Here is a 64934-nt window from a genome sequence, read left to right on the forward strand (position 1 = left end):
GGCTATAACCAAACTCTTTGATTTAATAACCCCAAGCCTCTCCAAATGCCTGTCCTTCTCATGATCTCCTAATGGGTATTGTACCCAAAGCCATTAACAAGCACATATATCATAACACCTGGCTCTAGGCCAAGGAATTTGGCTTTTGTTTGCTGATAGAAGGACCATAGCAGTGATGTACATCATATTCTATCCCATGATTGTGTGCCTCTTCTATCTGTATGCGTGTGCATGTGTTTCCAACTTAGGGTCTACACAGCCCCGACAGACCTCTGACTTGTCACTGCTCTTGCCTCAGTATATTGATTCAAGGTTTGGACCATCATATTGTTTCTAGGACTGTTTTTTCTAAATATCTGAGGGATCATCTGGCCTCATGTGACTCCAACCAGACACGTCAAGAGTGAATCACATCTTCACTCACAACCTTATAGCCTGAGTGAGCTCTGCTGATTCTCCAGGGGAAATTTTTTATTACTACCTGTATAAAAGCTTCCTTTTCCCTTTTTGACCCCAGAGAGGCTCCTGATATGGCTGCTTGGTTTAAGGTCATTTTGGAGTGAGGAAATGAGTCAGAGGTAATGGCTGTACCATGGACAGCAGCAGACCCCTCCCTGGACATTCTATTGTATCCTGGAGACCCCTGATTCTGTGTGATGTCATCAGTGTTGTGGCAACACCAACTGCCTGTGGGGCATCTGTTCATTGCCTACGGGTTTTGGACGCAGCCATGTTGGCAAGACTGAGCAGGCTCCTTGAGAGACAGAAGGGAGAGCATAACGAGACTTGAGGGAGGCAGAAGGAAGCTGGCCTTCAACCTCAGTGTCCCACATCAAGACATAAATGGTTCTGGGGAAAATGCAGTGAGTCCTGGGGAGGGAGGGGGGAGTTTCTTGATGGTGGAAGGCTTCAGCTTGGTTTTTCATAGTGAGTCACAGGATCTCAGAGCTTCGTGGAGGTAATGAATCTATCCTGCTTCTCTCTGTTACTAAAGAGTAGACCTGGAGTTCAGGGTTTCTGATGCTTAGATTGGCAGAGAGCCAGTAATGGTCAACCCTGCAGCTGCTGTGCTAGGGCCCTCTGCTTTGACTCTGAGTGGGAAGGAAGGAGAGAGGGATGAATGAGGTTTCAGTTACAACACTGAGCTTCACCCACACTGGATTCCTTTTGGTTGTGGGTCACTAATAACAGGGAGAGTAAAATCCTCTGACCAAAGCTGGAGGATTCCAAATTTTATCTCACAGGTTAGAAACCATTGGGTATTGCTGCATGTCAGTGACCCCTAAGGTTTCTAAGTTCCTGAATCTCAATAGCCAGTCATCTTTAACTTGACTTTAACTTTAACTTGAGTGCAGGAATGAGCCATCACTCTCCCTGTAAGCGGCTGTTCTTGGTGAGTGAGGGCTCACCTGTGGATGCCCTTAGGTGTCTCCAGCCTGTCCTGTCACTAGGTGATCTCACCTTTGCTAACATCACGATGGATGGAATGTATTCTGCTGAAGTTTGGGGGAAATTTTCATTATTACCCATGTGACTCATCTTTGGTCTGACGGGTTACCCGCAATCCCCATCACCCCCACACATTGTAACAGCCCTGTGGATATTTCCTGAGGTACTCATTCTCTTCATGAAACTGAACTTCATTCCACATCAACATGAGCTAATTTCTTAGTATCCTTCACTTCCCATCTTTTTGATTAGGAGGTGAAGAGCCGTTCCTTGGGAATGTTTAGAAAATGAGTCTTGACCTCCATAAATGATGAAGTATTAAATTATAATTAATTAGAGTCTAACTATCAGAGAGGTGCTGACTAGCTTCCCCTGTGTCTCAGGGAAGGCACCTGAAAAAGCCAGCGTGGCCTTTGGTGAACTGGGGAAGAGACGGTTATGAGATAAGTGATGGCAGTTGGCAGTGACCCTAACAGTCCATTCTCTGGACATTCTGCTGTATCCTAAAGAGTTGTTGGCATCTTTTTTTGAAACCAACAGTGTTGTATTCTTGGGGCACTCATTATGTGTTGAAATAGGAGCGGCGGGGCTGCGTCCTCGGCACCCGGCCGCCCGCACGGCTAGCTTTACCCGAAATAATTACACGGAAACTGTATTCTTTTAAACACTGCCTGGCCCTTTAGTTTCAGTTTCTTATTGGCTAGCTCTTACATATTGATCTAACCCATTTCTATTAATCTGTGTAGCCCACGAGCTGGCTTAACAGGAATGATCTTAACCTGCGTCTGCCTGGAGTGGGAGAATCATGGCGACTCCTGATTCAGCTTCTTTCTCCCAGCATTCTTTTCTGTTTTCTCCGCATACCTAAGGGTTGGCCTATCAAATGGGTCTAGGCAGTTTCTTTATTAATAAGAAATCACTCCCACATCAATTATGTGCATATAGGGTTCACCAGAAGACACAATGGCAAGATTGAGCACACTGGTTGGCAGAGAGATCTGACTTTCGAAGGAGGAGGTTGGGGGTTGAGTTGGACCTTACAGAAATGGGGTTTAGTAGCTGGGATCTTGGAAGAGATGGTTCTATGTTGCTTCTCTGGGTTACTAAAGTGCAGACCCATAGTCAAGGATTGCTGCTAGTTAGTTTGGCAGAGATCCAGGAGTTGTTAAGGTTACAGCTGCTGTTCTGTGAGTTCCTTAATTTTATTTTGAGTGGCAAAGACCAGCAGGAGGCACAGACTAATGGGGTGTGAGAGTAGGTTGTTGCTACAACTCATCATCAGTGATTTCTTTAGGTTCTGTGAGTATCTCATGGGAAATTCCCCATCTATGCACCAGGGTCTCAGACATTCAGTTACTTCTATTCCAGGCCACACTAAGAGACTGAGAGTCCCTAAGCACTGGGGACTCCAGGAATTTTCTGTCACATCAGAAATGAGTTGATAGTTCCACAGCAGCATGGCTGGGTGACATATGCCTTTCAGGGCCAGTGGGGCAGCAGTAGGGGCTGATACACATAGCTAGCCACAGTGAGTGGAGACAGAGGCATGGCTTATGGGCTCCCAGTTTGAGGAGTTGTCCTGATCCTTCACTGTGTTCCATGCATTCACTCTTCCTTGGCTTCTTCTTCGAACTCAACATGATCTCTCCTAGTCCTGTGCCATACTACTGCATAAATTCACTAATATTTATCTACCTGCAGGGAGTGCTGGAAAAACATCAACCCCAAACTCTGTTACTGGGCAGGAGCAGCGGCTGAACACGGTGGCTACACTGACCCTGCAGCTTCAGATGATGACCCAAGAAAGGGATGAACTTCGTGGAATTCTCGCTAATTATACCAACAAGGATTTGAACAACAGGTAGCCATTTTGTCTAGTTCCTGGGTAACTGTCTTGACCCTACCGAGTCAACCCCAGCATTCCTCAGGTCACTGGAGGCTGCACCTCCAGAGTGTTCTGCCTAAACTAAATATCCTGAGTGCATCTGAGAGGCATAGCTGAAATCTGGGAAGGAGTGATATCAGGACACAGGCTGTGTGATTCCTCCAAATAAAAAGCAGAGCCTGTGGCCTGGATCAGTCTGGGGATGGGGCAATAGTTTGTGAGCCCTCAACATACATTTCATGAGGCCTTGGCAGGTGTTGGCTTGTGGACGATGCTAGGTGCTGTGAGTTTATGGTGAGTCTTTGTGCTTAACCAGCAGGTGCTTGAGTACTGGCTGCTCCTGGGAGCAGCTGGAGAGCCCTAGTCGTCTTGGTGCATCTCAGTGTGTGACTTGAGGTCTGAACTTCATCACTGCTCCTCTCTAGTCTAGTTTCTGATATTCTGAGACAATTCTGCCTGCCTACATTTATTTGGCATCCTCCATGTATGTGTGTGTGTGTCCTAGCAGTTGGGGGTCTGTGGCATGTGGTTCTTTCTGTGCCACAGTTTCCAGGTGATCCCACTAAGTTCCCTTAGGGTCAGGGAACTCCACTATGACCAGTGATGGTGCTCCTGGCCCGTGTGCTCACCTTGGCAGCCCATTGGAATCCACTGGAGACTTAAATATCTATCCTTAAGTCAGGTCTGCTCGCTGGAAACACTGATTTTGTGCTTTAGACATCCATGTAGCAATAGGAACCTGGGATCAAAAATCCCCGTTCTGAAGACAGGAACAACATTATCATAGATTTCTGGTGGGATCAGACTTGTGACACAGGCTCCCCAGGACTTAACTATTCTATTCCTCCAGGCCCATTAATGGAACTCATGCAGCTCTAGATCACTCCCTTTGCACCCCTGATTGCTGGTCTGGGGCCACGTCAGCAAGTTTAAACAGCACCAGGTTGTCCTCGTTCATAGCTATCAGAATGTGACATTGACTGTGCTGGGGTGTTTAGGGCACAGCCTGAAATCATAGGATCATTAAGGCCAGAATTCACGGGGTTCTTTGCTCTGGGGCTATGCCCTAATACAGGCTAAATTTTGAGTTGGAGATGGTGAATATGGAGCATAAGAAAGTGATGTTGGATCTACAGAGATTCCCCATGGAGATGAGAGAGGCCTTGTACAAGTGCAAGGAGCTGACTGAGAAAACTGTCTCTTACAGATGAGTGACTGACTTCACTGGGACTCTATTCCTTGGCAGTGACTGCTTTTGCCATGTTTTTGTCTTTGAACCAAAGTGAGGACTTTCCTTTTGGCCTGTCTCCCTATAAAAAGCAGTCTGTCTTATGCTCTTGACTTGGACCTACTGGACTAGTTTTGCTAAGACTGAAGTATCTGTGAGCCCATCACATCATTGTCCTGCCAGCCTCAGGAGCCTCTAGATAGAAAATCTATTTGTACCATGATAAAGGTGTCAGGCATTTGTGGTTCTTGGGGGCACTGGTAGGGGTTTACAGAGGTGATCCCATTCTACCCATAGATAGAATATATTTCAATTGGGTCTGCTGTCCTCCCTCACAGAATGTTTGTCTTCTACCTCTCAACCTGCTGATGCTTTCCCAGTACCATGGACAGTTAAGTACATGTGGTAGGAGGCAAACCCTGCTCTCAGACGTACATGCATTTCTTTCATTGTAACAGTTTTCAAAAGCAGACTGAATCTTTCTGTAATTTGGCCATTCTCTGACATTTGACAGCCACTAGGGTATCCTGGCATGGTGACTGTGGGCTCTGGTCTAGGGCTGTCTGGGGACATGGGAGTTTGCATGGGTGATGTGGGAGATGGAGGCTAGGTAGGTCTCATGGTGTTTTTGTGATGGTTCAGCATCCTCCACAACCAGCTCCTGAGTGAGCGAACTCAGTTGAAGAAAAAAGTGAGCATGTTGAGAGAGGAGAACCGAAAGCTATGGAGGGAGCATATTTCACTGCAAGTGGCCTGTGAGAAGGTGAAGAATCTCTATGAAAAGACCGATGAGAAGTTCTGTGAGCTATGTGACGAGGGGGATAAGGTAGGCTGCAGCAATGTGGGCAGGCTGTCCACCATCAGTAGTAATACACACACACACACACACACACACACACACACACACACACACACGTGATCATCCACCCACTTTTCCAGTAGCTCACTAACATCCTGTCCAATTGTTGATTTCTGTGATTATTCCAAGACTTTCAAAGGATTTAGCATCTTGTGAGATTAATGGCTGGAAACAGCTTTGAAGGAAAAAATCCCCGTGTAAATGTCAAAGGGGAGGTTCTTGTCTACATGTTTTATCTTCTCTCATGTTTCATCAGTTCAACCTCCTTCCCTCCTCCCAGTCATTCACCCCCTGTTCCCGGACCCCGGGTCCACTCCTTCTTAATTTCCCTTCAGAAAATAGGAGTTCTCCCATGGTTATTTGATCTAATTATTAAAATAACATTAAACCTGGGCTTTGCTCATGTTTGTTACACATTCTAACAATGAGATATATCACCAAATCCTTTTAAAGTCTTGAGATATGATCACACTACATTCCAAAATTAGCTTTGAACTCACAGTGGAGTTCAGTCCAGACTTTAATGTTCAGTCCTTCTGTCTCAGTCTCTGAGTAGCTAGGATTAAGGGTTTGCATCACAAGTTCAAACTTAGTCTAAATACTTAAATTAAAATTGATGCTTAAACCAAATGTCCAAGGTCAGTAGATTATACGTTTGTGGTTTGTTTTTTTTTTTTTTTGTTTTGTTTTTTTCGAGACAGGGTTTCTCTGTGGTTTTGGAGCCTGTCCTGGAACTAGCTCTTGTAGATTAGTCTCGTCTTGAACTCACAGAGATCCGACTGCCTCTGCCTCCTGAGTGCTGGGATTAATGGCATGCGCCACCACCGCCCGGCTTACATTTGTGTTTTTAAGACATAGGTGCTAAATTATAGTCATCTCAAAAGCATCGGTGAAAATATAATTTAAGATGCTTTATCATTAGTAGACAGTTAGCTTTAAGACGAATAACATAAAGGTAGCTTTCATTCATTTAACCATTCAAGAGTCTATGTTGGGAGTCCCATAAATGCCAGGAAGTAAGCTATACCTGCAGCAAACAGATAAGATGTCTGTCCTGAAGGAACTGATGAATATATTACCTTTAATTCATCTCTTACATCATAGCTGGTGTCTGCTCGGTGCAACCCTCCAGCTCTCATTGCGTTTGAGACCTCCAGGAGTAGAGGGTTTTCCTGCAGGAGGCAGAATCTAAGCCTTACTAAGGATCTGTCCATAAATTTTACTCTTCACAGAAAAGGCAATTTTACCTCCTTCCCACTAGCCATGGCTTATAAATCCCAGCTATAAGTGAAAAATATTATATACCATCGAATCACAGGAATTCCTGCTCCTTATTAATATTTTAGAGGAAGAAAATTTTAAGCTCTCCTTTTGGGTAGAGATTACACAGTTAATAACTCTGTTTTAAAGTGTTGTAACTCTTCAATGATTCATGTTTTTTTCATTGAGTGAACATTTCCTTTGATTGTCAATAAATTATTCTCACATACCATAGTTTTCTCTACCGCCACTTCTCTCAGCTCCTATAAACCTCTCTTTTTCCAGATCTGCTACCCTTTGTTTTCTTTCCAGAAAAGAACAGGCAAGCATGACAAAACAAGAAAAAGCCCTTCATACAGAGGCTGGACAAAGCTTTCCAATAGAAGGAAAGGCATTCCAAGAGCAGACAAAAGGGTCAGAGACACTCCACACCCACTATTAGAGTCCCACCAAAACACCAACATCTATGCAGAGAACATGGTGCAGACCCATGCAGGCCCCATACAGAACTCTGTGAGCCTATGTGAGCCCTGTTTACTTGATTCAGTGGGCCATGCTCTCCTAGTGCCCTCCAGCCCATCATTCCCGCTTACTCCTAAAATCCGCACCCCCTCCCCATTTCTTCTTAAAGTTTTCCTGAGCTCCAATGGGTAGGACTGATAGAAAGTTCGAATTTAGATACTCACTTCCACACAACTGCTGCTAAAGAAAAGCTCTCTGATGAAGACCAGCAAGGCACCAATCTATGAGAATAGCAGAACATCGATAGGAATATTAGTAATCAGTTCATTGATTTTTTTTTTTAGTTATGTTTGCTTCTGTGCTATGTCTCTGGGCTATTTGGTCTGCAGATTTTAGCCATCTAGGGATTATAGGGCATGGACTGCCTCACCTTGCATGAGCCTCAAGTTAAGCCAGACACTGTATGGCCACTCTCTCGATTTCTGCACCAACAGTGCCCCAGCATAACTTGCAGGGAGGACAGACTGTAAGTCAAGGTTTTTGTGGCTGAGTTGATGTCATGTTTCTCTTTCTGTAACCTGCAGAATATCATCCCATGCCAAAGAGACTAGAGCATATGGGTGAAGGCTCCATGCAGGCAACAGCTTGCTCTCTCTAGGTTCAATGATGTGTAGATGTTGTCCACAACAATGGGAGCCCACTGTTAGTTTTCAGAGAGCAACACTCTGTCCTACCATGAGCCGTAGCTGTATAGGGATCAAATCTCCACCAGCCAAATATTCAACTGAATGCAATCCAGTCTCAGCACTGGAAGCCTTTCTTGGCTACAGAAGATGGTCAGTTCAGACTCTATATGTTCCACTACTAGGATTCCTCACTAGGATCCCCCATATAGATTACAGGAAGTTTTATCTGTACTAGCTTTCCATAGCAGACTCTGGGAGCCCCCCAACTCCAACACTCTCTCTACACACTCTCTCCCTCCATCCCTCCCCCATACAGGATCCCTTTCAATTCCCACCCCACCCAACCAAAGTTTACTGGCCAAATCTAATCTATTTTCTTTTCCCAGGGAAATTCTTCTGTTTCCTCTAGTGACCTTCTCTTTACCTAACTTTTCTGGGTTGTAGAAAGTGGCTTGATTATCAATTACTTAACAACTGATGCCCACTTATAAGTAAATATATATAATATGTGTTTTTTCAGGATCTCAGATATCTCTGTCAGCTTGATTTTTTTCTAGCTCCACCCATTTGCTTATAATAGCAATTGGATATCACTTTTCAAACAGCCAAGTAATATTCTCTTCTGTAAATGTACTGCCCGTTCTTTATCCATTCTTCCATTGAGGGACATCAAGGTTGTTTCCAGTTTCTGGTTATTATGAATAAAGCCAGAGTGAAGATATTTGAGCAAGTGTTCTTGTGATTGGATAGAGCATCCTTTAGATATATGTCCAAGAATGGTGTACCTAGATTTTTAGGTAAATCAGTTCCCAATTTTCTGAGGAATCGCCATGTTGATGCCATAGAGGCTGGACAACTGTGGACTCCCACTAGAAATGGAGGAGTGTTTCCTTTGCTACAAATCCACACCACCATAAGCTGTCGTTCCTGCCATTGACCTTAGCCATTCTGACAGGTGTAAGGTAGAATCTCAAAGGAGTTTTTGGTTCAAATTCCCCTGAAGGGTAAGAATGTTGATCATTTCTTTAAATGTCTCTCAGCTATTTGTGATTCTTCTTTTTTTTCTGTTTCTATCTGTACCACGTTTCATAATTGAACGATTTGGATGGTTGATGTCTAGTCTATTGAATGCTTTGTATATTTTGGATATTAGCCCTCTGTCTGATGCGAGTTGATGCAAATCATTTCCCATTCTTTAAACCTCTATTTTCTCCTACTCATGGTGTTCCTGAGGTCCTTTATTAATTGTTGATCTTAGTGCCAGTGTCTCTTCAGAAATCATCTCCTTTGCTGGCATGTTCCAGCTATTCCTTATATTCTCTCCTGTCTGTTTATGTGTTGAGGTCTTTCTTCATGAAAGGGTCAAAGATTTTTTGGTATCTAGTAAGGTGATCACCATATGTTTTTTTTTTTTCATTTTATATGGTAGATTACATTGACTAATTTTCATATGCTGAACTATCCCTACATCTCTAGGTTAAAGACTGCTTGATCATAATAGATGATCTTTTTGAAATATTCTTGGATTTATTTGCAAGTATTTTATTGAGTACTTTTTCATCTATGTCCATTAGGGAAATTGGTCTGTAAGTATCTTTGTTGAGTCTTTCTGTGGTTTGGGTATCAAGGTAACTGCGACCTCATAAAATGATTTGGGCACTGTTTCTTCTGTTTTTATTTTGCAAACTAATTTGAGGAGTATTGCCATTAACTATTCTTTTAAAGTATGGTAGAATTCTGTGCGATAGTCATTTGATCCTGGGTTTTTTTTGTGGGGTGGAGGGAGGCTTTTAACAATGGCTTCTATTTCACTGGGGAATGTAGGTATATTTACTTATCTGATTTTAATTTAACTTTGATAAATGATTCCTATTGAGAAAATTATTCATTTCTTATAGATAATCCAGTTTGATGAAGTACATGATTTAAAGTATGTCCGTGTGATTCTCTGGATTTCCTCGGTATCCGTTGTTATGTCCCCATACGGTTTCTGATTTTATTAATTGGGATATTCTTTGCCTGTCTTTATTTAGCTTGGATGAGGGTTTATTTATCTTGTTGATTTTCTCAAAGAACCAATTCTTTCTTTCACTTATTTTTGTACAATTATCTTTATTTCTATTTTATTGGTTTAGCTGTCAGTTTGATTATTTCTTCTGGTCTAATCCCTTTGGACATATTTCCTTTTGTTCAATAGCTTTGAGGTGTTACTATTAAGTGTGATATCTTCCCATTTTTAATGTAGGCACTTGGAGCTCTTAGCACTACTTTCATTGTGTCCCATAAGTTAGCGTAGGTTATGTATTCGTTTTCACTGAATTCTAGAAAGTCTTTAATTTCTTTCTTTCTTTATTTTTTGGTCTACTTTTCATTCAATATAGAGATCTTGAATTTCCATAAACTTATATATGCTTTCCTTTCTTTAGTTGTTGATATACAGTTGTATTCTCTAATTGTCTGATAAATATCTGTTAAGTTTATTTGGTTTAAAACTTCAGTTAATCCAGAGTTTATGAATTTTTGTCTGCATGACCTGCACACTGATGACATGCACAATGGTGAGACTGAGATTATTATTGGTAATAATTTCCATATTAGCATGTGGAAATCAATATGTGTTTTAAGGTATAGTAATGTTTATCTTAAAATTTACTTAGGGCATAGATGTTAAGAATTGAAATGATGGCCAGGTGGTGGTGGTGGTGCAGACTTTTAAACCCAGCTCTTGAAAAACAGAGGAAAGCAGATCTCCTTGTGCTCAAGGCCAGCCTAGTCTACAAGAGCTAGTTCCAGGACAAGCTCCAAAGCTATGGAAAAACCCTGTCTCGAAAAATTAAAAAAAAAAAATTAAAATGTTATCTTTGTGGTGTGTCCTTCCCCATGTCTTTTGATTAATTTTGGTTTGAGGTCGATTTTATTAGGTATTAAAATAGCTACACCAGCTTGTCTTTTAGGTACATTTGCTTGGAAGATTTTTTTTCTAATTCTTTACCCAGAGGTAATGTCTATAATTGATGTTGAAGTTTGTTTCTTGTATGCAGCAGAAAAATGGATCCTGTTTCTGCATCCATTCTGTCATTCTGTGTATTTTTATTAAGGAAATGAGACCATTGATACAGAGAAATATCAAATGATTAATTCTTGTTATTTTGCCGAATGTGTATGTTCTTGTACATGTATATCCAGAAGTGTGCGTTGAGGAGTGTGTGTGCGTGTGGGTGTGTGTGTGTGCATTTGAGTGTTCAACCCTCCACTAAGAACATAATCTTCTAATGAACAGAAACAGGATATATTGGTGGAAAGACAACAATCCCTGCTGAAGCTGAGGGATCTGGTCACCAAATATATAGAAATGGCAGAAAAGCTGCAGAATCCCCTCGCTGTCTCCCAGATGAGGTAGGATCCCAGGCCACAAAGAGGGAGTTATATCAAGTAGTTCCCCAGTACCTGAATCTCTGTCCTATTTGGGTTCCTGGACATTTGCATGACTTTTCAGTCAAAGCCAGGGAAAGAACATCTGAGAGTATTGGGCTGGCTCAGTCAACAGAAATGTCTGCACAGGAAGCAATATGTGTTATCCTTAATCTTTCTCAATTGTGTGCACTTCTTCAATTCTGAGTGCTTTCGTGTGTTCTGAGTGCATTAATCCTTCCTATGGTCGTCCCAGACCGAATAGAGGCAGTGTTAATGGTGGAAGACGGTGTCTCCTCCTGCCACTTTATTTTCTTGGCATTCATGGGGTGGGTTTTCTTCCTTGATGTTTGTTTCCCATGTGTGGACAGTCCCTGGTTTTGTCTAGGCTGTGGTCTAATGACGCTTCCTATGCATCTGATTGCCTTTCCTTTTCTGACAGCTCCGCTTTGGAGAACTGAGGAGGCTGAAGGAAGCTTCACACATTCTCCACTCGAGCAGCAACACCTACGGAGAAGCAGACCCCTCCTTGTAGCTGTGAACAAAGGAGTAAGAAAAATCTCCACCTACTGCAGGGGATCCATCGCCAATCTGATTCATGTTCTGTTGGCCCACTATTCCTGGATAAAGTAAATCATGAGAACGAAGCCTGACATTCAGAGGACCCACCAAGAATGACTCCAAATCCCGACATTGGTCAGCAGGTGGACCCTGAGTGGCGCACAGCAGCATGGGGAGGATGTGCTGCTGAGCAAGGCTTCCTCTGTCAGTTTCCTCTCCATGTCTTTAGTAAGCCGGCTGCGCCCTCCATATGTGGTGAGGACTCTCACGAGAAAGACTGTACTGATGCCGTGCTGTAGTCTGTACACACCACAGGGAAAGAACAGGATTCCCTCTCCTGTGAGTGCTGAGGGAGAGTCCATGTCACAGGAAAGTGTTGGTGAAGATAACGTAGTACAGAGACTACAGCATCCCTCACCTGTGTTAGTCATTGATCATCCATAAAGAAAATGTCAGGGGAGTCTCCAGTTTCACATCCTATACTGCCATGTCAGTCCTGAGAAAGGGTCTATAGAGGAAGTTTGGTCACCTTTGGGGTCTTTAGGGAGCCAGATGCTCTCCATTGATTTTTTTTGGATCTAGAGCTAGAGACTATTTTTAGCTTAATTGGAGCAAGGGTTCTGGTTTGGGTTTGGTTTTCATTTGTTTGGATATTTTTTTCTTTGTTTGGTTTAAATTTTGGTGTTGGTTTTTATATAATTTATTCTTGTTGTTTTAATAGTTGGCTAAGGCTCTACCCTGTATATACTGACTACCCTTTCTAAAGTTCCTATTGAGTATAATGAGTATTTTTATGAATAAAATCAATTTTCGACTCCTCAGTTTTACAGCCTTTCTTGAGTCAGATGTGGGGTTGCTCTCCTGTGACTACAGAACTCATGGGCAGAGATGGATTTCTGCACATTCCAGGAGCCTTGGTTACACAGCCGTTTCGCATCCAGGCAGGTCTACACAGGAGGGTAGTAGCTTGGATGTGGATGGCCTGACCTATTGCTCTCTTTAATACCAAGACTTTCTGTTACAGTCAGATTTAAGAGAATGTCATGAAGAAGGGATCTGGAAAGAAAGGAACTCCTCGTTCTGTGCTACATTAGTTCTATCCTGGTGTCCTATCACAATTGCACATTGTGATCCTGGGATAGCAAACCACTGAAAGTTGCCTTTGAAATGCATGAGCAAAGGGTCCCCACAGCAGAGGGGAACTGCTGAGCTGCAAGTTTGTATTCTGGAGATGCCTTCCAACCTTTCACTCCCAAACCATGTATGTCACATGGGAAAGCTGTAGAGTAAGGGCCTGCTCCAACACTGTCATCTACTTACAGTAGGAATATTGGGATCAGAGTCAGAAGGATTCATTCAAAGCTCTGAAATGGTCCCACCCATTGGTTTATGTCACAAAACAGTTGATAAAGTTCCATAAGGCTGTTTCATATAGGTTACTCAAAACATCATTTCATCTGCTAAATTTAAGAAGTGTAAGTTTAGGGTTTAGAGAGATTATTTGGTAGATAAGGACACTTGGGTTAGTTCCCAGCTTCATAAGAGGGCTCACATCCTTTTTAATCTAAAATACCAGGGGACCCAATAACTTCTGACCTCAGCACCAAGCATGCATGTAGAGCATATACATGCAACGAAAACATTCACACACAGGCATACATGTAAAAATAAATGTGAGTGTTACAAACTAACTTAATGCTACAATGCAGATGAGAAACCTCATCTACTTTTACTATTAAATAAGATCTCCAGCTTTTTCTCAGGCTATCTCAGAATTTAGCACACTACAGTTGCATCAAATACCAAGGTTGCTGATTTCATTTTTTCTAATAAGACCCTAGAGTAAAAGCTTGATTATGAATATACAACAGTATAAAAAGTATAAAAAAGTACAAGAAAAGTGAGGGGAATGGAAAAAAATGTATAGCTCAATAAAAACAATCAAAAAGAAAAAAAGGTACAGGTATCGTAAATGCTTCCTCTTTTTTTAACGTTAATTTGTAGACTTGTTTCAATGCTGATTTTCAGTGCGAATTATGATAAAGAGCAGGACAGATCTGAGTCATCAGAACTTCGGTAATGCTGTACATTTCAAAATATTTAGCTATCCCTAGGGGAAGATCATGCTACTGAATTATGACAAATTGTCATGAGAAGTAATAGTGTACCCAGACATTTTAAAATGCGTAACCACTGCCTCTCTACAGAAAGTCTAGACGTGTGCTTTATCATACATCAGTCCCACTCTGTCCCCGGAAATCCTCCTAATTTCATTCATTTGGTGGTGTTAAACAATTAAAAAGACTCTTTACAGCACCGTCCAGCTCTCCTATGAAATACCCAGCATCCTAAATATTCTATACACTTTTTTCTTGCAGTAAACTAAGCACTGGCTTAGAGTTTGGTGGGTGGGCTGATGGAACTGTCTTTTGGCAGGATGGTAGGTATCCAAGTTAAAAATAAAAAGGTCAGTGTGTTATTTTGTAGTCTTTTCAAAGTTTAAATTGTTCTTTGTCCCCTTCTACATGATGCTCAGTCACCACTCCTGAGTGGAGATGGGAGAGGCTTCTCATGAGCTGCTTTCTACTGCTGCAGCAAGACTTGAAGACATATGTATCGTTGAGGACTTCCCCAATTTGGCCCTTACACAGAATCCCACAACACATTTTCTGTCTTTTCCAGTAGGTAATATACAAAATGTAAAACCTTGAGTATATTTAGAGCTAGAAGTCATCTCTGTATCTGAAATGTCATCTCACTGGTTACTGTAGCAGGGAAACTGAATTGCAGAGCACTTGAACTGGGTTGGGATTTTGATGGGGATTGCATTGAATCTCTAGATGGCGTTTGGTAGGATTGCCATTTTTATTATGCTGATCGTAACTATCCAAGAGCATGGGAATTCTTCTCATTTTCTGGTATCTTCTTCAATTTCTTCAAAGACTTTCTCAAATATGTCTTTCACTTCTTTGTTTAGGGATACCCCCAAGATATTTTATGTTATTTCTGGCTATTATGAAGGGTGATGTTTCTCTGGTTTCTTTCTCAGCTTCTTTATCATTTGTATATAGGAGGGCTACTGATTTTTCTGAGTTGATCTTGGATCCCCCCACATTACTGAAGGTATTTATCAGCTGTAGAAGTCCCCTAGTAAAGGTTTTGGGGTCACTTATGTAAACTATCATATCACCTGCAAATATCAAAAGTTTGACTTCTTTCTTTCTAGTTTGAATCCCCTTGTTCTTTTTGTTGTTGTTGTTGATGAATTATTGCTCTAGCCAGAACTTCAAGAACTATGTTGAATAGTTATGAAGAGAGTGGACAGCCTTGTCTTGTTTCTGATTTTAGTGGAATCGCTTTGAGTTTCTCTCCATTAATTTGATGTTGACTATCTGCTTGTTGTCTATTGCTTTTATTGTGTTTAGATATGTTTCAAATCATTTTATTTTGCTTCTTCTGGGGTAGGTTGATCTTAGTCTTCCTGATGTATGGCTACTGGGTTCTGGTGTTACCATGTTGATTTCTAGGCTGTTGGATGAATTCTTGCATTGGCATCTACCCATCCTTCAATTGATGCCGTTATTGACTTTACATATTGGTCTAATTCTTACCGTGGCTGTTTGTGTCTTGGAAACTGTTCTTTGTCTGTTCTGTACTGTCACTGTCTGTGTTGCAGGGGTATCTGTGCAGCCTACCTGGAGAAAACTGTCCTGCTGGCTGGCAAGAGAAACTGAGGTAGGTGGCAGAGGCTTCCAGGGATTTGCCCTGGTTTGGAGAGCCTAAATAGTTTGGTGTCCTTCTGGGTGGCTGTCACTCAACCTGATTGCTTCTGTATAGTAGCAGGCTGTGTTTCACCTTTCCACTGAGGTTGCATGGGGGATATGGCAGTTTGGGGGCAGGGTGGGCTTTGTAGCTTACAGGGTCTGATGATCGGGGTGGGGATAATGGAGAAGCCTACTTGCAGGAACCTCTCCTGTCTACTGGCTAATGAAGCAGAGGCAGGTGTGGGAGGGGCCCAGGGTTTTGCCCCAGTATGGAGGGCCTGGAGAGGGGATGTCCTGCCAGCTGGCTGGTCACTCACTTCTTGGTCTTCTCTCTGTAGCAGCAGGCTGGGCTTCATTATGTTCTGATATTTATCTTCTTCTATCTATATGCTTTTTTCTCAGGCTACTTCGTCTATAGTTCTCCATGTTTCTGTTTCTTCTGAGGTCTCTTTGTGCCTAAATTTCATATTATAATCTGAAAATATATTTCAGCATTTCCTGGATCTTGACGGACCATTGCTCTGTCTGCTGTTTCCTCTATTCTAGTAAATAGGAGCTGGTCAAATGTACTGAAATAATGACATAGGGGAGAGGTGGAATCCAATACACTTACAAAGCCCCACCAGTCACCAAATTCTGTTTTTACCACGTGTCTCCTTCTGTAGAAAACAGGCTCATTTAATGATGTTTGTATTCTCACAATAGCATTTTACTTATTTTATTGTATGGGGGGAATCTGGTAAAGGTAATCAGATACGTTGTTCATTATCTCATGTGGACGTTAGACCATGTTAGAGAGGTACTTAATGCAGATAGTCAGTCCCCTTGTATGCAGCACCCTCTCATAATGTATAATCTGAAGTACAGTTTGGACTTTGTTTTTCTTGCCAGCTGGTGTCCCTAAGCAGGCTGGTCTTATTTGTTTCTCTTCTGTCTTTAACATTTTATGAGTGATTTGCTCCTACACTGAACTTTACCATAGGTTTTTTCTTTTCATTTCTGTCACCATGGTTATCTAATTGTCTCACAGCTTTCTGTCTTGTAGCTCTCTATGACCTTTTGTCACAATCATTTCCCCAAACATTTACTATTGTTTGTTTTTCCTCTCAGAGGAAGCAGATTCATTTCTAATTTTTATAATTAATTATTTGTTAATGTGCACCATACATTATACAATCTAGCTATAAACTAAGCAGAATATAATATAAAGTAAAATTGAGAATTTAGTTTTGTTTCTTGATGATGCTTAGTGATTTGGATTCTCAATAACTTAGACTTGCCCATTAGCTATTTACTGATAAACAGAGAAAGGTCTCAAATATACTGTTGGGAATGCAACACTTTTAGGTAAGGAAAAGTAATACCTTTTACACATGGCACTTTTTGTGATGTTAAAAGTCATGTAATAATTTGCTGGGGGACATAACAACTAAATTATGTTTATTGTAATCAACACTAAGTTAAGTATGTTGGTTGATGTTTTTCTCCTGCTCTAGACTAAAGTGTATTAAAAATAGTATATTTCATTTGTGTAGAAAGGCGCATCTGTGAACCCATGTCTGCAGTACTAGAGTGTGAAGACAACAGAACCCTTGCATTGTACAGGTCCCTCTCTTCCTTCACATCCTCAGTACTAGCTGTATCATTTTCACTGATCCTTAAAGGTTTAAGTGAAAATAATAGACTGTGAATGTAACAAGTCAGATATTAACAAATGTGGAAGAATTCCCACCAGCTTGGCACCAATCCCTGCTAGGCTGCACCAGGCCTAGCTTTGGAGTTAGCACATAGGAACTTCTGTTTTCTTGTTGTTTTTGTTGGATTATTTTATCCATCATTTTGCTCAAAGATAATGGCTACCATTAAAGTCAACATATGTTACTTTTAGAAAAGTGACTGATATTACTTGATTCACTCAGGAAGATTCTTTTGATCAGAGAATTGAGCTTGTTGATATTTAAAGTCATTATTATCATATTGTAGGATCTGGATGGGTCAATGGCACCAGAAGAACATTACACATAGAACCAAATGAGCAGGGTCCATCAGGACTCACAGAGAATAAAGTGGCAATCATTGATCCTGCCGTGGATTGGCACTAAGTTTTCGGCATGCATATATGTCATGGTTGTTTAGATTGGGTATTTGTAGAACTCCTAGAAGTGGCAGTAGGTGTATGGATGACTTTTTGCCTGCTCTTGGGACTCTCTTGCTCCAGCTTGTCTCTTCCATGCTTAACATGAAAGTTTGCGCCTTCTCTTGTTGCATCTTGATATGCTGTGTTTGGTCCTATCCTTGGGAAGCCTGCTCTTATGTAAACAGAAATGGAGAAACAGTATATCTGGGTGAGGGGAGATGGGGAAAGACTAAGAATGGTGGGATGGGAGGCTGTAGTCAAAATGTCTTGTGTGATAGAAAAGTAAATAAAAAGAAAACGGAAAATAATAAATAATTTTGTTATATTGGTCATCTTGTTGATTTTTGTGTTTTTATTTTCAATGTCATGTTTAAATGCATAAGCACAGCTTTGTTTCCTCTCTATAGTCCCTTGAATATGCTCATTCCTCACTTTAGTCAGAGATGTTTGTTCCTATTATTTCTTTATATTTAGTTGATAGTAATTTACTTCAGGCTGCTTAAAATGTGGCAAAAAGATTCACTGGGAACAGAGAGGCAGGGACAGAGAGATCAAAGGGATCCTGAAGAAATGCAAAAAGTGTTAGTATCTCAGACAGAACCAAGAAGAGCTATGTGGAGTCCCTGGAGTTGCATCAGAAACTATGATGTTCCATTTGGCCCAGGGAAAAAGCATGTGCTACCTTGTGATTTTAACATGCAATCATTTGCCAGGCAAGTGCAAAGAATCACCACCAACTCACAGTAGCCAGCATCTCACATAAACAAACACTTCTCAGGGGCTGTTCAAATACATCCTGGGAGCTCACATATGAATGCCTCAATCCCTGAGTTTTGTGACTCTGGCCACAGGCTCAGGATTTCAACTGGAGATAGTACAATTGTATGAGTACCTATCTCCCTCCAGCCCAGGCATCAGATTTTGCTCTGGGAAGCACTGAGAGACATAAGTTGGGAACAAAGAAATCCGGTAGGTTTAGCCTCCTAGAACACATGACCTTACAGGAATGAATCTGGAGGTGGAAACATGGATGCTAAGGTTTGGGACAGTGTGTGCTGAACTTCTCTTTCAGTTCTGATGGTTTCTCTTATCCTTCAGCCTCAGTTTACAGTCAGTCAACCTGTCAGAAGCTACAAGCCCAGAAAGTCACTTGATGGTCTACTCAATACCAGGTTCTTGAATGGGGCCTCCAAACCCCAAATCCAAATATTTGTGTTTATTTGTTCTTTGCCTTTGAGACTCTGGTGCCAAGCCAAGTGCCTGCAAGGGTCAGAACTCAATCTGTGTAATTAACTCATGAATACTTTTAAACCAAATATATGGCGATCGTAAAGGAAGAAGAGAAGTGACATCCTTTGTACTAGTGGTAAAGGTGAGAGTAGTGGGCTGGAGGGCACTGGCAGCTTCCCTGGCCAGCTTTCCATTTGTGAATTAGTCCTTTCAGTCCTAGAGAAGGTGATCTATCCCCAAACAAAACCTGGTCATAGTGGAGCCTCTCCTGGCTCCTGAGGCCCTTTGTACCTAGTCTTACATGTTAGGTTGATATCCATGGCAAACTAGCTCTTTTCTGAAGGGAAATGGAGGAAGAGTGGATCTGGGGGAGCGGAGGTGAGGACTGGGCAGAGTGGAGGGAGGGGAAATTGTGGTCAAAATGTCCTGTATGAGAGAATGATAATAATTAAAATTCCTGATGAAATCACTGAGAAAATGGCGCAGGGTTTCAGAGGTGTGGAAGAGTTGGAAAGAACTCACTGACACTAGAAAACACATTTTAAGATGTGCATCTAAGTGGCACCATGATTGTGTGGCCATGATGTACAGAATATTTTCCCAAGTGTTTCACACTTTGTTGTTTACCTAGAAGATTTTCAAATGTGCTCTGTGCAAAATGGCATGTTAACCCCATGTGTTCTTCCCTACAGGCTTTCTGTCGTCTTTCATGGTACTTTAATTTTATTTTATTCTAATCCATTAATAATTTTGTGTAATGGAAATAAAAAATAAAGTAAAATAAAGTTAACATCTTTCTTCCTTCCAATATTTATTCAATAATCTCTACTGGGTACCTGCCTGTGAGAGAACCTAGAGATGGATTAACTGCAGTTGACAAGAAAATAGTTCTAGAGCGGCAGACATGGCTCAGTGTTTAAGAGCACTGGCTGCTCTTGTAGAGGACCTGGGTTCAGTTCCCAGCACTCCCATGGCAGTTCACACCCATCTGTAACCCTAGTGGCAGGGGATCTGAGATCCTCTTCTGACCCCTAATTGCACCAAGAACACAATTCACAGATGCATGTAGGCAAAAGCTCTTTGGTATAAAAAAAAATTAAGAGAAAACCAACTCTACAAATAAAGATAAATTTCTGTGGCATAAATTTCAATGAATTTATAAATGAATGGATGAATGAAATGGAGGAAACTTCCTAAGCACTCAGATTGGATGGTCAGACTGTCATTGATGTGTCTTTAATTCCATCGAATGTTTTCTAAAATGTAACAGAGGGTGAGAATAAAGGGACAAGGATTGCACCATGAATTACCCATGCTGGACCGGAGCGTGGGAACTGGGGTGGAGAGGCTGCTGTGCGCTTTGCAGGTGACTATTTCAGGCTCCATTTGGGTACCACAGCCTCTAATCCCGAAGTCGTCCGCTGCCGGAAGTGACGCACGGTTTGGAGCTCGCGGGAAACTCGTCTAGCTGGCTGGCGCACCGGTGGGACTCCAGCTGCCATGAGCCTCTGGGTGGACAAATACCGGCCTTGCTCCTTCGCCCGGCTGGACTATCACAAGGAACAGGCGGCGCAGCTGAGCAACCTGGTGAGCAGACCGGGACGGCGGAGGCCGGCACGTTCCGCCGCTTCCTGAAAAGCCCGAGGATAAGGGAGTGAGAAGGCGGGCGCTGCAGGGCTAGCGGGGACCCAAAGTGACAAGTTCCCCGGAGTGCTGCTTCTGCTGCCCGGGGTCCCGTGAGCTTTGGGTGCGGACCTGGCGGAGGCTGCAAACCCCGTTTGTAGGAAGGGCTGGGGCCCATAGGCTCTCCTGCTGCAGGTAGCTAGATGGCGGGCTGATGGAGGGGACAGTGCCCTGCACCCTGTTCGTAGTTACTAGCCTCTTCGGAATCACAGCTAAGTCCTTTCTGAAAACGAGGACTTATTTTACCTAGTGCCTCTATCCTCCATATGAGAGTTTTTGGAAGAATCGGGAGGGAAGTGGAAGATATGTTTTAGTTGTCTTTTTTGTTGTTGTTCTTATAATGCGTGCAATAATATAAAAATCGAGCCTTATACTTCATGTGTATGCACACCGGTTTTTACAGTAGCTTCAACATTAAGTTTCCTAGCCATAGGATGGACACATTTTATTGATTCCTGTGGCTACTTGTTTATATTCTTAGGACAAGGGTTAGTATACTATTCCTACGCCTTAATGAATGTACTTTTAAAGTCTACATCTTCTCATCGGATCAAGCCCCCATGCCCATAGTGCCCTTTAGTTTGATGTCATTCTCTTATTGGTGTTTGATAACACACTCTTTCCCATAGCATCCCTTATGTGCAGCCTTCCTGTACCCCCCAAATGAACTTCAAGGGAATCAGTGTACCCCCTTCTTAGCAAGAAAATCATTTTGGGAACCCAGGCAAGACAAGCATCTGTCTCAGTTACAGAGATCAGTTCCACATTCCCATCAGCCCTCATTTTTGAAAGTGCCCTTCAGAGAGCTTGCTGAGGGAGTTCCTGCCTTTAAGCATTTAGTGTTGTGCCTTGCATGTTCTGTGTTGCTCGTGCAAGTTGGATTAAATTAGTGCCTAGAGAAAGCAAACATGAAAGTTTGATAAATTTTCTATTGTAGTCGGATCGTAAACAAAATACCTTAGTGCTTTAGAAGTAGTTTAACCTGGAGCACCTGGGTTCGATGGAGTAAAATGCCTTGTTCTTTCTTTGCTAGGTGCAGTTTGGTGACTTTCCTCACCTCTTAGTATATGGGCCATCAGGTGCTGGAAAAAATACAAGAATTATGTGTATCCTACAAGAACTTTATGGTGTCGGGGTGAAAAAATTGAGATTTGAGCTCAACCTATCACAGTAAGCATCTCTTGTCAGGGCTCGGCACATGTTTCCGGCAAGGATTTTCTTTTCTTCTTTTTTTAAATACTTTTTTATTTTATCGATCTATACAGTTTTATCTACTCCTCTCCAAGCATCTTCCTTCCCCTTCAACCCTCTCCTATGGTCCCCATGCTTCCAATTTATTCAGGAGATCTTGTCTTTTTCTACTTCCCATATAGATTAGATCCATCAGTGCCTCTCTTAGGGTCCACATTGTTGTCTAGATTCTCTAGGATTGTGAATTGTAGTCTGGGTTTCCTTGCTGTATATCTAAAAGTCATTCATGAGTGAGTACATATATTTGTTTTCTGGGCCAGGGGTACCTAAATCAATATGATATTTTTTTTTTTTTTGGTTTTTCGAGACAGGGTTTCTCTATGGTTTATAGATCGATCCATTTGCCTGCAAATTTCAAGATGTCATTATGTTTTTCTGCTGGTAGTACTCCATTGTGTCAATGAACCACATTTTCCTTATCCATTCTTCAGTCAAGGGGCATTTAGGTTATTCCCAGGTTCTGGCTATGACAAACAATGCTGCTATAAACATAGTTGAGCATATGTCCTTGTGGCATGATTGAGCATCCTTTGGATATATACCCAAAAGTGGTATTACTGGGTCTTCCTAATTTTCTGAGAAATTGCCACACTGACATCCAAAGGGGCTGTACCAGCTTGCATTCCCACCAGCAATGCAGGAGTGTTCCCTTTACCCCACAACCTCTCCAGCATAAGTTGTCATCAGTGTTTTTTATCTTGGCCATTCTTACAGGTATAAGATGGAATCTCAGAGTTGTTTTGATTTGCATTTCTCTGATGACTAAGGATGTCGACCATTTTCTTTCTTTTTTTTTTAAATTTATTTATTTATTAAGGATTTCTGCCTCCTCCCCGCCACCGCCTCCCATTTCCCTCCCCCTCCCCCGATCAAGTCACCCTCCCTCATCTGCTCAAAGAGCAATAGGGTTCCATGACCTGTGGGAAGCCCAAGGACCGCCCACCTCTATCCAGGTCTCATAAGGTGAGCATCCAAACTGCATAGGCTCCCCCAAAGCCAGTACGTGCAGTAGGATCAAAAACCCACTGCGATTGTTCTTGAGTTCCCATTCTTCCTCATTGTCCGCTATGTTCAGCTAGTCCAAATTTATCCCATGCTTTTCAGACCCAGGCCAGCTGGCCTTGGTGAGTTCCCAATAGAACATCCCCATTGTCTCAGTGTGTGGGTGCACCACTCGCGGTCCTGAGTTCCTTGCTCATGCTGCGTCACCTTCTGCTCCTCATTTGGACCTTGAGATTTCTGTCCGGTGCTCCAATGTGGGTCTCTGTCTCTGTCTCCTTTCATCGCCTGATGAAGGTTAATATTCAGGAGGATGCCTATGTGTTTGTCTTTGGGTTCACCTTCTTATTTAGCTTCTCTAGGAACATGAATAATAAGCTCAATGTCCTTTATTTATGGCTAGAAACCAAATATGAGTGAGTACATCCCATGTTCCTCTTTTTGGGTCTGGCTTACCTCACTCAGGATAGTGTTTTCTATTTCCATCCATTTGTATGCAAAATTCAAGAAGTCCTTGTTTTTTACTGCTGAGTAATACTCTAATATGTATATATTCCATACTTTCTTCATCCATTCTTACGTTGAAGGGCATCTAGGTTGTTTCCAGGTTCTGGCTATCACAAACAATGCTGCTATGAACATAGTTGAGCATATACTTTTGTTGTATGATAGGGCTTCTCTTGGGTATATTCCCAAGAGTGGTATTGCTGGATCCAGGAGTAGGTTGATCCCAAATTTTCTGAGAAACTGAAACACTGCTTTCCAGAGTGGTTGCACAAGTTTGCATTCCCACCAGCAATGGATGAGTGTACCCCTTTCTCCGCAACCTCTCTAGCAAAGGCTATCACTGGTGTTTTTTATTTTAGCCATTCTGACAGGTGTAAGATGGTATCTTAAAGTTGTCTTGATTTGCATTTCCCTGATCGCTAAGGAAGTTGAGCATGACCTTAAGTGTCTTTTGGCCATTTGAAGTTCTTCTGTTGAGAATTCTCTGTTCAGCTCAATGCCGCATTTTATAATTGGGTTGATTAGCCTTTTACGGTCTAGTTTCTTGATTTCTTTATATATTTTGGAGATCAGACCTTTGTCAGTTGCGGGGTTGGTGAAGATCTTCTCCCAGTTAGTGGGTTGCCTTTGTGTCTTAGGGACAGTGTCCTTTGCTTTACAGAAGCTTCTCTGTCTCAGGAGGTCCTATTTATTCAATGAGGTCCTTAATGTTTGTGCTTCTGAGGTTATACGTAGGAAGTGGTCTCCTGTGCCCATGTGTTGTAGAGTACTTCCCACTTTCTCTTCTATCAGGTTCAGTGTGTTCGGACTGATATTGAGGTCTTTAATCCATTTGGACTTGAGTTTTGTGCATGGTGATAGATATGGATCTATTTTCATTCTTCTACAGATTGATATCCAGTTTTGCCAGCACAATTTGTTGAAGATGCTCTCTTTTTTCCATTGTATACTTTTAGCTCCTTTATCGAAAATCAGGTGTTCATAGGTTTGTGGGTTAATGTCAGGGTCTTCTATTAGATTCCATTGGTCGACTTCTCTGTTTTTATGCCAATACCAAGCTGTTTTCAATACTGTAGGTCTGTAGTAGAGTTTGAAGTCAGGGATGGTAATGCCTCCAGACGTTCCTTTGTTGTATAAGATTGTTTTGGCTATCCTGGGTTTTTTGTTTTTCCATATAAAGTTGATCATTGTCTTCTCCAGATCTGTGAAGAATTTTGATGGGATTTTGATGGGGATTGCATTGAATCTATAGATTGCTTTTGGTAGAATAGCCATTTTTACTATGTTGATCCTCCCAATCCAAGAGCAAGGGAGGTCCTTCCATTTTCTGGTGTCTTCTTCAATTTTTTCTTCAAAGACTTATAGTTCTTGTCAAATAGATCTTTCACTTCCTTGGTCAGGGTTACCCCAAGATATTTTATCCTATTTGTGGCTATCGTGAAAGGTGATGCTTCTCTGATTTCCCTCTCTCCTTCCTTATCCTTAGTGTATAGAAAGGCAACTGATTTTTTGGAGTTGATCTTGTATCCTGCCACATTACTAAAGGTGTTTATCAGCTGTAGGAGTTCTTTGGTGGAGTTTTTGGGGTCGCTTATGTACACTATCATATCATCTGCAAATAATGAAAGTTTAACCTCTTCCTTCCCAATTCGAATCCCCTTATGTTGTCTTATTGCTATTGCTAAAACTTCAAGCACTATATTGAAGAGGTATGGAGAGAGTGGACAGCCTTGCCGTGTTCCTGATTTTAGTGGGATGGCGTTGAGTTTCTCTCCATTTAGGTTGATGTTAGCTGTCGGTTTGCTGTAAATAGCTTTTATTGTATTTAGGTATGACCCTTGTATCCCTAATCTCTCCAAGACTTTTATCATAAAGGGATGTTGAATTTTGTCAAAAGCTTTTTCAGCATCTAATGAAATGATCATATGGTTTTTTTTTCTTTCAGTTTATTTATATGATGGATTACATTGATAGATTTTCTTATGTTGAACCAGCTCTGCATCTCTGGGATGCAGCCTGCTTGATCATAATGGATAATTTTTCTAATGTGTTCATGGATATGGTTTGCCAGTATTTTGTTGAGGATTTTTACGTTGATGTTCATGAGTGAGATTGGCCTGTAATTCTCTTTCTTGGTTGAGTCTTTGTGTGGTTTTGGTATCAGAGTGACTGTAGCTTCATAAAAGGAATTTGGCAATGACTCCTCTGTTTCTATATTCTGAAATACGTTAAGGAGTATAGGTATTAGGTCTTCTAGGAAGTTCTGGTAGAATTCCGCATTGAAACCATCTGGTCCTGGGCTTTTTTTTTGGTAGGGAGTTTTTTGATAACAGCTTCTAATTCTTCGCGCCTAACAGTTCTATTTAGATTGTTCACCTGGATAGTGTTTTCTATTTCCTTCAATTTGCATGCAAAATTCAAGAAGTCCTTGTTTTTTATTGCTGAGTAGTACTCTAATATGTATATATTCCATACTTTCTTCATCCATTCTTACGTTGAAGGGCATCTAGGTTGTTTCCAGGTTCTGGCTATCACAAACAATGCTGCTATGAACATAGTTGAGCATATACTTTTGTTGTATGATAGGGCTTCTCTTGGGTATATTCCCAAGAGTGGTATTGCTGGATCCAGGAGTAGGTTGATCCCAAATTTTCTGAGAAACTGAAACACTGCTTTCCAGAGTGGTTGCACAAGTTTGCATTCCCACCAGCAATGGATGAGTGTCCCCCTTTCTCCGCAACCTCTCTAGCAAAGGCTATCACTGGTGTTTTTTATTTTAGCCATTCTGACAGGTGTAAGATGGTATCTTAAAGTTGTCTTGATTTGCATTTCCCTGATCGCTAAGGAAGTTGAGCATGACCTTAAGTGTCTTTTGGCCATTTGAAGTTCTTCTGTTGAGAATTCTCTGTTCAGCTCAATGCCGCATTTTATAATTGGGTTGATTAGCCTTTTACGGTCTAGTTTCTTGATTTCTTTATATATTTTGGAGATCAGACCTTTGTCAGTTGCGGGGTTGGTGAAGATCTTCTCCCAGTTAGTGGGTTGCCTTTGTGTCTTAGGGACAGTGTCCTTTGCTTTACAGAAGCTTCTCTGTCTCAGGAGGTCCTATTTATTCAATGAGGTCCTTAATGTTTGTGCTTCTGAGGTTATACGTAGGAAGTGGTCTCCTGTGCCCATGTGTTGTAGAGTACTTCCCACTTTCTCTTCTATCAGGTTCAGTGTGTTCGGACTGATATTGAGGTCTTTAATCCATTTGGACTTGAGTTTTGTGCATGGTGATAGATATGGATCTATTTTCATTCTTCTACAGATTGATATCCAGTTTTGCCAGCACAATTTGTTGAAGATGCTCTCTTTTTTCCATTGTATACTTTTAGCTCCTTTATCGAAAATCAGGTGTTCATAGGTTTGTGGGTTAATGTCAGGGTCTTCTATTAGATTCCATTGGTCGACTTCTCTGTTTTTATGCCAATACCAAGCTGTTTTCAATACTGTAGGTCTGTAGTAGAGTTTGAAGTCAGGGATGGTAATGCCTCCAGACGTTCCTTTGTTGTATAAGATTGTTTTGGCTATCCTGGGTTTTTTGTTTTTCCATATAAAGTTGATCATTGTCTTCTCCAGATCTGTGAAGAATTTTGATGGGATTTTGATGGGGATTGCATTGAATCTATAGATTGCTTTTGGTAGAATAGCCATTTTTACTATGTTGATCCTCCCAATCCAAGAGCAAGGGAGGTCCTTCCATTTTCTGGTGTCTTCTTCAATTTTTTCTTCAAAGACTTATAGTTCTTGTCAAATAGATCTTTCACTTCCTTGGTCAGGGTTACCCCAAGATATTTTATCCTATTTGTGGCTATCGTGAAAGGTGATGCTTCTCTGATTTCCCTCTCTCCTTCCTTATCCTTAGTGTATAGAAAGGCAACTGATTTTTTGGAGTTGATCTTGTATCCTGCCACATTACTAAAGGTGTTTATCAGCTGTAGGAGTTCTTTGGTGGAGTTTTTGGGGTCGCTTATGTACACTATCATATCATCTGCAAATAATGAAAGTTTAACCTCTTCCTTCCCAATTCGAATCCCCTTATGTTGTCTTATTGCTATTGCTAAAACTTCAAGCACTATATTGAAGAGGTATGGAGAGAGTGGACAGCCTTGCCGTGTTCCTGATTTTAGTGGGATGGCGTTGAGTTTCTCTCCATTTAGGTTGATGTTAGCTGTCGGTTTGCTGTAAATAGCTTTTATTGTATTTAGGTATGACCCTTGTATCCCTAATCTCTCCAAGACTTTTATCATAAAGGGATGTTGAATTTTGTCAAAAGCTTTTTCAGCATCTAATGAAATGATCATATGGTTTTTTTTCTTTCAGTTTATTTATATGATGGATTACATTGATAGATTTTCTTATGTTGAACCAGCTCTGCATCTCTGGGATGCAGCCTGCTTGATCATAATGGATAATTTTTCTAATGTGTTCATGGATATGGTTTGCCAGTATTTTGTTGAGGATTTTTACGTTGATGTTCATGAGTGAGATTGGCCTGTAATTCTCTTTCTTGGTTGAGTCTTTGTGTGGTTTTGGTATCAGAGTGACTGTAGCTTCATAAAAGGAATTTGGCAATGACTCCTCTGTTTCTATATTCTGAAATACGTTAAGGAGTATAGGTATTAGGTCTTCTAGGAAGTTCTGGTAGAATTCCGCATTGAAACCATCTGGTCCTGGGCTTTTTTTTTGGTAGGGAGTTTTTTGATAACAGCTTCTAATTCTTCGCGCCTAACAGTTCTATTTAGATTGTTCACCTGGATAGTGTTTTCTATTTCCTTCAATTTGCATGCAAAATTCAAGAAGTCCTTGTTTTTTATTGCTGAGTAGTACTCTAATATGTATAAATTCCATACTTTCTTCATCCATTCTTCCATTGAAGGGCATCTAGGTTGTTTCCAGGTTCTGGCTGGAACACAAACAATGCTGCTATGAACATTGTAGAGCATATACTTTTGTTGTATGATAAGGCCTCTCTTGAGTATGTTCCCAAGAGTGGTATTGCTGGGTCCAGGGGTAAGTTGATCCCGAATTTCCTGAGAAACCGCCATACTGCTTTCCAAAGTGGTTGCACAAGTTTGCATTCCCACCAGCAATGGATGAGTGTACCCCTTTCTCCACAACCTCTCCAACAAAGGCTATCACTGGTGTTTTTTATTTTAGCCATTCTGACAGGTGTAAGATGGTATCTTAAAGTTGTCTTGATTTGCATTTCCCTGATCGCTAAGGAAGTTGAGCATGACCTTAAGTGTCTTTTGGCCATTTGAAGTTCTTCTGTTGAGAATTCTCTGTTCAGCTCAATGCCGCATTTTATAATTGGGTTGATTAGCCTTTTACGGTCTAGTTTCTTGATTTCTTTATATATTTTGGAGATCAGACCTTTGTCAGTTGCGGGGTTGGTGAAGATCTTCTCCCAGTTAGTGGGTTGCCTTTGTGTCTTAGGGACAGTGTCCTTTGCTTTACAGAAGCTTCTCTGTCTCAGGAGGTCCTATTTATTCAATGAGGTCCTTAATGTTTGTGCTTCTGAGGTTATACGTAGGAAGTGGTCTCCTGTGCCCATGTGTTGTAGAGTACTTCCCACTTTCTCTTCTATCAGGTTCAGTGTGTTCGGACTGATATTGAGGTCTTTAATCCATTTGGACTTGAGTTTTGTGCATGGTGATAGATATGGATCTATTTTCATTCTTCTACAGGTTGACATCCAGTTTTGCCAGCACAATTTGTTGAAGATGCTCTCTTTTTTCCATTGTATACTTTTAGCTCCTTTATCGAAAATCAGGTGTTCATAGGTTTGTGGGTTAATGTCAGGGTCTTCTATTAGATTCCATTGGTCGACTTCTCTGTTTTTATGCCAATACCAAGCTGTTTTCAATACTGTAGGTCTGTAGTAGAGTTTGAAGTCAGGGATGGTAATGCCTCCAGACGTTCCTTTGTTGTATAAGATTGTTTTGGCTATCCTGGGTTTTTTGTTTTTCCATATAAAGTTGATCATTGTCTTCTCCAGATCTGTGAAGAATTTTGATGGGATTTTGATGGGGATTGCATTGAATCTATAGATTGCTTTTGGTAGAATAGCCATTTTTACTATGTTGAGGGAGGGTGACTTGATCGGTGGATGGGGAGGGAAATGGGAGTCGGTTGCCGGGAGGAGGCAGAAATCCTTAATAAATAAATAAATTAAAAAACAACAACAACAACAACAAATATTTTCTAAAAAGAAGTGTCTTGCTAGTAGCTTTTCAATAATGGAAAGTTCTATTATGTGCTATTGCCTAGACGCAGATCTACCATGAGAATAAAAAAAAAAATTACTTTACAGCAAAAAAAAAAAAAAGAAATAGAGTGTGTGTGTGTGTGTGTGTGTGTGTGTAATATGCATAGATCAGTTCATCAGATGAAACAGACATTCACAGTGTTCAAAGTTAAAATTCACAAAAGTAATTTGCTGCAGAACATGCATACTTTAAGTTGATACATGGCCGTCATCTCACACCAGTTGTCTAAAAGGGATTGCAGAGACACATTTTTAAGTGGGAGGAGTAAAACATGTGTGCATGAGATTTCCTCTTTCTATGTTATTATTTGCCGTGGAACATGAATATATTTTTCCTTTATTTCTGTGTTAACATGGAAGACTGTTCAGGTAGTTAGTGGTGATTGGTTATACATGAGAAAAAGAAGATAGCCAGTAAGAAGATGTTGAGCAGATTCTTGTTTCATTCACAGACTCCATCTAAAAAAATTTTGAAATCATCACCATTGCCAGTAACTACCACCTTGAAGTTAATCCCAGGTAAACTGCTACTAAATATTTTTAGAAAAGTAGTAGGAATTACAGTTTTAGTAAAAACAAAAAAAAATAGTTTACACTCCTTGTCCTCCAGCTTAGAGTTATTTTTTGAAATATTGCTGTACGTGTGGAAGCTTGGTCCACAGAGCAGATTAAAGTAAAGCTGGTTGCTTGACCCACAGCCTGTGCTGTCACTGAAGTCTGCTCGCTCTGCAGAGCTCACAGTTTGCAGTTCCTTGCATGAGTTCGGTTGAGCTATCCTGACTCTTTCAGTGTTGGTGAGCATAAACAAAGCTGTCTAAAAAGTCAATCCTGTCTGGAATAAGTATCAGATACTGAATGTGGGCCACCATCCTTCCTTGGTATATTTTTTGTTTTGCTGAGTTCCAGGGATGCAGCTGCCTCTGTTTCTCCAGCTCTGAGTTTTATGAGCATCTTTTTACATGGTTTCTGGAGCTGAACTCAGGTCTTCATGCTCCAAAGTTAGATTAGCATGTTTGTCCATTACATTTATGGTTACGTGAAAAGTAATTATTTTCTTAGAACTATGAATTCAATGTGATTATTTTCTATTGACCATCGTTAACAAAACATAAAAAAAAAAAATAGGTTTTTTTGTAGTGTTTGAAAGTAGGAGGCCAGAGAGGGTTTTTCTATGTTTGGGGCTTAGGTGTTTCTGTGTTTTTTCTTCAGAAAGTCGGGACCCATATTTCCTACCACTCTACATCCTTGTCCTTGTCTCTCCTGTTCTGCTCACTGGGCTCCCACTGCTGGGCTCTGCATGGAGCATCCTCCTAGCAGGAAGTGCCTTTGTTCCAGAACCACCTACTTGCTCCATTCCCACTGTGTCAGGGTCCCATGTTCTCAGCCACAGATTGGGCCCTGTGGGGCCTGCTCCTGCTTATGGCTTCTGCATTCACACTGGCTGTGATACTGTGTGTCCTGTGGGCAGTCTGTGGTTTCACATTCTCACAGCTTGGACAAGTGTTGTGGATTCCTCTTTTCACTCCCACTCAGGCATGATGTGTCTTTGTCTTTGTTCTTTTTATGGAAATGGGAATGGAGTTTGACTTACACATTGAGGTTGTTTGGATTCACCCCCTGCCTACTCACAGTTCCTGAACCTCTTAAGGCTGACTGGTCCTCGATTGCAGCCAGATACAATTTTCTTGTATGTCTTCCCAGATTCTCCTGTTGACTGTACCCATTGGCTATGACTCTTGCATCACAGATTTCCAAAGTATTAACAAATTCTTTGAGTTTATAGTATACATCAGTACATCCTTGTCTTGCAACTTTGTTATGATAAAAGCTGTGATGAAGTGAGAAGTCCTAATTTAACTTCATTTTGACCAGGGTTTCTTAGTCTTGTTTGATTATAACATTTTAAAAAATATGATTCTGCCCTTTGCGGAGGTGAAAGTAGAATATCAGCCATCTATTTAGGACGTCACACCTATTAATGAGGACACAGTAGAGGCAGATGGTGACTTAGCGCTTGAGTGCCCTCCAGTTGTAGCTGGTTTGATTCTTTTTGACCCAGTGGTTTTATTGACAGAGGTGGACAAACTCACAAAGGATGCTCAGCATGCCTTGCACAGAACCATGGAGAAGTACATGTCTACCTGCAGGCTGATCTTGTGTTACAGTTCCACATCTAAGGTGATCCCCCCGATCTGCCATAGGTGCCTGGCAATTTTTGTGCCTTCTCCCAGCATTGATGACGTAAGTCATGTTAAGCTTTCCAGAAATATCTTAGCTCAAATTTTGTTTTCTAAAACAAAGGGAAGCATATCAGCCATTTAAGGGCAGCTGCAGACAGATCCAAAGGTCAGCCATTAGTAGGTGTACAGAGTGATGTGTTTACTGGTAAATACAAATATAAAACATGTTCTCTTGCATCTATCTTTTAACAAATGACTGTTATGAATTCAGTGCATAAGGACTGATGAAGTATTTAATGTCTTCTACCTAAAGCTGATTTAGTTTGTCATAGGGGAAATGGGAGCATAGGGGACGTAGAAAACGTGAGAATCCCTGGTTCCTTTGGGGGAGTCAGTGCACCATTTTCCCTTTCATCTTAACAGGTGTCAATAACATGTACTAGTCTCCCAGTAGACAGCGCTCACCATAATAGACAGTGAAGACTGTGTACAGTAGCGGCACGTGGCGTCCTGTGAAAGACTCCACAGCGATGCGGACAGACGTTAGACATTGGCTCATGTGCTTTCCTCCTTGTTGATTTCTCTTCCAGATTTGCAGTGTATTATCCACTGCCTGCAAGAAGGAAGATCTGGTTCTTCCTTCGAAGCTGGCTCACAGGCTGGCAGAGAAGTCCTGCTGGAACCTCAGGAAAGCCTTACTGATGTGTGAAGCTTGCAGAGTGCAGCAGTGAGTGGGGCCGTCACACAGGGAGCATCTGGAACATGACGATGTGTGGTTAATGTATTTTCTCTTGTGTCATAGATACCCTTTTACTGAAGACCAAGAAATCCCCGAGACAGACTGGGAGGTGTATCTGAGGGAGACTGCAAATGCTACCGTCAGTCAGCAGACTCCACAGGGGTAACAGCATGAGGGAGGCACACGACATTTACAATAATTCCCGAGCTTTAGTGTGGGAGGTCCTCTTGTCTATATGTTGCTTTTATTGGTTAATGAATTAAGAAATTGGCCGGCCTGATAGGGCAGAGGAGAACTAGGTGGGAAACTAAATGGAATGCTGGGAGAAAGAAGGGCAGATTGGGGAGAATCCATGTAGTCTCTGGAGCCAGATGGAACTTTTCCCGGTGAGTCACAGCCTCTAGACGATACACAGATTAATAGAAATGGGTTAAATTAATATGTGAGAGTTAGCTAGTCAGAAGCTAGAGCTAATGGGCCAAGCAGTGATTTGATTAATGCATCTTCTGTGTGATTATTTTGGGGCTAAGTGGCAGGGAAGTAACTAGCAGCCTCCTGGCAACAGAGCCTCATTTGAAAGGGGAAAAAATTGCATGTAAGACCTGAAATATAGTGAACCTAAGTAGTTAGTGCGTATAGTTTGTGCTTTTCTTCAATATGTTAGCATGTAAAATTGAACTTTATTCATCACTTTTTCCCCCACAGAAAGTACCTTAGTTTTATTGCGCAGCATAAAGTGCCTAGTGTGCTCAGGCTGAAAGAACAATTGTCATTGTTGTAATTGCTTTGTAATTGATGCGGAACGTGCTAGAAAGACACTGAGCTTCCAGCTTGAGAGCTACCTTAGCCAAATGTTTCTCTCTTGGAGATACTGTTTGTTGTCCTGCCAAGGGCACTTGTGCTTTGGTGCAGAGATCAAAGAGATTGTACGTTGTGGGTCCAGAACTGCAAGACACTGCTCATGCCCAAGGACAGGATCTGTGGTGAGAAATACGAAGTACTTAGAAAGCATCGTTGTGCCACACTCCAAAGTTGTTTCCTTTCACGTCTGTGGGTTTCTTACTCAGTAGTGGACAGGACTGAAATGTCTCAGCCACTAGTTGTTTCTTTTAACTAAGACAGGCTCCATATCTCTGAATAAACATGACAGTTTTGAGGTCCCCTGCTGTTGCAGTGTGGCATTTCCTCAGCCTCACTGAAGCGCAGCCTCATCCTTGCCCGTCACAGCTGAGAAGAAAGCTGCCTTGAGCCCTAGGGGGAGTAGATCATTTTTAGGGTGCAGAATAGACTTGAGTGCAGCCATGAGAGCCTGAGCGTCCGTGGTTTAGATGAACACAGCGGTGAGAGGGGTGTGTGTTTCTAGGTAGCTATCTGACGAGTTAGGGTTCGGGAGATTCTTCTGTCAGTTAGTGCAGGTGGTTAGTGAGACCTTGTGCTGCTGCTGTGCTGAACTCTATGTGTGACAAAGAGAGGAGTTTGAACCTGTGCTTTTAAGAGAGAACTTCTAAATCCCTGTCTTGATTCACCTGCAGTGGAGCATCTGCAGTAGCTTATTCAGAACCCTGGACAGTTGTTTTTTTCTTGGTAATGCATTGTAGAAAGACAAAGACAGTTGTTTTCTGAGTTTAGGGAATATCGTTATTTATTCTTGTTCTGACATGCAGTATGTGCATTTCCGTCCCACCCTCCTGAAAATGCCATGAGGGGAGCCTGAGTTAGGGACTCGGGTTTGCACTCGTATTGGCTAATCCTGGTTGAGGTTATCAGGGAGCTCTGCCTGTCCCTTCTGTGAAGGTCAGCTTTGTGTCCCTGCTTTAGTTTATAGACTAGGTTCATACTTCATGCTAACATTTCCGCATCTCTTGTGTGGTTGACTGGAGACAGGCCAGTCTTTTCACAGCCTCTCTGTAGATACTTTAAGCATAAAATTCTAAGCTGCATAAACAGTACTTGATTCATCAGTAGAGTGAGTGTATTTAGTTTCTGGTGTGAACGAGCTCAAGTTCCACATTTCAAGTTCTTGATTTCTTTTTTTTTTCTTTTTAATTTTTATTATTCTGCTTATTTGGGTGTGTGTGTGCGTGTATGTGTATCCATGTTTGTGTTTACACGCATGTACTTGCTCATAAGCGCACACAGCCATAAGTGTGTCTCTGTAGAGATCAGAGGACGGCTTCCAGGAATCATTTTGGCCCTTCACCATGGGTTCTTGGCAATCAGACTCAGGTTATTAGATTTGTAATACAAGCAGATTACCTGTCAAACCATCTCTTAGGTCCCTGAAGTCTTGATTTCTCTTCAATACTATTGTGAGTGATACAATGAGGGGCCCTTATTATAAATACCTACTGTTAAAATGTATGGAAAAAGACTTTCAAAAACTGAACTGGTCCTTGGCCCTGGTGGATTATCCTAGGAAGCTGAGGCAGAAAGAGTGCTACCAGGTCAAAGCTGGCATGAGCTACATGAGGCCCAGGCAAGTTGGGCTGCAGAATGAGACTGTTTGAGAAGACACTGAAGTGGGTGTACTGGGGCTGTCTCTCATTGGCACAGCACAAGTCAGGCAGCTTCTCTCTACAGCCGGGTGATAAATCAAGTAAGAAACTCCACCTGTACCAGCTGGGTCATTAAAATTGTTCATTTTTTTATCACAAAGTGTCAATTCCTTTTTTTTTTAAGGCTCGTTGAAGTCCGCTGGAGGCTCTCTTAGTTTCTCACTCACTGTATTCCTCCTGAGATGATAATGAAGGTAAGTGGCCCTGTTTGACATCTTGAACATTCCTAGCTATAACCTGACACCAGTCCTGTGATCACAGCACTTTTGTAAGGCTAAGGTACATCATCATCAGTTTTAGCATTTTAGTAATTCTACAGATGCAGTCTTCCTATGTGCCAGGCACCCTTAGGGGACCACAGAAGACAGGAGGGAAGACCTCAGTTGTGATACTGTGTTCATGGGAGTGACACGGGAGACAAGTGAAGAATATTTCATAATGCTTTGAGTCTTTAAAGAAAGGAAGGTGAAATAATAATATAAAGAGCCGAGTTATGCACAGCCATGGTCGGCTGCTCAGGGAAAGGTTTTTTCCAGCTGACACTCAGCACTAAGGATGGAACTGTATAAGTGGATGGGAAACCGGTGTTCCAGGAAAGATGTGCTATACATGGAGAAATGAGGCCAAGGATGTAGGTCCAGTCTAGACTTTGTAGGATCACTCTGCTGGCCGCTTAGCTAAATTTACTAATTTCAGATATTAGGGAATTTGCAGTTTGATACTATTGAAATTGCACAGTACTGTGAACAAACTCACATGATACGAAATTCACAAAAGAACAATGTTGTCTTCTATATACAGTGTTAATGCTTTGAATAGACTTGTTCTTTTTACCTAGTAACAAGTGCTGTGTGTGTGTGTGCGCGTGCATGCTTGTGTGTGTGTGTGTGTTTAGTAGTGTGTAGTCTGTTCACTGTACTGAGTCTCATTCAACAGCATAGGCTAAATGACCCTGTCAGTTTCTTGAAGGTGGCCTTTATTAGTACAACTTTAAATTGTTATTAATGTAATGTATACGGCAGTAAGTCTCTTGGTTCTTAGGTCCTTGTACCATTGTGCAAATGTATACAGCTGCTCTCAACTTATGAGGGTTTTAAATTCTTCTCTGAGATAATTGTATTCCTGGAAGTATGTCTTAAGTTCAGCCCAAGTTGAGGGCTGCAAGCATCAAGAATGAAGCATTTGCAGACTTAATGGTAAATATGCATATAACCCTTAAGGACCCTTTTGACTGATAGAGGAGTGGGCAGGTCATTCTGTTAGTGAGATCTCTGAAAGCTTTTTAGAAAATAGAGGTGCAGGAAACATAAAGACTTGTTGTTTTTAGGGTGCATCTCTCAATAATTTTAAAGTAAAGTGAATGGGTGATGAATGCTGTATTAGTCAATTCTTGATGATTTAGCCAAACTCTCAATGGTGTGTACTATGGGAAAAAAGGAAGCTTTAAGCAATAGAAGACACAAGTTGCATTTACTAAGGAATGCAGAATTAGAACAAGACTCTGGTGGAACCGGAGATAGCAGAAGTTATGTTTTGGGAACATGAGTTTTCCTTGATAGGCAAATGCCCATGCAGAGATAATACGTGAACTTACCTCACAATATTATGGGCCTTATGAGACCGTGGAAAGGAAGAAAGCTTGGCTCCTTCCAGCCAGATTTGTGTGTCCTGGGATGATATCAGAGAAGATAACATGCTTAGTCTGGGGAACACATTCTGGCCCTGCAAGGTGCTAGAGTGAACAATAGATAACCTCAGCATCTCCAACCATATGAGTGTTTGTGAACTCCGTCAATTTTCTTTTGACTTCTTGAGGTGAGACTTGAGGGTTATGAAGCCAAGCTGTACCATGTGCCGTTGTGAATAGGCTTGAGGAGGCTGTCCCCTCGATTTCTGAAGAATGTAAAGGGAAGAAGAAAAACTAGCTGACAGCAAGACTCCCTTTCCTGTAGAGGGATGGTTTAGGGTTATCATCCAGAGATTGAGAATCTCAAGGCTGCATTTTGAGTATCAGGTAGGCAAAGTCTTATCTCTCAGTTCATTTCATGAGCACCTTCCAGATTCCATGGATGGGTCAAGAGAAAACATTGTGGGTCATAGGTGCGGTCACCTGTCAACTGAATCTCAGGTCATTTGGAAGAGAGTGAAGCCTATTTGTGTGGGAGACTGGTGAGATTAGAGGCAGGCACATGCAGAATGGTTTTGTGCATATTTGGCTGGGGTGGATAAGTATATCTCCTGAGTTGGAGAAGTGTGTTCATGGAAGTGTGATATCTCACAATTAATTATTGAAAAGGCCAAGGTGTGTGGCGTAATAACCAGGCTAGCTTAATATGAAATAGTAAACTTTAATGAGGGAATAGCTTACAACACTAGGGATCCAGTGATGAACAGGAAGTACAAAAAGGGACCGGCGGGGCTCACACCCGCCAGATTTATACCTAACATTAGCCCAAGGCTAACACACCCCCTTGGGCTGGGTTTCCCCTACACAGGCCTCTTTCTTAGTTGCTGGAATTTGCTGGTAATCCATTATACCTTGTTTTCTAGATCTTGTCACATCTCAGATTGATTTGCAAACCATATTCTCTCTCTCTCTCTCTCTCTCTCTCTCTCTCTCTCTCTCTCTCTCTCTCTCTCTCTCTCTCTCTCTCTCTCTGTATCTCACTTCTCACTTCTGCTTCTTTACCACAGCACCACTCTGTATGTTCATAAACCTTTTTCATACCAGTTTTTCCAGATGTTTGGTTCTCAACTTGTTGGCCTCTACAAGACCCTATTTAGAAAAAAAGTTGCTAATCACATTCACCTGCTTAGGGCTTCCATATCTGAAATGGCACAGATCACCTGACAGACCTCATCAGCCTAAGTTCTAAGGAACATGCTTCTGTTGAGAAAGTCCAGAGATCTGGAGAAAATGAATTTCAGCCTAATGATGGGCTGGATCCTCTTTACAAGAACTGTCAGAAATAGAAAATTGAGGATAGGCTATAACCAAACTCTTTGATTTAATAACCCCAAGCCTCTCCAAATGCCTGTCCTTCTCATGATCTCCTAATGGGTATTGTACCCAAAAGCCATTAACAAGCACATATATCATAACACCTGGCTCTAGGCCAAGGAATTTGGCTTTTGTTTGCTGATAGAAGCAGCATAGCAGTGATGTACATCATATTCTATCCCATGATTGTGTGCCTCTTCTATCTGTATGCGTGTGCATGTGTTTCCAACTTAGGGTGCCTCTACACAGCCCCGACAGACCTCTGACTTGTCACTGCTCTTGCCTCAGTATATTGATTCAAGGTTTGGACCATCATATTGCTTCTAGGACTGTTTTTTCTAAATATCTGAGGGATCATCTGGCCACATGTGGCTCCAACCAGACACGTCAAGAGTGAATCACATCTTTACTCACAACATTTATAACCTGAGTGAGCTCTGCTGATTCTCCAGGGGAAATTTTTTATTACTACCTGTATAAGAGCTTCCTTTTCCCTTTTTGACCCCAGAGAGGCTCCTAATATGGCTGCTTGGTTTAAGGTCATTTTGGAGTGAGGAAATGAGTCAGAGGTAATGGCTGTACCATGGACAGCAGCAGACCCCTCCCTGGACATTCTATTGTATCCTGGAGACCCCTGATTCTGTGTGATGTCATCAGTGTTGTGGCAACACCAACTGCCTGTGGGGCATCTGTTCATTGCCTACGGGTTTTGGACGCAGCCATGTTGGCAAGACTGAGCAGGCTCCTTGGGAGACAGAAAGGAGAGCATAACGAGACTAGAGGGAGGCAGAAGGAAGCTGGCCTTCAACCTCAGTGTCGCACATCAAGACATAAATGGTTCTGGGGAAAACGCAGTGAGTCCTGGGGAGGGAGTGGGGAGTTTCTTGATGGTGGAAGGCTTCAGCTTGGTTTTTCATAGTGAGTCACAGGATCTTAGAGCTTCGTGGAGGTAATGAATCTATCCTGCTTCTCTCTGTTACTAAAGAGTAGACCTGGAGTTCAGGGTTTCTGATGCTTAGATTGGCAGAGAGCCAGTAATGGTCAACCCTGCAGCTGCTGTGCTAGGGCCCTCTGCTTTGACTCTGAGTGGGAAGGAAGGAGAGAGGGATGAATGAGGTTTCAGTTATAGCACTGAGCTTCACCCACACTGGATTTCTTTTGGTTGCGGGTCACTAATAACAGGGAGAGTAAAATCCTCTGGCCAAAGCTGGAGGATCTCAAATTTTACCTCACATCCACTTGCAGGGTAGGAACCATTGGGTATTGCTGCATGTCAGTGACCCGTAAGGTTTCTGAGTTCCTGAATCTCAATAGCCAGTCATCTTTAACTTGACTTTAACTTTAACTTGAGTGCAGGAATGAGCCATCACTCTCCCTGCAAGCGTCTGTTCTTGGTGAGTGAGGGCTCACCTGTGGATGCCCTTAGGTGTCTCCAGCCTGTCCTGTCACTAGGTGATCTCACCTTTGCTAACATCATGATGGATGGAATGTATTCTGCTGAAGTTTGGGGGAAATTTACATCATTACCCATGTGACTCATCTTTGGTCTGATGGGTCACCTGCAATCCCCATCACCCCCACACATTGTAACAGCCCTGTGGATATTTCCTGAGGTACTCATTCACTTCATGAAACTGAACTTCATTCCACATCAACATGAGCTAATTTCTTTTTTTTTTTTATTGATAGTAGACTTTATTTTCACAGAATAGACTATGAAAATGCGGATTACAGCGGAGCATATAAAGTTAGACACAAGCACAAAGTGGAAGGGTATCAGTGCTGTCCTAGGTGGATGTGCAGTCCACTTGTCCTCTTAGTAAACCCTACCAAATAGTCATTGTCTTTTATCTCCATCATATAACGAAGGGAATTAAGTGGGGAAGAAGTTAAGTCCTCTAAGATCGTGATACTGCTAGGATTCAAACCAGTTCAGACTGGCTTTGGGTGCCGTGCAGGTTTCAATATTTCCCCCTTTCCTTTCTTTCCCACTCCTCCCCACTTACTCTTTCACATACGTTTTTTTTCCATAATAAAAGAGCATTTATATCTCTTTAACAAAATAAATAACATTACAAGTTAGCAGAAATATGCAAGCATTTCGCCAATGAAAATGTACAAGTTACTAAAAGTGACAGAGACATTTACTCAATAAAACTTTTTTTCCAAAGAAAAATAGTAATGTTAAAGAAAAAAACTACATCATATGTACTAGAATGTGTATAATAAAAATAAAGAGAAAATGAGTACTGATGCAGACTAAAGAGAACACACATTCCCTGGTGCAATAGCAAATGATGATCACTTTAAAAGTTTTAGGATGAAGGGTGGTGAAGTTCACACACAGTATTCTGCCTCGATCGCTATGGGGATGCAGATCCCCAAGGAAGAGCCGTTCCTTGGGAATGTTTAGAAAATGAGTCTTGACCGTCATATATGATGAAGTATTAAATTATAATTAATTAGAGTCTAACTATCAGAGAGGTGCTGACGAGCTTCCCCTGTGTCTGAGGGAAGGTACCTGAAAAAGCCAGCTTGGCTTTTGGTGAACTGGGGAAGAGAGGGTTATGAGATAAGTGATGGCAGTTGGCAGTGACCCTAACAGTCCGTTCTCTGGACATTCCGCTGTATCCTAAAGAGTCGTTGGCATCTTTTTTTGAAACCAACAGTGTTATATTCTTGGGGCACTCATTATGTGTTGAAATAGGAGCAGCGGGGCTGCGTCCTCGGCACCCGGCCGCCCGCACGGCTAGCTTTACCCGAAATAATTACACGGAAACTGTATTCTTTTAAACACTGCCTGACCCTTTAGTTTCAGTTTCTTATTGGCTAGCTCTTAAATATCGATCTAACCCATTTCTATTAATCTGTGTAGCCCACTAGCTGGCTTACCATGAATGATCTTTACCTGCATCTGCCTGGAGTGGGAGAATCATGGCGACTCCTGATTCAGCTTCTTTCTCCCAGCATTCTTTTCTGTTTTCTCCGCCTACCTAAGGGTTGGCCTATCAAATGGGTCTAGGCAGTTTCTTTATTAATAAGAAATCACTCCCACATCAATTATGTGCATATAGGGTTCACCAGAAGACACAATGGCAAGATTGAGCACACTGGTTGGCAGAGAATCTGACTTTCAAAGGAGGAGGTTGGGGGTTGAGTTGGACCTTACAGAAATGGGGTTTAGTAGCTGGGATCTTGGAAGAGATGGTTCTATATTGCTTCTCTGGGTTACTAAAGTGCAGACCCATAGTCAAGGATTGCTGCTAGTTAGTTTGGTAGAGATCCAGGAGTTGTCAAGGTTACAGCTGCTGTTCTGTGAGTTTTTTAATTTTATTTTGAGTGGCAAAGATTAGTAGGAGGCACAGACTAATGGGGTGTGAGAGTAGGTTGTTGCTACAACTCATCATCAGTGATTTCTTTAGGTTTTGTGAGTATCTCATGGGAAATTCCCCATCTATGCACCAGGGTCTCAGACATTCAGTTACTTCTATTCCAGGCCACACTAACAGACTGAGAGTCTCTAAGCACTGGAGACTCCAGGAATTTTCTGTATCATATCAGAAATGAGTTGATATTTCCAAGGCAGATTGGCTGGGTGACATATGCCTTTCAGGGCCAGTGGGGCAGCAGTAGGGGCTGATACACATAGCTAGCCACAGTGAGTGGAGACAGAGGCATGGCTTATGGGCTCCCAGTTTGAGGAGTTGTCCTGATCCTTCACTGTGTTCCATGCATTCACTCTTCCTTGGCCTCTTGTTTGAACTCAACATGATCTCTCCTGGTCCTGTGCCATACTACTGCATAAATTCACTAATATTTATCTACCTGCAGGGAGTGCTGGACAAACATCAACCCCAAACTCTGTTACTGGGCAGGAGCAGCGGCTGAACAAGGTGGCTAAACTCACCCTGCAGCTTCAGATGATGACCCAAGAAAGGAATGAACTTCGTGGAATTCTTGCTAATTATACCAACAAGGATTTGAACAACAGGTATCCATTTTGTCTAGTTCCTGCGTAACTGTCTTGACCCTACCGAGTCAACCCCAGCATTCCTCAGGTCACTGGAGCCTGCATCTCCAGAGTGTTCTGCCCAAACTAAAGATCCTGAGGGCATCTGAGAGGCATAGCTGAAATCTGGGAAGAAGTGATATCAGGATACCGGCTGTGTGATTCCTCCAAATAAAAACCAGAGCCTGTGGCCTGGATCAGTCTGGGGATGGGGTAATTGTTTATGAGCTCTCAGCATACATTTCATGAGGCCTTGGCAGGTGTTGGCTTGTGGACGATGCTAGGTGCTGTGAGTTTATGGTGAGTCTTTGTGCTTAACCAGCAGGTGCTTGAGTACTGGCTGCTCCTGGGAGCAGCTGGAGGGCCCTAGTCGTCTTGGTGCATCTCAGTGTGTGACTTGAGGTCTGAACTTCATCACTGCTCCTCTCTAGTCTGGTTTCTGATATTCTGAGACAATTCTGCCTGCCTACATTTATTTGGCATCCTCCGTGTATGTGTGTGTGTGTGTGTGTGTGTGTGTATGTGTGTCCTAGCAGTTGGGGGTCTGTGGCATGTGGTTCTTTCTATGCCACAGTTTCCAGGTGATCCCACTAACTTCCCTTAGGGTCAGGGAACTCCACTATGACCAGTGATGGTGCTCCTGGCCCGTGTGCTCACCTTGGCAGCCCATTGGAATCCACTGGAGACTTATATATCTATCCTTAAGTCAGGTCTGCTCACTGGAAACACTGATTTTGTGCTTTAGACATCCATGTAGCAATAGGAACCTAGGATCAAAAATCCCCGTTCTGAATACGGGAACAACATTATCATAGATTTCTGGTGGGATCAGACTTGTGACACAGGCTCCCCAGGACTTAACTATTCTATTCCTCCAGGCCCATTAATGGAACTTATGCAGCTCTGGATCACTCCCTTTGCACCCCTGACTGCTGGTCTGGGGCCACGTCAGGAAGTTTAAACAGCACCAGGTTGTCCTCGTTCATAGCTATCAGAATGTGACATTGACTGTGCTGGGGTGTTTAGGGCACAGCCTGAAATCATAGGATCATTAAGGCCAGAATTCACGGGGTTCTTTGCTCTGGGGCTATGCCCTAATACAGGCTAAATTTTGAGTTGGAGATGCTGAATATGGAGCATAAGAAAGTGATGTTGGATCTACAGAAATTCCCCATGGAGATGAGTGACGCCTTGTACAAGTGCAAGGAGCTGACTGAGGAAACCGTCTCTTACAGGTGAGTGACTGACTTCACTGGGACTCTATTCCTTGGCAGTGACTGCTTTTGCCATGTTTTTGTCTTTGAACCAAAGTGAGGACTTTCCTTTTGGCCTGTCTCCCTATAAAAAGCAGTCTGTCTTATGCTCTTGACTTGGACCTACTGGACTAGTTTTGCTAAGACTGAAGTATCTGTGAGCCCATCACAACATTGTCCTGCCAGCCTCAGGAGCCTCTAGATAGAAAATCTATTTGTACCATGATAAAGGTGTCAGGCATTTGTGGGTCTTGGGGGCTCTGGTAGGGGTTTACAGAGGTGATCCCATTCTACCCATAGATAGAATATATTTCAATTGGGTCTGCTGTCCTTCCTCACAGAATGTTTGTCTTCTACGTCTCAACCTGCTGATGCTTTCCCAATACCATGGACAGTTAAGTACATGTGGTAGGAGGCAAACCCTGCTCTCAGACGTACATGCATTTCTTTCATTGTAACAGTTTTCAAAAGCAGTCTGAGTCTTTCTGTAATTTGGCCATTCTCTGACATTTGACAGCCACTAGGGTATCCTGGCATGGTGACTGTGGGGCTCTGGTCTAGGGCTCTCTGGGGACATGGGCGTTTGCATGGGTGATGTGGGAGATGGAGGCTAGGTAGTTCTCATGGTGTTTTTGTGATGGTTCAGCATCCTCCACAACCAGCTCCTGAGTGAGCGAACTCAGTTGAAGAAAAAAGTGAGCATGTTGAGAGAGGAGAACCGAAAGCTATGGAGGGAGCAGATTTCACTGCAAGTGGCCTGTGAGAAGGTGAAGAATCTCTATGAAAAGACCGATGACATGTTCTGTGAGCTATGTGACGAGGGGGATAAGGTAGGCTGCAGCAATGTGGGCAGGCTGTCCACCATCAGTAGTAATACACACACACACACACACACACACACACACACACACACACACACACACACGTGATCATCCACCCAGTTTTCCATTAGCTCACTACTAACATCCTGTCCAATTGTTGATTTCTGTGATTATTCCAAGACTTTCTAAGGATTTAGCATCTTGTGAGATCAATGGCTGGAAACAGCTTTGAAGGAAAAAATCCCCGTGTAAATGTCAAAGGGGAGGTTCTTGTCTACATGTTTTATCTTCCCTCATGTTTCTTCAGTTCAACCTCCTTCCCTCCTCCCAGTCATTCACCCCCTGCTCCCCGGACCCCGGGTCCACTCCTCCTTAATTTCCCTTCAGAAAATAGCAGTTCTCCCATGGTTATTTGATCTAATTATTAAAATAACATTAAACCTGGGCTTTGCTCATGTTTGTTACATGTTCTAACAATGAGATATATCACCAAATCCTTTTAAAGTCTTGAGATATGATCACACTACATTCAAAGATTAGCTTTGAACTCACAGTGGAGTTCAGTCCAGACGTTAATGTTCAGTCCTTCTGTCTTAGTCTCTGAGTCGCTAGGATTAAGGGTTTGCATCACAAGCTCAAACTTAGTCTAAATAGTTAAATTAAAATTGATGCTTAAACCAAATGTCCAAGGACAGTAGATTATACGTTCATGCTTTTTTTGTTTGTTTTTTTTTGTTTTTTGTTTTTTGTTTTTTTTTTTGTTTTTTTTTTTTTTGCTTTTTTCGAGACAGGGTTTCTCTGTGGTTTTGGAGCCTGTCCTGGAACTAGCTCTTGTAGATTATGGTGGTCTCGAACTCACAGATATCCGCCTGCCTCTGCCTCCTGAGTGCTGGGATTAATGGCGTGCGCCACCACCGCCCGGCTTACATTTTAAGACATAGGTGCTAAATTATAGTCATCTCAAAAGCATCAGTGAAAATATAATTTAAAATGCTTTATCATTAGTAGACAGGTAGCTTTAAGATGAATAACATAAAGGTAGCTTTCATTCATTTAACCATTCAAGAGTCTATGTTGGGAGTCCCATAAATGCCAGGAAGTAAGCCATACCAGCAGCAAACAGATAAGATGTCTGTCCTGAAGGAACTGATGAAGTTATTACCTTTAATTCATCTCTTACATCCTAGCTGGTGTCTGCTCGGTGCAACCCTCCAGCTCTCATTGCGTTTGAGACCTCCAGGAGCTGAGGATTTTCCTGCAGGAGGCAGAATCTAAGCCTTACTAAGGATCTGTCCATAAATTTTACTCTTCACAGAAAAGGCAATTTTACCTCCTTCCCACTAGCCATGGCTTATGAATCCCAGCTATAAGTGAAAAATATTATATGCCATCGAATCACAGGGATTCCTGCTCCTTGTTAATATTTTAGAGGAAGAAAATTTTAAGCTCTCCTTTTGGGTAGAGATTACACAGTTAATAACTCTGTTTTAAAGTGTTGTAACTCTTCAACGATTCACGTTTTTTTCATTGAGTGAACATTTCCTTTTATTGACAATAAATTATTCTCACATGCCATAGTTTTCTCTACCGCCACTTCTCTCAGCTCCTATAAACCTCTCTTTTTCCAGATCTGCTACCCTTTGTTTTCTTTCCAGAAAAGAACAGGCAAGCATGACAAAATAAGAAAAAGGCCTTCATACAGAGGCTGGACAAAGCTTTCCAATAGAAGGAAAGGCATCCCAAGAGCAGACAAAAGAGTCAGAGACACACCACACCCACTATTAAGAGTCCCACCAAAACACCAACATCTATGCAGAGAACGGTGCAGACCCATGCAGGCCCCATACAGAACTCTGTGAGCCTATGTGAGCCCTGTTTACTTGATTCAGTGGGCCATGTTCTCCTTGTGCCCTCCAGCCCATCATTCCCACTTACTCCTAAAATCCGCACCCCCACCCCCCATTTCTTCTGAAAGTTTTCCTGAGCTCCAATGGGTAGGACTGATAGAAAGTTCGAATTTAGATACTCACTTCCACACAACTACTGCTAGAGAAAAGCTCTCTGATGAGGACCAGCAAGGCAACAATCTATGAGTATAGCAGAACATTGATAGGAATATTAGTAATCAGTTCATTGATTTTTTTTAAGTTATGTTTGCTTCTGTGCTATGTCTCTGGGCTATTTGGTCTGCAGATTTTAGCCATCCAGGGATTATAGGGCATGGACTGCCTCACCTTGCATGAGCCTCAAGTTAAACCAAACATTGTATGGTCACTCTGTCGAGTTCTGCACCAACAGTGCCCCAGCATAACTTTCAGGGAGGACAGACTGTAAGTCAAGGTTTTTGTGGCTGAGTTGATGTCATGTTTCTCTTTCTGTAACCTGCAGAGTATCATCCCATGCCAAAGAGACTAGAGCATATGGGTGAAGGCTCCATGCAGGCAACAGCTTGCTCTCTCTAGGTTCAATGATGTGTAGATGTTGTCCACAACAATGGGAGCCCACTGTTAGTTTTCAGAGAGCAACAGTCTGTTCTAGCATGAGCCGGAGCTGTATAGGGATCTCCACAGAATCCCCTCCAGCCAAATATTCAACTGAATGCAATCCAGTCTCAGCACTGGAAGCCTTTCTTGGCTACAGAAGATGGTCAGTTCAGACTCTGTATGTTCCACTACTAGGATTCCTCACTAGGATCCCCCATATAGATTCCAGGAAGTTTTATCTGTACTAGCTTTCCATAGCAGCCTCTGGGAGCCCCCCAACTCCAACACTCTCTCTCCACACTCTCTCCCTCCATCCCTCCCCCCTACAGGATCCCTTTCAATTCCCTCCCCACCCAACCAAAGTTTACTGGCAAAGTCTAATCTATTTTCTTTTCCCAGGGAAATTCTTCTGTTTCCTCTAGTGACCTTCTTCTCTTTACCTAACTTTTCTGGGTTGCAGAAAGTGGCTTGATTATCAATTACTTAACAACTGATGCCCACTTATAAGTAAATATATATAATTTGTGTTTTTCAGGATCTCAGATATCTCTGTCAGCATGATTTTTTCTAGCTCCACCCATTTGCTTATAATAGCAATTGGATATCAGTTTACAAACAGCCAAGTAATATTCTCTTCTGTAAATGTACTGCCCGTTCTTTATCCATTCTTCCCTTGAGGGACATCAAGGTTGTTTCCAGTTTCTGGTTATTGTGAATAAAGCCAGAGTGAAGATATTTGAGCAAGTGTTCTTGTGATAGGATAGAGCATCCTTTAGATATATGTCCAAGAATGGTGTACCTAGATTTTGAGGTAAATCAGTTCCCAATTTTCTGAGGAATCGCCATGTTGATGCCATAGAGGCTGGACAACTCTGGACTCCCACTAGAAATGGAGGAGTGTTTCCTTTGCTACAAATCCACACCACCATAAGCTGTCATTCGTGCCATTGATCTTAGCCATTCTGACAGGTGTAAGGTGGAATCTCAAAGGAGTTTTTGGTTCAAATTCCCCTGAAGGGTAAGAATGTTGATCATTTCTTTAGATGTTTCTCAGCTATTTGTGATTCTTCTTTTTTTCTCTTTCTATCTGTACCACGTTTCATAATTGAACGATTTGGATGGTTGATGTCTAGTCTATTGAATGCTTTGTATATTTTGGATATTAGCCCTCTGTCTGATGTGAGTTGATGAAAATCATTTCCCATTCTGTAAACCTCTATTTTCTCCAACTCATGGTGTTCCTTGCCTTTAAGTTCCCTGAGGTCCTTTATTAATTGTTGATCTTAGTGCCAGTGTCTCTTCAGAAATCATCTCCTTTGCTGGCATGTTCCAGCTATTCCTTATATTCTCTCCTGTCTGTTTTTGTGTTGAGGTCTTTCTTAATGAAAGGGTCAAAGATTTTTGTGGTATCTAGTAAGATGATCACCATATGTTTTTTCTTCATTTCATATGGTAGATTACATTGACTAATTTTCATATGCTGAACTATCCCTACATCTCTAGGTTAAAGACTGCTTGATCATAATAGATGATCTTTTTGAAATATTCTTGGATTTATTTGCAAGTATTTTATTGAGTACTTTTTCATCTATGTCCATTAGGGAAATTGGTCTGTAAGTATCTTTGTTGAATCTTTCTGTGGTTTGGGTATCAAGGTAACTGCGACCTCATAAAATGATTTGGGCACTGTTTCTTCTGTTTTTATTTTGCAAACTAATTTGAGGAGTATTGCCATTAACTATTCTTTTAAAGTATGGCAGAATTCTGTGCGATAGCCATTTGACCTTGGGTTTTTTTTTGTGGGGTGGAGGGAGGCTTTTAACAATGGCTACTATTTCACTGGGGAATGTAGGTATATTTACTTATCTGATTTTAATTTAACTTTGATAAATGATTCCTATTGAGAAAATTATTCATTTCTTATAGATAATCCAGTTTGATGAAGTACATGATTTAAAGTATGTCCTTGTGATTCTCTGGATTTCCTCGGTATCCGTTGTTATGTCCCCATACAGTTTCTGATTTTATTAATTGGGATATTCTTTGCCTTTCTTTATTTAGCTTGGATGAGGGTTTATCTATCTTGTTGATTTTCTCAAAGAACCAATTCTTTCTTTCACTTATTTTTGTACAATTATCTTTATTTCTATTTTATTGGTTTAGCTGTCAGTTTGATTATTTCTTCTGGTCTAATCCTCTTGGACATATTTCCTTTTGTTCAATAGCTTTGAGGTGTTACTATTAAGTATGATATCTTCCCATTTTTAATGTAGGCACTTGGTGCTCTTAGCACTACTTTCATTGTGTCCCATAAGTTAGCGTAGGTTATGTATTCGTTTTCATTGAATTCTAGAAAGTCTTTAATTTCTTTCTTTCTTTATTTTTTGGTCCACTTTTCATTCAATATAGAGATCTTCAATTTCCATGAACTTATATATGCTTTTTTTTCTTTAGTTGTTGATATACAGTTGTATTCTCTAATTGTCTGATAAATATCTGTTAAGTTTATTTGGTTTAAAACTTCAGTTAATCCAGAGTTTATGAATTTTTGTCTGCATGACCTGCACACTGATGAAATGCACAATGGTGAGACTGAGATTATTATTGGTAATAATTTCCATATTAGCATGTGGAAATCAATATGTGTTTTAAGCTATAGTAATGTTTATCTTAAAAATTTACTTAAGGCATAGATGTTAAGAATTGAAATGATGGCCAGGTGGTGGTGGTGCAGACTTTTAAACCCAGCTCTTGAAAAACAGAGGGAAGCAGATCTCCTTGTGCTCAAGGCCAGCCTAGTCTACAAGAGCTAGTTCCAGCACAAGCTCCAAAGCTATGGAAAAACCCTGTCTCGAAAAATTTAAAGAAAAAATTAAAATGTTATCTTTGTGGTGTGTCCTTCCCCATGTCTATTGATTAATTTTGGTTTGAGGTCGATTTTATTAGGTATTAAAATAGCTACACCAGCTTGTCTTTTAGGTACATTTGCTTGGAAGATTTTTGTTCCAATTCTTTACCCAGAGGTAATGTCTATAATTGATGTTGAAGTTTGTTTCTTGTATGCAGCAGAAAAATGGATCCTGTTTCTGCATGCATTCTGTCATTCTGTGTATTTTTATTAAGGAAATGAGACCATTGATACAGAGAAATATCAAATGATTAATTCTTGTTATTTTGCCAAATGTGTATGTTGTTGTACATGTATATCCAGAAGTGTGTGCGTGTGTATGTGCATTTGAGTGTTCAACCCTCCACTAAGAACATAATCTTCTAATGAACAGAAACAGGATATATTGGTGGAAAGACGACAATCCCTGCTGAAGCTGAGGGATCTGGTCAACAAATATATAGAAATGGCAGAAAAGCTGCAGAATCCCTTCGCTGTCTCCCAGATGAGGTAGGATCCCAGGCCACGAAGAGGGAGTTATATCAAGTAGTTCCCCAGTACCTGAATCTCTGTCCTATTTGGGTTCCTGGACATTTGCATGACTTTTCAGTCAAAGCCAGGGAAAGAACATCTGAGAGTATTGGGTTGGCTCAGTCAACAGAAATGTCTGCACAGGAAGCAATATGTGTTATCCTTAATCTTTCTCAATTGTGTGCACTTCTTCAATTCTGAGTGCTCTCGTGTGTTCTGAGTGCATTGATCCTTCCTATGGTCGTCCCAGACCTAATAGAGGCAGTGTTAATTGTGGAAGATGGTGTCTCCTCCTGCCACTTTACTTTCCTCCAGGAGTATCACCTTTAGAGATAAAATCCTACACTTGGGCAGATTAGCATACAGCACCTTCTTATTGATTATGGGTTCTCTGCAGTTTGCATCTGCTTCCTGTAAGAAGGTTTCTCTGGAATTAAAATCACATTTAGAGTTTGACATGTTGAATCCAAGGAAGTTTCTGTGCTGAAGGAATAAGCCCAGCCTTCACTGCAGTGTTGTGTTTGTTCCTCTTCAGGGCCTCATACAGTTAACTTCCCAGGTTGCTCACAGTTTCCTGGCATCTGTTCAAGGCCTGTGACCCAGACATTGCTATACTGCTGTTTTTTTCAAAAGAATGTATCTAAACTATTGGAGTAATGGGCTGTTTTTCTAGTTCACCACAGTGTGTATTTCTCAGCTCACTTTCTAGCAGTTTTAAAGGTGGAGAAAAAAAGAAACTCAGGTGCTGTCTTATCCTTGAAGAAGCAAGGAGTGAATGAGCCCAGCTCAATTATAATGCTGGATTTCCCAGTTGAGTAGAGCTGGTGAGAGCTCAAAAGCTGATAGGGCAGGTCCTTAACAGACCTGTGTCCCAGCTGTTTTCCTCCCCTAATATGAAAACCTCCAGCATGATCTGGCCACAGTCCAGGATGAGAGCCTCCTGCAGACAGACCTGCTGCAGCAGGAGCCGTGTGTGTGCCAGGCCAATGAGCCACCATTGACTCCTGTCCCGTGAAACCTTGGCATTCATGGGGTGGGTTTTCTTCCTTGATGCTTGTTTCCCATGTGTGGACAGTCCCTGATTTTGTCTAGGCTGTGGTCCAATGAGGCTTCCTATGCATCTGATTGCCTTTCCTTCTCTGACAGCTCCGCTTTGGAGAACTGAGGAGGCTGAAGGAAGCTTCACACATTCTCCACTCGAGCAGCAACACCTACGGAGAAGCAGACCCCTCCTTGTAGCTGTGAACAAAGGAGTAAGAAAAATCTCCACCTACTGCAGGGGATCCATCACCAATCTGATTCATGTTCTGTTGGCCCACTATTCCTGGAGAAAGGAAATCAAGAGAAAGAAGCCTGACATTCAGAGGACCCACCAAGAATGACTCCAAATCCCGACATTGGTCAGCAGGTGGACCCTGAGTGGCGCACAGCAGCATGGGGAGGATGTGCTGCTGAGCAAGGCTTCCTCTGTCAGTTTCCTCTCCATGTCTTTAGTAAGCCGGCTGCGCCCTCCATATGTGGTGAGGACTCTCACGAGAAAGACTGTACTGATGCCGTGCTGTAGTCTGTACACACCACAGGGAAAAGAACAGGATTCCCTCTCCTGTGAGTGCCGAGGGAGACTCCATGTCACAGGAAAGTGTTGGTGAAGACAACGCAGTACGAGACTACAGCATCCCTCACCTGTGTTAGTCATTGATCATCCATAAAGAAAATGTCAAAGGGGATTCTCCAGTTTCACATCCTATACTGGCATGCCAGTCCTGAGAAAGGGTCTATAGAGGAAGTTTGGTCACCTTTGGTGTCTTTAGGGAGCCAGATGCTCTCAATTGATTTTTTTGGCTCTCGAGCTAGAGACTATTTTTAGCTTAATTGGAGCCAGGGTTCTGGTTTGGGTTTGGTTTTCATTTGTTTGGATATTTTTTTCTTTGTTTGGTTTAAATTTTGTTGTTGGTTTTTAAATAATTTATTCTTGTTGTTTTAATAGTTGGCTAAGGCTCTACCCTGTATATACTGACTACCCTTTCTAAAGTTCCTATTGAATATAATGAGTATTTTTATGAATAAAATCAATTTTCGACTCCTCAGTTTACAGCCTTTCTTGAGTCAGATGTGGGGTTGCTCTCCTGTGACTACAGAACTCATGGGCAGAGATGGATTTCTGCACATTCCAGGAGTCTTGGTTACACAGCCGGTTCGCATCCAGGCAGGTCTACACAGGAGGGTAGTAGCTTGGATGTGGATGGCCTGACCTATTCCTGTCTTTACTACCAAGACTTTATGTTACAGTCAGATTTAAGAGAATGTCATGAAGAAGGGATCTGGAAAGAAAGGAACTCCTCATCCTGCACTACATTAGTTCTATCCTGGTGTCCAATCACGATTGCACATTGTGATCCCGGGATAGCAATCCACTGAAAGTTGCCTTTGAAATGCATGAGCAAAGGGTGCCCACAGCAGAGGGGAACTGCTGAGCTGCAAGTTTGTATTCTGGAGATGCCTTCCAACCTCTCACTCCCAAACCATGTATGTCACATGGGAAAGCTGTAGAGTAAGGGCCTGCTCCAACACTGTCATCTACTTACAGTAGGAATATTGGGAACAGAGTCAGAAGGATTCATTCAAAGCTCTGAAATGGTCCCGCCCATTGGTTTATGTCACAAAACAGTTGATAAAATTCCATAAGGCTGTTTCATATAGGTTACTCAAAACATCATTTCATCTGCTAAATTTAAGAAGTGTGAGTTTAGGGTTTAGAGAGATTGTTCGGTAGTTAAGGACACTTGGGTTTGGTTCCCAGCTTCATAAGGGGACTCACTTTCTTTTGAATCTAAAATTCTAGGGGACCCAATACCTTCTGACCTCAGCACCAAGCATGCATGTAGAGCATATCCATGCAACGAAAACATTCACAAACAGGCATACATGTAAAAATAAATGTGAATGTTATGAACTAACTTAATGCTACAATGCAGATGAGAAACCTCATCTACTTTTACTATTAAATAATATCTCCAGCTTTTTCTCAGGCTATCTCAGAATTTAGCATACTACATTTGCATCAAAACCAAGGTTGCTGATTTCATTTTTTCTAATAAGACCCTAGAGTAAAAGCTTGATTATAAATATACAACAGTATAAAAAGTATTAAAAAGTACAAGAAAAGGGAGGGGAATGGAGAAAAATGTATAGCTCAATAAAAACAATAAAAAAGAAAAAAGGTGCAGTTATCGTAAATGCTTCCTCTTTTTTTAACGTTAATTTGTAGACTTGTTTCAATGCTGATTTTCAGTGCGAATTACGATAAAGAGCAGGACAGATCTGAGTCATCAGAACTTCGGTAATGCTGTACATTTCAAAATATTTAGCTATCCCTAGGGGAAGATCATGCTACTGAATTATGACAAATTGTCATGAGAAGTAATAGTGTACCCAGACATTTTAAAATGCGTAACCACTGCCTCTCCACAGAAAGACTAGACATGTGCTTTATCATACAACAGTCCCAACTCTGTCCCCGGAAATCCTCCTAATTTCATTTATTTGGTGGTGTTAAACAATTAAAAAGACTCTTTACAGCACTGTCCAGCTCTCGTATGAAATACTCAGCATCCTAAATATTCTGTACACTTTTTTCTTGCAGTAAACTAAGCACTGGCTTAGAGTTTGGTGGGTGGGCGGATGGGTATCCAATTTAAAACCACATTAGAAACTGTCTTTTGGCAGGATGGTAGGTATCCAAGTTAAAAATAGAAAGGTCAGTGTGTTATTTTGTAGTCTTTTCAAAGTTTAAATTGTTCTTTGTCCCCTTCTACATGATGCTCAGTCACCACTCCTGAGTGGAGATGGGAGAGGCTTCTCATGAGCTGCTTTCTCCTGCTGCAGCAAGACTTGAAGACATATGTATCATTGAGGACTTCCCCAATTTGGCCCTTACACAGAATCCCACAACACATTTTCTGTCTTTTCCAGTAGGTAATATACAAAATGTAAAACCTTGAGTATTATTAGAGCTAGAAGTCATCTCTGTATCTGAAATGTCATCTCACTGGTTACTGTAGCAGGGAAACTGAATTGCAGAGCACTTGAACTGTGTTGGGATTTTGATGGGGATTGCATTGAATCTCTAGATGGCGTTTGGTAGGATTGCCATTTTTATTATGCTGATCGTAACTATCCAAGAGCATGGGAATTCTTCTCATTTTCTGCTATCTTCTTCAATTTCTTCAAAGACTTTCTCAAATATGTCTTTCACTTCTTTGTTTAGGGATACCCCCAAGATATTTTATGTTATTTCTGGCTATTATGAAGTGTGATGTTTCTCTGGTTTCTTTCTCAGCTTCTTTATCATTTGTATATAGGAGGGCTACTGATTTTTCTGAGTTGATCTTGGATCCCCCCACATTACTAAAGGTATTTATCAGCTGTAGAAGTCAAGTCCCCTAGTAAAGTTTTTGGGGTCACTTATGTAAACTATCATATCACCTGCAAATAACAAAAGTTTGACTTCTTTCTTTCCAATTTGAATCCCCTTGTTCTTTTTGTTGTTGTTGTTGATGAATTATTGCTCTAGCCAGAACTTCAAGAACTATGTTGAATAGTTACGAAGAGAGTGGACAGCCTTGTCTTGTTTCTGATTTTAGTTGGATCGCTTTGAGTTTCTCTCCATTAATTTGATGTTGACTATCTGCTTGTTGTCTATTGCTTTTATTGTGTTTAGATATGTTTCAAATCATTTTATTTTGCTTCTTCTGGGGTAGGTTGATCTTAGTCTTCCTGATGTATGGCTACTGGGTTCTGGTGTTACCATGTTGATTTCTAGGCTGTTGGATGAATTCTTGCATTGGCATCTACCCATCCTTCAATTGATGCTGTTATTGACTTTACATATTGGTCTAATTCTTACCGTGGCTGTTTGTGTCTTGGAAACTGTTCTTTGTCTGTTCTGTACTGTCACTGTCTGTGTTGCAGGGGTATCTGTGCAGCCTACCTGGAGAAAACTGTCCTGCTGGCTGGCAAGAGAAACTGAGGTAGGTGGCAGAGGCTTCCAGGGATTTGCCCTGGTTTGGAGAGCCTAAATAGTTTGGTGTCCTTCTGGGTGGCTGTCATTCACCTGATTGCTTCTGTATAGTAGCAGGCTGTGTTTCACCTTTCCACTGAGGTTGCATGGGGGATATGGCAGTTTGGGGGCAGGGTGGGCTTTGTAGCTTACAGGGTCTGATGATCGGGGTGGGGATAATGGAGAAGCCTACTTGCAGGAACCTCTCCTGTCTACTGGCTAATGAAGCAGAGGCAGGTGTGGGAGGGGCCCAGGGTTTTGCCCCAGTATGGAGGGCCTGGAGAGGGGATGTCCTGCCAGCTGGCTGGTCACTCACTTCTTGGTCCTCTCTCTGTAGCAGCAGGCTGGGCTTCATTATGTTCTGATATTTATCTTCTATCTATATGCTTTTTTCTCAGGCTACTTCGTCTATAGTTCTCCATGTTTCTGTTTCTTCTGAAGCTTCTTTGTGCCTAAATTTCATATTATAATCTGAAAATATATTTCAGCATTCCCTGGATCTTGACGTACCATTGCTCTGTCTGCTGTTTCCTCTATTCTAGTAAATAGGAGCTGGTAAAATGTACTGAAATAATGACATGGGGGAGATGTACCCGCGCAAAATAAATGCAATGCAGATATCAAAGAATATTTACCACTTTAATGATAAACTTACAGAACCAAAGTTCCAGCGTAGTACAGGTAGGGAGGAAAAAAAGAGAGCGAGCGGCCTCCCCGCTCTTTTCTGAAGGGAAATGGAGGAAGAGTGGATCTGGGGGAGAGGAGGTGAGGACTGGGCAGAGTGGAGGGAGGGGAAATTGTGGTCAAAATGTCCTGTATGAGAGAATGATAATAATTAAAATTCCTGATGAAATCACTGAGAAAATGGCACTGAGAAAATGAACGCAATAGAGTCCCTTAAACAACAGGTAAAAAATGCCCTTATAGAAATGGATGAGAAGTATAACAAAAAGTTTGAAGAAATGAGTAAATATGTACATGATACCCTGGGAAACCAAGATAAAACGATCAAACAGGTAATGGAAACAGTTCAAGAATTGAAAACTGAAATGAAGGCAAGGAAGAAAATACAAACTGAGGACCAGCCGGATATGGAAAATCTAGGTCAATGTGCAGAGTCTACAGAAACAAGCATAATCAATAGAATACAAGAGATAGAAGAAAGAATCTCAGATGCTGAGGACACCATAGAGAAAATAAACGAACAGATCAAAGAAAACAGCAAAGCCAACAAATTCTCAACACAAAACATTCAGGAAATATGGGACACAATAAAAAAATGAAACTTAAGAATAATAGGAATAGAAGAAGGAGAAGAGTCACAGCTCAAAGGCCCAGAAAATATATTCAACAAAATTATGGAAGAAAACTTTCCCAACTTAAAGAAAGATATTCATTTAAATATTCAAGAAGCATACAGAACACCAAACAGACTGGATCAAAGAAAAACATCTCCTCGCCATATAATAATCAAAACACAAAATATACAGGTTAAAGAAAGAATATTAAGAGCTGCAAAGGAAAAAGGGCAAGTAACTTATAAAGGTAAACCGATCAGACTTACACCTGACTTCTCTATGGAAACTATGAAAGCCAGAAGATCCTGGATAGATGTACTGCAGAAGCTAAGAGACCATGGATGCAAACCCAAACTACTATACCCAGCCAAGCTATCGTTCATTATCAATGGAGAAAACAAGACATTCCAGGATAAGAATAAATTTAAACAATACGTAGCCACAAATCCAGCCCTACGGAAAGTAATAGAAGGAAAATCGCAATCCAAGGAATCCAACACTGCCAACACTGCCTACAATAACCCAGGCATCTAGTGACCCTTCACCAGCACATCTCAAAGAAGGGAGACACACAATAGCTACTACCAAAAGCAATAAGAATAACCGGAGTAAACAACCACTGGTCATTAATATCACTTAATATTAATGGGCTCAATTCACCTATAAAAAGGCACAGGCTAAAAGATTGGATACGAAAACAGGACCCAACATTCTGCTGTTTGCAAGAAACACATCTCAACCACAAAGACAGGCACCTACTCAGAGTAAAGGGTTGGGAAAAGGTGTATCAATCAAATGGTCCTAAGAAAAAAGCAGGTGTGGCCATATTAATTTCTAACAAAACTGACTTCAAACTAAAATCAATCAGAAGAGACCGAGATGGTCACTTTATACTCATAACAGGAACAATTCATCAGGATGACGTCTCAATTCTGAATATCTATGCCCCCAATATAAAAGCACCTACTTATGTAAAAGAAATATTACTAGAACTCAAGGCAGACATCAAACCACACACACTAGTAGTAGGAGACTTCAACACACCTCTCTCTCCAAGGGACAGGTCAATCAGACAGAAACCTAATAGAGAATTAAGAGAATTATTGGAGGTAATGAAGCAAATGGACTTAACAGACATCTATAGAACATTCCACCCAAATAGGAAAGAATATACCTTCTTCTCTGCAGCTCATGGAACCTTCTCAAAAATTGACCACATACTTGGAAACAAAGGAAACCTCCACAGATACAAAAAAATATCAGTGTCCTCCTGTGTCCTATCTGATCACGACGGATTAAAGTTAGAAGGCGACAACAATGCGACCCAAAGAAAGCCGACAAACTCATGGAAACTGAACAGTCAACTACTGAACCACACCTGGGTCAAGGAAAAAAATAAGAAAGAAATTAAAGTCTTCCTTGAATTTAATGAAAATAAAGAGACAACATACTCAAACCTATGGGACACAATGAAAGCAGTGCTAAGAGGAAAGTTCATAGCACTACGTGCCCACTTAAAGAAAAAGGAAAATGCATACATTGGGGACTTAACAATACACCTGAAAGCTCTAGAAAAAAAAGAAGCAGACGCGCCCAGGAGAAGTAGAAGACTGGAAATAATAAAACTGAGGGCCGAAATCAACAAAATAGAAACACAGAAAACAGTCCAAAGAATCAATGAAACAAAAAGCTGGTTCCTGGAGAAAGTCAACAAGATCGACAAACCCCTATCCAAACTAATTAAACGACAGAGAGAGAATACACAAATAAATAAGATCAGAAATGAGAAGGGGGACATAACCACAGACACAGAGGAAATTCAGAGAATCATTAGATCTTACTACAAAAGCCTGTATAACACAAAATTGGAAAATATAAAAGAAATGGACACTTTTTTAGATAAATACCATATACCAAAGTTAAACCAGGAACAGGTGAACAATCTAAACAGACCTGTTAGTCACGAAGAATTAGAAGAGGTTATCAAAAACCTCCCTACCAAAAAAAGCCCAGGACCAGATGGTTTCAATGCGAAATTCTACCAGAACTTCCAAAAAGAGCTAATTCCTATACTCCTTAATGTATTCCATAATATAGAAACAGAAGGGTCATTACCAAACTCCTTCTATGAAGCTACAGTTACTTTGATACCAAAACCACACAAAGACTCAACCAGGAAAGAGAATTACAGGCCAATCTCACTCATGAACATCACCCAAAAATCCTCAACAAAATACTGGCAAACCGAATCCAAGAACACATCCGAAAAATTATCCATTATGATCAAGTAGGCTTCATCCCAGAGATGCAGGGCTGGTTCAACATACGAAAATCTATCAATGTAATCCACCATATAAATAAACTGAACGAAAAAAATCATATGATCATTTCATTAGATGCTGAAAAAGCATTCTACAAAATTCAACACCCCTTTATGATAAAGGTCTTGGAGAGAATAGGGATACAAGGGTCATACCTAAATATAATAAAAGCTATTTACAGCAAGCCAACAGCTAACATTAAATTGAACGGAGAAAAACTCAAAGCCATCTCACTAAAATCAGGAACACGGCAAGGCTGTCCACTCTCTCCATACCTCTTCAATATAGTGCTAGAAGTTCTAGCAATAGCAATAAGACAACATAGGGAGATCAAGGGGATTTGTATTGGAAAGGAAGAAGTTAAGCTTTCGTTATTTGCAGATGATATGATAGTTTACATAAGTGACCCCAAAAATTCTACCAAAGAACTCCAACAGCTGATAAACACCTTTAGTAATGTGGCAGGATACAAGATCAACTCCAAAAAATCAGTTGCCTTCCTTTACACTAAGGATAAGGAAGCAGAGAGGGAAATCAGAGAAGCATCACCTTTCACGATAGCCACAAATAGCATAAAATATCTAGGGGTAACCCTGACCAAGGAAGTGAAAGACCTATTCGACAAGAACTATAAGTCTTTGAAGAAAGAAATTGAAGAAGACACCAGAAAATGGAAGGACCTCCCTTGCTCTTGGATTGGGAGGATCAACATAGTAAAAATGGCAATTCTCCCAAAAGCTATCTATAGATTCAATGCAATCCCCACCAAAATCCCATCAAAATACTTCACAGATCTGGAGAAGACAATAATCAACTTTATATGGAAAAACAAAAAACCCAGGATAGCCAGAACAATCTTATACAATAAAGGATTGTCTGGAGGCATTACCATCCCTGACTTCAAACTCTATTATAGAGCTACAGTATTGAAAACAGCCTGGTATTGACATAAAAACAGAGAAGTAGACCAATGGAATCGAATAGAAGACCCTGACATTAACCCACAAACCTTTGAGCACCTGATTTTCGATAAAGGAGCTAAAAGTATACAATGGAAAAAAGACAGCATTTTCAACAAATTGTGCTGGCAAAACTGGATGTCAATCTGTAGAAGAATGAAAATAGATCCATATCTATCACCATGCACAAAACTCAAGTCCAAATGGATTAAAGACCTCAATATCAGTCCGAACACACTGAACCTGATAGAAGAGAAAGCGGGAAGTACTCTACAGCACATGGGCACAGGAGACCACTTCCTACGTATAACCCCAGCAGCACAGACACTAAGGGCATCGTGGAATAAATGGGACCTCCTGAGACTGAGAAGCTTCTGTAAAGCAAAGGACACTGTCACTAAGACAAAAAGGCAACCCACTTACTGGGAGAAGATTTTCACCAACCCCGCAACTGACAAAGGTCTGATCTCCAAAATATATAAAGAAATCAAGAAACTAGACCGTAAAAGACTAATCAATCCAATTATAAAGTGGGGCAGTGAGCTGAACAGAGAATTCTCAACAGAAGAACTTCAAATGGCCAAAAGACACTTAAGGTCATGCTCAACTTCCCTAGCGATCAGGGAAATGCAAATCAAGACAACTTTAAGATACCATCTTACACCTGTCAGAATGGCTAAAATAAAAAACACCAGTAATAGCCTTTGCTGGAGAGGTTGTGGAGAAAGGGGGACACTCACCCATTGCTGGTGGGAATGCAAACTTGTGCAACCACTCTGGAAAGCAGTGTTTCGGTTTCTCAGGAAATTCAGGATCAACCTACCCCTGGATCCAGCAATACCACTCTTGGGAATATACCCAAGAGAGGCCTAATCATACAACAAAAGTATATGCTCAACTATGTTCATAGCAGCATTGTTTGTAATAGCCAGAACCTGGAAACAACCTAGATGCCCTTCAATGGAAGAATGGATGAAGAAAGTATGGAATATATACATATTAGAGTATTACTCAGCAGTAAAAAACAAGGACTTCTTGAATTTTGCATACAAATGGATGGAAATAGAAAACACTATCCTGAGTGAGGTAAGCCAGACCCAAAAAGAGGAACATGGGATGTACTCACTCATATTTGGTTTCTAGCCATAAATAAAGGACATTGGGCTTATAATGCATGTTCCTAGAGAAGCTAAGTAAGAAGGTGAACCCAAAGACAAACACATAGGCATCCTCATGAATATTAACCTTCATCAGGCGATGAAAGGAGACAGAGACAGAGGAGCACGGGACAGAAATCTCAAGGTCCAAATCAGGAGCAGAAGGAGACGGAGCACGAGCAAGGAACTCAGGACCGCGAGGGGCGCACCCACACACTGAGACAATGGGGATGTTCTATCGGGAACTCAACAAGGCCAGCTGGCCTGGGTCTGAAAAAGCATGGGATAAATCCGGACTCGCTGAACATAGAGGACAATGAGGAATACTGAGAACTCAAGAACAATCGCAGTGGGTTTTTGATCCTACTGCACGTACTGGCTTTGGGGGAGCCTAGGCAGTTTGGATGCTCACCTTAGGAGACCTGGATAGAGGTGGGCGGTCCTTGGGCTTCCCACAGGTCAGGGAACCCTGATTGCTCTTCGAGCAGATGAGGGAGTGACTTGATCGGAGGAGGGGATGGGAAATGGGAGGCGGTTGCGGCGAGGAGGCAGAAATCCTTAATAAATAAATAAATTAAAAAAATTGCCATTTAGCAAAAAAAATAAAATAAAATAAAATAAATAAAAACACATGGAAAGTCATGTCATGCATAATGATTCATGCCTTAAATTCCAGAACTCAGTAGGTATAGACATGTAGATCTCTGAGAGTTCAAAGTCAACCGAGTCAACATAGTGAAATTTAGGATAGTTTGGCTATCAAGTGAGATTTTGTCTCATTGACAAAACAAAAACAATAAAATGAATTTACCCAAAAAGGTGGAGCGTGAATGGTGATTCACACTTGTAATCCCAACATGAGAATGCAGAAGCATTTGGATATTTTTAGGCCAGCACAGTCTACATGGTGAGTTTCAGGACAGCCAGGAATACATATGGAGAGCCTGTCTTACACATCATCAAGAGCAAACATGTTACCAGAAAATGCATAACACATGGACCTACACATTAGAATAGTACACGAGTGTGTCAGGAAGGTTATAATATCCAGGTCAATTAAAAACTCTGTTCACTTTCGTTTTACGTGTGTGGGTGTTGGTGTTTTGCCTGAATGTATGTCTCTGCTGCACATGTTTGCACTGCCCAGAGAGGTCACAAGAGGGCATAATATCTTCTGCAACTGGAGTCACAGATGGCTGTGAGCCCCCATTTGCCTGAGTGTTCTGCAACCTGGGTACTCTCCAAGAGCAATCATACAGTAAAAATTTTACTAAAATATCTGAGTAATGTGTCCCAGTGATGCATCATTTGTACTTTGAATTATGCCTTGCAGAATATTCCATGGTCAGTGGTTGCTCTGTACTGTCAGCAGAGGTTATCATTTCTAATGGGAGCAGCATTCATTAACCACCTGATAAATGATCATTTATACATTTGTACACGCACTCCAAGTATTTCTGGTTCCTAACTATGTGGAAAGATGCTCATGTATATGCACATGTTACATCATTTATACAAGGTTCCCATTTTTTATTTGAAATATTGTAGTAATTTAGTTTTATATGCATAGTTTTGTTTTAAATTCTTCTCTGAGATAATTGTATTCCTGGAAGTATGTCTTAAGTTCAGCCCAAGTTGAGGGCTGCAAGCATCAAGAATGAAGCATTTGCAGACTTAATGGTAAATATGCATATAACCCTTAAGGACCCTTTTGACTGATAGAGGAGTGGGCAGGTCATTCTGTTAGTGAGATCTCTGAAAGCTTTTTAGAAAATAGAGGTGCAGGAAACATAAAGACTTGTTGTTTTTAGGGTGCATCCCTCAATAATTTTAAAGTAAAGTGAATGGATGATGAATGCTGTATTAGTCAATTCTTGATGATTTAGCCAAACTCTCAATGGTGTGTACTATGGGAAAAAAGGAAGCTTTAAGCAATAGAAGACACAAGTTGCATTTACTAAGGAATGCATAATTAGAACAAGACTCTGGTGGAACCGGAGATAGCAGAAGTTATGTTTTGGGTACATGAGTTTTCCTTGATAGGCAAATGTCCATGCAGAGATAATACATGAACTTACCTCACAATATTATGGGCCTTATGAGACCGTGGAAAGGAAGAAAGCTTGGCTCCTTCCAGCCAGATTTGTGTGTCCTGGGATGATATCAGAGAAGATAACATGCTTAGTCTGGGGAACACATTCTGGCCCTGCAAGGTGCTAGAGTGAACAATAGATAACCTCGGCATCTCCAACCATATGAGTGTTTGTGAACTCCGTCAATTTTCTTTTGACTTCTTGAGGTGAGACTTGAGGGTTATGAAGTCAAGCTGTACCATGTGCCGCTGTGAATAGGCTTGAGGAGGCTGTCCCCTCAATTTCTGAAGAATGTAAAGGGAAGAAGAAAAACCAGCTGACAGCAAGACTCCCTTTCCTGTAGAGGGATGGTTTAGGGTTATCATCGAGAGATTGAGAATCTCAAGGCTGCATTTTGAGTATCAGGTAGGCAAAGTCTTATCTCTCAGTTCATTTCATGAGCACCTTCCAGATTCCATGGGTGGGTCGAGAGAAAACATTGTGGGTCATAGGTGCAGTCACCTGTCAACTGAATCTCAGGTCATTTAAAAGAGAGTGAAGCCTATTTGTGTGGGAGACTGGTGAGATTAGAGGCAGGCACATGCAGAATGGTTTTGTGCATATTTGGCTGGGGTGGATAAGTATATCTCCTGAGTTGGAGAAGTATTTTCAATTAATTATTGAAAAGGCCAAGCTGTGTGGCATAATAAACAGGCTAGCTTAATATGAAATAGTAAACTTTAATGAGGGAATAGCTTACAACACTAGGGATCCAGTGATGAACAGGAAGTACAAAAAGGGACCGGCGGGGCTCACACCCGCCAGATTTATACCTAAACATTAGCCCAAGGCTAACACACCCCCTTGGGCTCGGTTTCCCCTACAGAGGGCTTTTTTTTAGTTGCTGGAATTTGCTGGTAATCCATTATACCTTTTTTTCTAGATCTTGTCACATCTCAGATTGATTTGCAAACCATATTCTCTCTCTCTCTCTCTCTCTCTCTCTCTCTCTCTCTCTCTCTCTCTCTCTCTCTCTCTATCTCACTTCTCACTTCTGCTTCTTTACCACAGCTCCACTCTGTATGTTCATAAACCTTTTTCATACCAGTTTTGCCAGATGTTTGGTTCTCAACCTGTTGGTCTCTACAAGACCCTATTTAGAAAAAAAGTTGCTAATCACATTCACCTGCTTAGGGCTTCCATATCTGAAATGGCACAGATCACCTGACAGACCTCATCAGCCCTAAGTTCTAAGGAACATGCTTCTGTTGAGAAAGTCCAGAGATCTGGAGAAAATGAATTTCAGCCTAACGATGGGCTGGATCCTCTTTACAAGAACTGTCAGAAATAGAAAATTGAGGTTAGGCTATAACCAAACTCTTTGATTTAATAACCCCAAGCCTCTCCAAATGCCTGTCCTTCTCATGATCTCCTAATGGGTATTGTACCCAAAGCCATTAACAAGCACATATATCATAACACCTGGCTCTAGGCCAAGGAATTTGGCTTTTGTTTGCTGATAGAAGGACCATAGCAGTGATGTACATCATATTCTATCCCATGATTGTGTGCCTCTTCTATCTGTATTCCTGTGCATGTGTTTCCAACTTAGGGTGCCTCTACACAGCCCCGGCAGACCTCTGACTTGTCACTGCTCTTGCCTCAGTATATTGATTCAAGGTTTGGACCATCATATTGCTTCTAGGACTGTTTTTTCTAAATATCTGAGGGATCATCTGGCGTCATGTGACTCCAACCAGACACGTCAAGAGTGAATCACATCTTCACTCACAACCTTATAGCCTGTGTGAGCTCTGCTGATTCTCCAGGGGAAATTTTTTATTACTACCTGTATAAAAGCTTCCTTTTCCCTTTTTGACCCCAGAGAGGCTCCTGATATGGCTGCTTGGTTTAAGGTCATTTT

The 64934-nt window shown here is 41.4% G+C and overlaps 2 protein-coding genes across 2 annotated transcripts; both read left to right on the forward strand.

Moving 5' to 3' along the window:
• The first annotated feature begins 20361 nt into the window (after positions 1–20361).
• Positions 20362–32718, forward strand: LOC142850973 (replication factor C subunit 3-like). Its single transcript, XM_075974859.1, has 3 exons — positions 20362–20519; positions 21649–21785; positions 32456–32718. Exons 1-3 carry the CDS (start codon positions 20433–20435, stop codon positions 32565–32567), a joined length of 336 nt encoding a protein of 111 aa, XP_075830974.1. The 5' UTR covers positions 20362–20432; the 3' UTR covers positions 32568–32718.
• A 2565-nt stretch (positions 32719–35283) lies between these two features.
• LOC142850972 (disks large homolog 5-like) lies at positions 35284–52231 on the forward strand. The gene is made up of 6 exons (XM_075974858.1): positions 35284–35353; positions 41992–42151; positions 43273–43404; positions 44069–44252; positions 50008–50123; positions 51291–52231. Exons 2-6 carry the CDS (start codon positions 42081–42083, stop codon positions 51307–51309), a joined length of 522 nt encoding a protein of 173 aa, XP_075830973.1. The 5' UTR covers positions 35284–35353; positions 41992–42080; the 3' UTR covers positions 51310–52231.
• Positions 52232–64934: the final 12703 nt, after the last annotated feature.

This window comes from Microtus pennsylvanicus, chromosome 5 (assembly GCF_037038515.1).
Source record: "Microtus pennsylvanicus isolate mMicPen1 chromosome 5, mMicPen1.hap1, whole genome shotgun sequence".
Lineage (NCBI taxonomy): Eukaryota > Metazoa > Chordata > Mammalia > Rodentia > Cricetidae > Microtus > Microtus pennsylvanicus.

Excerpts from the sequence above, each read along its gene's own strand:
- LOC142850973 (XM_075974859.1), top strand. The coding sequence starts at position 20,433 with ATGAGCCTCTGGGTGGACAAATACCGGCCTTGCTCCTTCGCCCGGCTG. Across the intron at positions 20,520-21,648 it reads CGGCGCAGCTGAGCAACCTG|GTGCAGTTTGGTGACTTTCC; the intron begins GTGAGCAGACCG and ends TTTCTTTGCTAG. Across the intron at positions 21,786-32,455 it reads TTTGAGCTCAACCTATCACA|ATTTGCAGTGTATTATCCAC; the intron begins GTAAGCATCTCT and ends TTTCTCTTCCAG.
- LOC142850972 (XM_075974858.1), top strand. The coding sequence starts at position 42,081 with ATGATGACCCAAGAAAGGAATGAACTTCGTGGAATTCTTGCTAATTAT. Across the intron at positions 43,405-44,068 it reads GAGGAAACCGTCTCTTACAG|CATCCTCCACAACCAGCTCC; the intron begins GTGAGTGACTGA and ends GTGATGGTTCAG. Across the intron at positions 44,253-50,007 it reads TATGTGACGAGGGGGATAAG|AAACAGGATATATTGGTGGA; the intron begins GTAGGCTGCAGC and ends TCTAATGAACAG.